Source organism: Danio aesculapii, chromosome 17 (assembly GCF_903798145.1).
Source record: "Danio aesculapii chromosome 17, fDanAes4.1, whole genome shotgun sequence".
Lineage (NCBI taxonomy): Eukaryota > Metazoa > Chordata > Actinopteri > Cypriniformes > Danionidae > Danio > Danio aesculapii.
The window spans coordinates 20,351,906-20,423,994 of record NC_079451.1 but is presented as its reverse complement, the minus strand read 5'-3'; the positions used below and the strand labels follow the sequence as shown (position 1 = coordinate 20,423,994).

Genomic DNA, 72,089 nt, shown 5'->3' with positions numbered 1-72,089 from the left:
CCTCACTCGTGAACAAAACCCCAAGATACTTGAACTCCTCCACTTGGGGTAAGGACTTTCCTCCAACCTGGAGATCTACAAATTACTCAATCGAAACCCCCTTTTGTGTCACGGTTTATGGGTCTGTGTGTTCCTTCTGTATGTTATGTTATGTGTCATGCCATGTGTGTTGTCGTGTGCGAGGCTGTGTTCTTGTTTACCTTTTTGTGTTGACAGCGTGCAATCGAATCAGCTGACTTAATCAGCATCCTACAGCTGATCCCTGTTTCACTAGCTATATATTTCAGCCTGTGGTTACTGCTGGTTATTAGTCCGTTGTTTGTTCTTGTCCCTGTTTGTTCGTCTCTCAGGATTCTCTGCTGTCTGTTTGTCGGATGACAACTTACTTTGGCCAGTTGGCACTCTTTGTTTTGAACTTTGCTTCTCTCGTTTTGTCCAGCTACAAGCCATTTTGTACCCTTTGATACATGTTTTCCGTTCATATTAAATATTACTCGCTACTGAATCCTCTCTGTCTGGTGTCGTGACACTTTTGGCTGTGTCTGACAGTCAATCAGGCTTAAAATAAAACAAGTATTTTAAAAGTCATAAAAACACATATTAAATATAAGAAATAATAACATAATTAAAGTGATTAATGTATTAAAACAGATAATAGTAATATTATCAATAATAATAATAATAGAGAAAGATACATAAATAGCATGATTGTTTAGACAGTACATTGCTCAATATTTAAAAGCACAGCTATACAGATGTGTACTAAAGCAATATCAAAAAGACAGTATCCCGGAGGATATGTTCCTATGTTTTATTCCAATTCAAGCAGCGCTCCAGTAAGTTATCTATCAGTACACTGAAGTAAATGGACATGTCGACATGCTGAGAACTGCCTGCTGTCACCAGTACACTGAACTAACACTGAAGAAAACAGTTCAGACTCTGACATGTCTGTGAGGTGTCAGTTTCTATCATGTGAAAAAGTGACCAAGAAAATGGATATGTTACAGCATGACCTCTCAGTTGGATTAAAAGAAGGACAAATGAAAGGGTTTGTTCAAACTTGGCAGGTTTGGCTTTTTTTAAAGCTAACTGTTCTATAAACAGCGGTGGATGAAGTATACAAACCATGTACCTGATTAGAAGTATATTCAATTAAATTCATGTTTATTGCTATAGCGTCAAAGACGGTTGTGGAAAATAAGTTCTGGTAAAGTCCAGATTTCAGAGTTGAAGTTCAGTTTAGGTCAGTTCAGTCCCAGCAGGCACACAACATCATAAGTCGTTAATATTAGGTTAGATTTAGGTCATGATGTCAGGTGACCAAAATTTAACATCTTGCCAGCGTCTAAGGACAACGTTATTTTGACATCCAATAATGGCGTCAAATTACGACGATATTTGGTTGATTTTAGGTTGTGTTGGAAAGTCACCAAAATCCAAGGTCTGATAGACGTCATAGCGGTAACTTCCACACAACATCAAGGTGTAACATGATTAGACGTTGATATTTGGTTAATTTTAGGTTGGACATGGGAACATTGACGCCGGCCTGATGTTGGGTTCTGATGTCAACCCCATTTTCATTTCTAAACAAAATCCAACGTCCCCATGATGTTGGGGTACAACATCAATATGCTGTCATGTTGATGTCCTGTACCTGCAGGGGTGTGGTTTAAATTTCACAGCTAAAAGTTCAAACACTGAACAGCAAATCCATTGATGCGCAGCTCCACAAATCCCAATCCAAGCAGGCCAGTGGCGAGAAAAAAACTTCACCAGCTGACGAAGTTAAGGAAAAAAAAACATAGAGAGAAACCAGGCTCTGTTGGGCAAAACCATTTTTCCTCTGGCCAAACTTATGTGTGGAGCTGCAGTTTAGGCGCCGGGGGCCGGGGGCTACATCCATCATTGAGAACTGCAGGTGTGAGAAGGTATAGATAACCAGTTCAAATTTCTTTCTTTTGTTGAGCAGAAAACAATTATATATATATATATATATATATATATATATATATATATATATATATATATATATATATATATATATATATATATATATATATATATATATACATATATACAGTTAAAGTCAGAATTATTAGCCCCCCCTTTGATTTTTTTTTTTTCCTTTTTTAAATTTTTCCCAAATTATGTTTAACAGAGCAAGGGAATTTTCACAGTAGTTCCTATAATATTTTTTTATTCTGGAGAAAGTCTTATTTGGTTTATTTCAGCTAGAATAAAAGCAGTTTTTAATTTTTTTAATAGCATTTTAAGGTCAAAATTATTAGCCCTTTTTAAGCTAAGCACACTTTAATTTTTTTCGATAGTCTACAGAACAAACCATCGTTATACAATAATTGGCTTAATTACTAGGCCCACACATAATCTGCACGCACAAAGTTCCACAGATTATCCATAGAATTCCGCAGATTTCCACAGATTTTTAGCCCATCATTAATTCTGTTTATTTACTTGAGTAAATGTGTGTAAATTCTATATTTATTAATTTTTTAAAATTTATTTCAGTAATATTATTATATATAATATGAAAATGTTCATCTCATTTATGTACAATGCAGTTTGTACAGTAATATTTCTGTCTTTCATTAGATATATTATATAAGAGACCTGCTTTGATTACCAAATAAAGTGAATCTAATTCGATTTGCATTTTAAACATTCAATAACAGTTAAAAAGTTATTACTTTTTATTTAATATAATAAGATTTTGTCTATGATACTCCCTAAATAATTCCACAGAAATGCGCAGATTATTACCAAAATTCTCAGCAGAAAAAACTAAAAGTGTCAGCAGATTCCGTCTGGCCCTATTACCTTAACCTGCCTAGTTAATCTAATTAACCTACAGTAGTTAAGCCTTTAAATATCACTTTAAGCTGTACAGAAGTGTCTTGAAAAATATCTAGTCAAATATTATTTATTGTCATCATGGCAAAGATAAAATAAATCAGTTATTAGAGATGAGTTATTAAAACTATTATGTTTAGAAATGTGTTGAAAAAAATCTTCTCTCCGTTAAACAGAAATTGTGGCCAAAAATTAAAAGGGAGGCTAATAATTCGTGGGGGGGGGGACTTCAACTGTATTTACTGAGGAATGTTGGGAGAAAAAAGCATCATTGAAGTCCACAGTATTTTTCAATGGTTGCTGGTTTCCAAAAATCTTCAGAAGATCTTGTACAAAAGAAGAAAGAAATTCATAAAAGCTTAGAACCAGAGTACAGTATGATTAAATGGTGAGGAAATGTTTATGTTTGGGCGAACTATTCTGTTAATTTAATTTTACTTAACAAAAGCAATGTGAAGTACACGATTCATAATTCCAGTCCTGCGTTATTAATAAAATCTGAGCAAAAACTCTTCTGGAGTGTGTTAAATGTTAAAGGTGTAAAAGAAGGAACAATGATAAAGGCCAGTGATACACAAGCTGAAAACCCAGAGCACCACCGACTGTCAGATCCGCCCAAAACAACTCAATCAGAGCGAACTAGAATAGAAAAAAAACTAGATCATCTATTTATCAGCCAATCGAATGACGAATGAGCGGCCATTCATTACTTGACATCTCACTTCCGCAGAACATACAGAGGTCAGGTATCGAGGTCAGGCTAATACAAAATAGATGTGGTTATTGATTCGTAATAGCTGTTTTCTTGCTGATAAGATCAAAATTGATCTCTATTAAATTGAGACAAATAAAGATTAAAAATTAAAATGGTACAAATAATTTGTTGTTGGTAAATTGTTTATAATAAACTTCAGATATTTAAATTTGAATTAAATATGTAATATATTAAACTAACATTAAACACTTGTATGTTAACTTACCACTGTAAGTTATTATATCTTCACACTTACTGTCTTCTGTCTCTGCAGTTGCAATCCCATCTGGTTGACTAAGTCTATAAATAACGAAATAAATATATCCATTTTAAAAGGGTCTTATATATTATTTGAAAAACACATTGCTTTATGATTGTGAGATATTTTACTATTATTACATTTCTGTTATTGTATTTACACATTACCATTTTAACATATATAACAGTAACGTGATTTGTAATATTGTTTTGTTATTAATTTAATCCAATTCATATAATTGAAACGTAATTTTATTTTATATTTAATAAAGAATTGTGCCTTTTAGTTTTTCCCTTATACATTAACAAAATCAAATGAAGATCTAATTAACAAACAAACAAACAAACAAAAAACAAAAATGTGATGCAAAGTAAATATAATAATAAAAATAAATGATAATAATAACAATAATAATAATAATAATAATAATAATGATAATAATAATAACAATAATGATAATGATAATAATAACAATAATAATAATAACAATAATAATAATAATAATAATAATAATAATAATAATAATAATGATAATGATAATAATAATAATAGTAATGATAATAATGATAATAATAATAATAATAATAATAATAATAATAATGATAATAATGATAATGATAATAATAATAATAGTAATGATAATAATAATAATAATAATAATAATAATAATAATAATAATAATAATGATAATGATAATAATAACGATAATGATAATAATAACAATAATAATAATAATAATAATGATAATAATAATAATAATAATAATAATAATAATAATAATAATAATAATAATAATAATAATAATAATGCTAATAATAAAAACAATAATAATAACAATAATAATACTAATGATAATGATAATGATAATAATAATAATAATAATAATAATAATAATAATAATAATAATAATAATAATAATAAAAATAATAATAATGATAATAATAATAATAATAGTAATAATGATAATGATAATGATAATAATAATAATAATAATAATAATAATAATAATAATGCCAATGTTAATAATACGTATTAATATTATAATTATTATTATATAATTTTAATTCTAACATTTTTTATAAAGTTTAAAAGATCATTTATTTGAAACAGAAAGTCTTATAACTTCAAAAACGTTTTGAATTAATTCATTTGTTTTTACTGGTGCTTTTGATTTAGCTTAATATTTGCTGAACATATTTATACATATTTGTTTGATAGCATATTTATGTGCAGAATACATACTCTCTTTATGTATTATTCATCAAACACATCAATACATTTTTGCTGAGTTTTTATTAAACACACACACATCACACAAACACATGCTCAGGGAAAAAAAGAGCCAATTATTTCCTACAAATTATTTAATTTACTGCATGGCTTCACTGACGTTATTTTTTTCTGTATTTGGGCATGTTTTGAAGGCCTTTTTTGACCCCTTGGTTTTAATATATTTTTTGCGGTGTTGATTAATTCACAAGCTCACTGAATTGTGAACAGTAAACCACCAAAATCATTACATTAAAAACAAAACATAAAACATTGCATATGCTGTGTACAAGCATATACTGTAACTGCGCGGGAGCCATCAAAACTTCAGGAACCCCATAGACCGTGTATTACTTTATCTGGATGAAGACACATGAACTTTTGATTGGATAGACGGCCCCCATCCCTCCAGATACTGAGGGAAATAAATGGGCAATCTAATTTATACTTGGCTCTGCGGAGAGCAATAGTAACTGCTTCTGCAGGCCATTTATAAGTTAACCTCTTTAAATTAAATGCTTAATTATTTAAAACACCATGGGCGCGTTGCCTGAAAGTTAGAGGATCCTTCAGTGCAGCTGTAATACTCCATCATGACTTTAAAATGGATCTGCCAAACCAATATACAAGTACAGAAATAACAACATCTTTTCTCCAATATAGACATTGCCCTTTAAGGCTAATCCTCTCCAGCTGAGAAATTCAATGGATTTTTTGGAAGATACCAAAAGCGCTCTCTCACACCAAATCAAGAGCAATTTAGCACATTTCACACTTTAGGTATAAAACACATCAATCATTCACAGACTAAGAACAAAACAAAATGTCTATCTTGCAGTAATGTTCTGTTTCATGGACTTTTAGTTTGTTCTATTTGTTTTTTCTGTGCTTTTATTCCTATTTTATTTGTCCCTGCTTATTATATGTTTCAATGGCAACTAATTACATTGTTCACTCATTCAGATTGGTTTGATCTCCTCTCATCTTAACAGACCGTCTATTTGTACACTGTAAAAGCCAAAAAGTTAAGGTAACTCAAACCCTTTGAGGAAACCGATTGGTAACAAACAATTTAAGTTCAAAAACTAATCCTGATGAGTACTGTGAACTTAATCCATTTGAGTAAACGAAGCAATTTGAGCACAGTAAATCTCAATAATCCTAGAAAATCCCAGAGTATTGTAAAACCCAATAAGTTAAGGCAACTCAAACCATTTGAGTAAACCGCTTGCAACAAACCATTTAAGTTAAAAAAACTAATCTATATGAGTACTGAACTTACTCTATTTAAGTTGAAGTAATAAGGTATTAAATTAACTCATTACCTTTAACACGGAGTTCAAAACTCTTTTCAAATGAGTAGAATTAACTTTTAATACATTTTGAGTTAACTATACTCATTTCATTTGATAAGGTTGACTGTTGGGTTTTACTGTGTAAGACGGTGTGCTGGATCTATAGGTCCAGATCACTAAAGACAACAATACACAATAATACACTGGTGAATATTTGTGTATTTAAGATTTAGAGTTCCTACTACTTTTTTATGTTGTCTGATGCATGCAAGTGCATTTCAAAATGTACAGGTAAGAGCAATGCATTGTTATTAAAAAAAAGTATTCTATGTGGACTGCTAATAATTTCTTATATCCACATAATAAGGATATGCTACAGTTCATTAGCATCTTGTCATTATTGGCTCGATGCACTCCAAAAAAAAAAAAAATGTGTGTAGGTTTATGACACGCATTATCTAAACTTATTTTAGGCAAATGTAACCCGAGAGTAAAATTCATTTTGAAGCAATGATGTCAAATCACTTTCATTTGAATTACTTTGTGAATTGAACTTGATTGAACACAATCTTAATCAAGTATCTCAATCACTTAATTTGGACAACCAGAATTGTCTGTTAATTATTATAGTTCAATCTAAACTACTTTTTTAATGCTTACTGTTGACTGAGACTGATCTCAGAACAGTATTAGCACAGTTATGGCTCACTGAGTAAAGCCACAAACAGTATTGTTATTTCTTCTCACTCCTCTGCAAGGCAGTAATCTCAAAACTCAGATTCTGACTTGAAACTCTTCTAAATCGTCAGATTAAGTTAAAACTAATCTCTAACAATATAAACTGCAACAAACTCTATGAATAAACTATTTTAACCTAAAACATTTAGAATTAATTTTACAGTATTGTACATTTTTATTTGAATTGTAATTTTTTCCCTCTTATAATAATAATAATAATAATAATAATAATAATAATAATAATAATAATAATAATAATTATTATTATTATTATTAAAATAATTCCTTACATTTATATAGCATTTATATATATTTCTGGACACTCAAAGCACTTCACACATTGGGGGAATCTACTCCACCACCAGAATGCAGCATCCACCTGGATAACGCGACGGCAGCCGTATTGTGCCGAACCGCACACCACACATTAGCTGATTGGTGGGGAGGAGACAGAATGATGAAGCCAATTATGATATGGGGAGGCCATGATGGACAGAGGTCAGTGGGCAAATTTGGCCAGGATGCCAGGGTTAAACCCCTACTCTTTTTCGAAGGATCACAAAGATTCGGGACATTGGTTTAAAGTCTCATCCAAAAGACAGCGCTCGCTTAGCTGTATAGAGTCCCCATCACTATACTGGGGCGTTAGGGCCCACATAGAGCACTGGTTGAGTGCCCCCTGCTGGCTTCACTAACACCACTTCCGGCAGCAACCTAGCTTTCCCATGTGGTCTCCCATCCAGGTTCATCCAGCCCTGCTTAACTTCTGTGGGCGAACATCTGAGAGTTGCAAAGAGCTAGCTGCCGGCTCTTAATGCACTGCAAATTTCACTGCAGGCTATACATCCACTACTAAAAAATGGCACCAACACATCTTGTAATTTTTTTTACAAGTTTAAATGGACTAAACAAATTCATTGACTAAAAGCTCAACGATTGTGTTGTCTCACAAGCAGTTTGACCAAGCACATTTTTTTATTATTATTATTATTTTTTTTTTTTTTGGGTGTATTGATAGGAAAACACAATGTTCTTGAAGCTGTTATGCTTTGGCAACATTTCAAATATGCATTGGACAGGTGGTAAAAGAAATAGCTCGAAAATTTGCAGGCACAAGAAGTAATTTTGTTCTAAGAGGACATGAATGTATTTTACAAGATGAAGTTTCATAATTACAGTAATAACGGCATGGCATGAACACACCTCATGCAGTCAGCTGGTCATTATCACAAAAGATGCAAAATGGCACCTGTTATGATTGTATGCAAAAGGAATGCGGGTGTCTGCGGTGCAATTTGAGAGACGGTAAAGTAGTGCAAGTTTTAATGACTTATTTTTAATTTTAATGCGCTGATATAATTTGACTGCTAAACAGTTCAACTGGCGAATAAGTATGGTGAATTCCAGGAATGAGTTTAATAAGCATAATCTGGTAATGCTTTATTTTAATGGTGCCAATTATACGTTCTCTTGGCATAATCCCTTCTGGCACCATATAGCCTTAAGTCACCACATTGACTATAAATACTGTCATTTGTTTACTACATGTAACTAGCAGGCATTAGAGTATTCATATATGCTAAAGATTTAATGCTAATGCTTTTTTGTGAGAAAAAAAAAACAGGGATGGGTAGTATTTATGATGCATGTATTTCCAATACAAAATAGTATTTTGTATATGTATTTTATGGGGTTTATGAAAATTGGTTAATATTTTGTATCAAAATTCAAATTTAAAAATACTGTAAAATACTTTGCAAGAAGTCTACATGATGACATCATAAAAATGCAACCTCTGATTAGTGCTTTCTCGGTTATTTCCCTAGGCTTGAGATCAGAACAGAAAATTGATTAAGCTGGTCGTCAATGCTTGGAGTATGGATGGAATTATGCACACATAAAGAAAATAACAGACAAATGGCAACAAAAGTCAACAATCATTGAAAAAAGTATGCACAATGCTAAGAACAGTAATATATAATTGCAGTATAGCAACAATTTGGCATCAGCATTTTTGCTTAAGAAATGAGATGGAATAAAATATCAGTCCTGAAGAACAGGATGGGGAGCTTTCAGCATATCATCATTCTCAGTCTTTGTGCTGCAGATGGTGTACTGGTGCCCACTAAGGGGGTAAACTGACACTCTTCCAGTAAAAGAAGAACTTTAAAAAAAAAAAAATTGGAAGAATAAGTATAATGTACAAATAATAGTAGTTTTGGATGGATTACTGATGTGATGCTAAGGAAATAAGACAAACAAACAAATAAGGCGATTCCTACAATTCTTCATTGGCTGTTTCAAATGCCAGTAGATGATCTGCAGGTGCAGTGTACAGTTAATGAAGAGATGTCAAAATGGCACAATAAAGTATATGAGACACATATTTACAATAATACTCCAGTTTATACAGACTGGTCAAAAAAATTCTGACTCCCATTAAATGGCAGCAACAGGATGAATGAAGAGTTTATTTGCAAAAACAGATAACTCCATGTTTTATGTTCAATGTGCATTCAAGAGTACAATAGCAAAACTGGAGATTTTAGTTGTTTTCAGAAATCATGTTTTTACATTAGGTATTGAAGATTTCAATTATACATTTATTAAACAACAAAAATAAAATAACCTCTTCATATATCAATCGTTTAATATATAAGACTGTTAAGAGATTGTTGAAGCTTCACTGGCCACGCAATGGATGGAAACACAATGAAGAGATATAGTATATTCCAATTCATTATCTGCTTTAGATGGTTTTTACAGTGATTAAAGAGACACAGGACTTCAACACAGGACTTTCTGTATGAAATTTGTACAAAATTTATTCTAAAATGAAAGAGTGTCAGTTTAATGGTGAAGGGATGAAACAAATATTCCTATTAATTGAAGGTTTGCGGAGAAATGACATGCTCCCTTGTAAAAGTATTTTGTAGTATTTTTTAAATACAATATTTTATTTCGATGCATTTGTGGCTGCTGATTGTGTATTTTATTTTGATACCCGTAAAACTACGGTATTTGGTATTTTATTTAAAAATACATTTCAGTGTATTTTTGCCTATCCCTGGAAAAGACTGTGTGTTAATTTGCATATACTCTACATGTCAAGCTGCTGTAATCTTCCAAATTTAAGTTTAACTTGTCTACTGATATTCCACTAATCCTCTAATGAGAGTTAGTTGACAGAATTACTTATAATGTGGTGAGCCATCAAAATAAAGTGAAGACTGCATTTCTTCTGCATCAAAGCAAATAACACCTATAATGAAGCCAGGTTATCCAGTCTTGTTTACAGTCTTGGACTGAAATATGAGCATAACAGATTTCAGATTTGAGACTGAATCTAATTACTGTATAATCAGGAATAGGCATATGCATAGTGCTTAGGTAATGTATGCATAAAAGTTAAAAATAAAATAAATAAATAAAAATGTTAGCAGTCTCACAATATGCAGCAATGATTAAAGGAGACAGAGAATATTACTGATGCTTGACGGAACAAGAACTGTTTCAAAAGAATATACTTACCAGCTTTGGCGGATTTAGTTAAATTATAGAGCTGTTCTTCTTTAGATGAAGGTCAGAGTAACCACTGTATATCTAAAAACAAGCAAAAATAGACATTTTCACAAAGTTTAAATTTAGAATAATGACAATTGTCTTTTAGCATGAGCTCAAGTTCATTCAGGTATGAGAAATTTGAAATGAGCAAACCGCAGGGCTAAATATCAGCTCACCTCAGAGCACAAGACCTAAATTTACATTTTGTTCTCATCAAAAATGCAACTGTTAGTCTTCCCAGTTAACAGGTGAACCCATTCATCTCTGAAAACTTTCGGTGTTTAACTTGCTACAGCAATATAATGAAACAGAAAGTGGATGAAACATTTAGCATGTTCTAGGCATTATGCAAATCTGTATTTGTTTTCTTCTCATCTTTTATACTAAACCAGGTCACTTAAACCCAAACGCAGGCAACTGTACACAGTCAGTAGTTCTCATTGTACAGCAAGAAATAAACGATACCCTAGTCTAATGAATAAGTTAAAGCTTAGTTGTGCAATGGCGGTGGTTGAAACAGGACACTTTTTTTAAACATCTGATCCCTCTGCCTGGCAATTAATTGTACCACAAAGCAGCAACAGGCAAAGCGCCACCGAGCTCACCCATAAGAAACACTCACATGAGGGAAGGAGTTCAGGAAGAGATCTCCTGGGATTTGCAGATTCAACCAGTATATAAAGATAGGAGAGAAAACAAGCCCGTGAAGGACAGGTGATCCCAAGAGGGTTTACCTAATTTTCCATTTCACAGCTTTCTTGCTGGAAAGGATCCTTCATGTACAAATGAGACCGGACATAAACGGAATATGCACTGCTGTACAGAGGCTCCATCAGCTCTTGTGAGAGTTACAGTGGGAGCCAGTGCTCTGATGAGCAGCGCTACAGCACATCTCTGAGTGAAGAAAGCTTTCAAGCTGGGCTACAGCAAATCAGCCTGCTCTCCTGGGACGTGGAGAATAAGCTGAGAGGTGCCCACACAGGGAGACCCACAGACTGAAAGATAGTGAAGGAACAGAACGACAATTCTGCTAAAAAGGAGTGTGTAGCAACTCTGACAGGGAGAGAGTGCAGATGAACATCCTTTTACTAGAGAAATGGTGACTGCCAGTAAGAAAGAGAGGAGTGGATTTGGTACAACTCTGAAGCAGGTAAAACAAAACAATGCCACAGAAATTTGGTGGATATCTTGTGAAAAAATCATTAAATTTTATACTCTAAAGATTTGCACTATATATTGTGATCTTATTACTATATTCTTGCATTTAAATTAATAGTTGGGTGCAATGCTCTTATTGCATATATACTGTACATGTTTTCCTATTGGGTTACACTTTATTTTGATGGTCAGTTTGTTGAATTTAAGTTACATTGACATGCCAAGTAATAGTAACTAGATTATAAGTAGACTGTCAGGTTGTGGGAAGGGTTAGGGTTAGTGTAAGTTGACATGTACTTGCACAGTTTCTTATAGTCAGTTAAATGTCTGTTGAATCTCTGCATCAACAGATATTAAGCAGACAGTCTACTCAAATGGACCATCAAAATAAAGTGTTACTAACCATTGTACTACTCTTTTTAATTATCTGCATGTAAATTAATCTGTAATAAATATATTAATATATTAATAAATAAATACACAAATAAATACACAAATAAAAAATATCCCTTACACCTAATCCCATACCACACATACCTTAACTCACCCATACACCTTAACCTACCCATATCATCAAACCTGTGCCTAACCCTTACCCATTTTCCACCACAAGTGCTGTGTAATACAATTTGAACACAATAATTACAATGTACTTTATTGTTTAAGTACCTAGTAGTTAAGACCAATAAATATAAGAGCACATGTCACTCCGCTACTCACCCGTTTGCACTGGCTGCCAGTTGCTGCTCGCATCAAATTCAAAGCTCTGATGTTTGCTTACAAAGCGACCTCTGGCTTTGCTCCTTCGTATCTGCTCTCACTTCTACAGATTTATGTGCCCTCCAGAAACTTGCGTTCTGTGAATGAACGGCGCCTCGATGTTCCATCCCTAAGAGGGAAGAAATCACTTTCCCGAACTCTCACATTCAATCTGCCCAGTTGGTGGAATGAACTCCCTAACTACATCAGAACAGCAGAGTCACTTGCTGTCTTCAAGAAGCGACTAAAAACTCAACTATTTAGTCTCCATTTTCCTTCCTAATCTGTAACTGCCTCTCTGGCTATACCACTAACTGTACTCTCTCTCTCTCTCACTCTCTCTCAAAAAAAAAACATTACTAATGCTTTGCTTCTTAGACTTTACACACCTGAAACTTGTCTATAGCACTTGTTCACTGCTGCTCTTATAGTGTGTAAATTGCTTCCTTGTCCTCATTTGTAAGTCGCTTTGGATAAAAGCGTCTGCTAAATGACTAAATGTAAATGTAAATATAAAGTGTGACCCTGTAAAAATATCCATTTATTAACAGTTTGTTGTTTATTCATTTATTCATGTTTTTAAACTGCATTGTGGGACCTTAATCTCTGCTTTGTTAACATTTGATGGTGAAGAGATTGGCAAAGTGACTTTTATCAACATTTTTAGTAGTTTAAAATGGCCTGTTGTTTGGTTTGGTTGTTATATTTCTATAAAACTGATGGATTTCAAGTCTCATGCCTTAACAAAAGTTAACTACAACAATATACAATGTGCTGCACTGATAACTCTTACTGTAGATTATGCGCTAAATAACTGTAAAGCCAGTGTTTTGCTGTATTAAAAGGAAACAGTATTTTACTGTAAAATGAGAAGGATTTGTATGAAATTGTTTAGTGTAAAGAATAAATTACAGTAATTTACTTTATGTACTCATTACAGGTAGTAACTGTGACAATAAATGGTAAATTACTGTTCAACCATTACCGTCCCATCAACTCTGATGCTTTATGTTGCTATTTGTAGAGAAGTACATTTATATTAAGGCAGAAAACATTGATTTAGGCTTTAACACACACATGGATGTTTGTCTTATTCTAAACACAAAGTTGTAGGCCCTTTAAGGGAGCTGTTGCCTACTCACTGTAACCAAACAATTACAGTGACTAACTGGCAGCAGTGTTGCCAGTATTCTACTGTAAAAAAGCCTGGTAAGGTCTAACGGTGTGTACAACGTTCTAAAACACTTACAAATAAATACAAATGCATGAAAATGAGGCAACAAATGATTTAACAACTGAAGTAATGAACATAGTGAAGATATATATCTTTGATTTTAAATTATGTAATGTTGGTGCACTGTAAAAACTAATACCCCATATCTACTCAATAAAATTGAACAGATTACAAGCAATATTAATAATTAAATTCAACAAGTATGGATTGAGTAAAATGTTATTAAATTTAGCTCAAATTAGTGGAGCCTGTTCAGCAGTGTGAAGCCACAAAACAGATTAACAACAATCTCATAATAGATAATACACCTTGTAATACACAAAACATGTACATTTAAACAAATTGATAATCTTAACAAGGACTTTGATAAACTTTTTAAACAGCATAGTTTCTAACAACTGGACATTAAATAATCTTGTTTAAAAACAATACACTTACAGTGAAATGTATGTGATTTAATGCATCAAATGTAATATTTGCCAGAATAATGCAGATTCATTGAACACAAGAGGACACAGCAGGTCATAAGAATACTAGCCTCTAATATCTTCCAGTGTTCCCTAGACAGTCACTTGTAAAAACACCTTTCTTTGTCACAGTTAAAATGCATAGGTCAAACCCAGGTGGACAAAAGCTCTGGGAATGTAGTCAAGAGCCGTGTTTCCACTCTTCTACTATTTAATTAATATTTTCTCTTTTTTAATTATTCAAAAATGACAGCAAAAATGTTATTATAATATTGATTAGATTTTATTACAGACATTTTTACTTTATTTTAAAGAAAAAAATGTCCTAAAATCAGGAAATTAATTTTATTAAATAAAGTGTACATATTAATATTAATGAAATCTACAAGGCCACAGAATGACTTTTTACAGTGTGTAGTTAATATGTTGGGGTTTGGGTTGGAGTTAGGGTTAGAGTTAGTGTAAACTGACATGCACTTGCTAAGTTTCTTATAGTCAGTTGACTATAGTCTGTTGAAGGAGCAGTATCAACAGATATTAAGCAGACAGTCTACTAATAATCAAATGGACCATCAAAATGAAGTGTTACCATATGCTGTTTCAAATACAAGGGCCAATAAACTACACTTGAACGATAAATTTTCAACATCAAATGTAAAAAATGGTAATAATAGGAGTTAATTCATGAAAGAAGTGCCTACACCCCAGCATTTATAAAATCATCAAGGTAATATGAATAAAATACATACAACTTAAATAGTGTCATTAAGCACCATTTTAACAATAGAATCAGCAAAACAGTATTATTATCTCATATTCTTTTCGTATATAGGCCTATAATGCTATTTGTTTCTACTGAAAACATGAAAAATGAACCACTTATTTTAGCCGACTCTAGACACACATCCAAAAGTGTCTCTAAATACATTATTCAAGTTTCCTAGAAGCATTGCATAAACATCACACCCCCTTCTGTCAGGGGATTAAGAGACTGTAGACATAAAGCTCTTTCCCCCGGCTGCTGGATTGTTCCTCCATTGAATGTGCTGTGCTTTGCGGTACACCTGTTGCTCTGCCTCCAGGGGAAATCCAGCCCATGACTATTACCGCTGTCACTGACTGTGTCACTCTACAGAACTGACATGTGGCCATTAGTCCTTGTAAATTTATTAATTAGCCTGGTAAGCATATGGAGGAATGGGATGGTGATGATGATCTATGGCGACATAAGGATCTATTAATTAATTGGTTGATGATTTCGAGATAATATTTTAACAGCATGATCACATAAGGAAAAAGTGGCTAATTCATACAAATGTATATGATTAAATTTGTTAGAAAATTAGCAATTTTTAAAAGTAGGCATGGTCCCAAACTCGACCCCTAACCCAACAGTTATGCGGGATAAGCAAATTGTAATAAAATGTTTGAATAAGATTGTACCAATTAACACAAATTAGCCAAAATTATACAAATTGCCCAGAGATTTCATTGGGTTTTGAACAACTGAGAATAATAACTGGATGCACTTTTTTTTTTTAAATCAAGGTTCCAAATAGAAACAAATCAAAACAATTAATTTTATACATTGAAATTTTTAAAGCAATTTACTAAAAAATCTTTACAGTATTTGTGTTTGTTGGAAAGCTATTCTAAAAACATACAAAAAAAGAGATTCAACACTGGATGATGATTCAAGTAAAATGTTAAAAAATCCTTTGTATTGAATAATAAAAAAATAAAAAAAACGACTTTAATTTAAAGATTTAAAATTGTCATGAAATGGAAGTTAAGACTGTCCTTTTTTCCTGCTATTGTTATGTATATCTACTTGAAACAGTCCTGAAATGACAAACAAATGTCAGGCGGTGGATGATTTTGTTTTTCTGGAACCAATTGGATTGTTGAAAGATGGGTGTTACTAACAAAATGAAGAAAGACGAGCAAAAACAAGACACCCACTGATATGCCGGCCCTAAAGGAATTCCATGTGACCAGGAAGTGATGTTTTATAAACAGATTTTGGGAGAAGCACGATCAGTTTTGACGAGGCTAAAGCTGCGGTCACACTGGGCTTTTCCTCCCATAGACTTCCATTCAAACGCACGTGCATGTGTCAGACCGGAAACGCAGGGTCATGCGTTATGTTTCGCACTTTGCTGCGGTGCAAAGTTCAAGCTTGGTGAACTCTGACCTGCGAAATCGCATCACTTGACTGCATGAGACCAATCGAGGATCAAAACAGGACCTTTCTGGACAGAAATTTAAAACATGGAGCAATCGCTTGCTTTTTTAAATGTCTGATCATCTTGTTTAATCCCGCCCCTTTTCGCAGCGCCGCACGACAGAATTTCGCACACACAAACTCTGGTGTGACTGCATCTTAATGCATTATTGACATTATTCTGTTATCCAATCTGCTTAAAACCAAATCACAGGAGATGGCAAAAAAAACTGCTGCTTTGAATTGGACTGACTACTATTCATCTATTGATCTACTTTTCATATCCTTTAAAAGTAAGCAAAGAAATGTAAAACACAGTAAAAAGACTCTAAATCTGTTGAAACACATCGATCTGAAGGCGATTGGGTTTGCAGCTGGATATTATTGGAGTTTGCTGTCAGGAACAGTAAACAGCTGTTCACTACTGAAACACCCAACCACCACAGAGTCTTGATTGATCCTCCTGTATGGGCGCATGTCCATATAAAACGCTCACAGGACATTAATTTGGACAACTATGTGGTTATTTTAATAGGTTCACACAAAGAGCATGCATAGTTTGTGAATCAACAGACTTGTGCGACTTATACAGTACAAGTCGCAGACGTGAGGCACGCGCAAACTCTAATCATCATTACCTTTACATTTGCGTGACGATTTGCTTCATACAGCTAAGAATGTAGCTGGTATGCCGCGGTTGGAAGTGTAAACAAAAGTTAAGTCTGTATTTAACAGTGAGGCACCGAGTCCGAAGTAATCAATCACAGAAAATACGAAATGACATTTATTTAAATTATTTAAATATAACATATTTAATAATAATATTAAATAATTATAGTATAATATTTAAAGTTAGTTTTAACCTAGCCTATTCCACCTACAGTATCGAAGAAGAAGTGATGTTTTATAAACAAATTTCAGGAGAAGTATGTTCAGTTTTGGCAAGGTTAATTTATCATTGACATTATTCTTATTATCCAATCAGCTTAAGACCAAACTACTATAAATAGTCAAGCACATTCTATCTCTGTTTCTCTCGACTTCAGCATCCCTCCACCACCCCAACTCCACACTTTTAAATATGATACCTACATAAATCTGGGAGCATTCTAGACCCAGGCTAGACACTGTGCTTAGTCTACCACTCTCTATATCCTGATAAGGGGAATAGCACAAGTTAGGGTGTCTTTCCAAGCTCAGAGCCCTCTCCCTGGACAGAATGTCAAAAATGTTCTATTCAGTCAAATATCTGTAACTCGTGAAAAGTCAACACAGACTCATTCTGAAAACGTAGTCCCATGGACGTTTTGGAGACCGCAAATTATGTAGCCGGAGGTACGTATGGCTCCATTTCATTTTTTAAACAAATGCTATGGGGCGGTATGACGCTGTTCCTTTTCGTGCTTGCCAGCTGACCGCTTACCTCCATGTGGAGGGCTTTCCTGCTGCAACCAGTTTGTCCAGTTAGCTCGTCGTGTACGTCGGCGGACTTGAGACGCAGAGAGAAGTTGACCATGACGTTGACGGAGTTCGAGTCCGGGGAAGAGCGGTTCCAGAAATCAGGTAAGACAAAAACAGAATCCAAAAAATAAGTGAATGACACGATGAGAATGTGGTAAAATCTGAAAACATGGTAAAAATCAGACGAGGGCTTTTGTTTTTCTGGACGGCTTTTGTAAATCGTTGGTTGGGTTTAGGGAAGTAAGTGGGTGGGTGGGTCAATCGATAAAAATGGTTGTGTTTAGGGAAGGAGGAGGGTGGGTCAGTTGATTGGTCAGTTGGCCAGTGAGTCATTCAGTCAGTCAGTCAGACAGACAGTCAGTCAACAGCGGCCACTCATGGATACGCTAAAACAAAAACAGCAAAATACGTACCTCCCGGGATGTATTTCGCGGTCTACAGAAACATCCATAGGACTATGTTTTCAGAATGAGCCTGGGTTGTGAAAAGTCATTTCAAGGGGCAGGGAAGATTATGGTATTTGATTAACGTTTATGAGGACAAAAAATGTTAACAAAATAATAACATGCACATTGTTTATAACAAGAACTATTATATACATATAAAAATAAGAAAAGTATTGATTTTATGATGAATTTAAGGTTTGAGTTTTTGGTTTGAAAGTCTTGCAGATAGACATGTTTCTGAATAAAAAATATTTTAAAAATCTGCTTGTGAAGGATCAGTGGAGGTCAAATGCCTTTTGAGCCTCAGAATGCAGATCTAAATGTGCTGATCTGCCCTTCCAGCAGATTAACTGATCAAGTGACTCAGTATTAGACTTTTAAAGCAGCATTTGACTGCACTCTTCTCGCTACTTATAGTTTATTGAAATAAACCTGGAAGCGAGAATATCTGGAAGACAGATTTCTAGCTTCAGCACATTTATCCTCATATCTTCTGAGTCACTGATTTGAATATGGCTGTTCTAAAGCAGTCTCAATCTGCTTCCCTGTCTTATTCAGAACAGGTGACGTTCACATCTATTAACGGTTCTTGTGTGTGCGTTCTTCCATTGAAGTGAATTGAATATTATATCACTATGCATGAGTTTCCCACAATATTCAACACTGCCGCTGAATCTGCAGTATAAAACAGACAACATGACCCATAATCATTCCTGGACTGTTACTTAAGAGTCTTTAAAATAGGTTCATTTTAGCAAATCAGTGACAACAAAATGTAACAAATCTGCAACAAAACTGTTGAATGAACGACTCGTGCTGTCATATTTACTGTCTGTTTATATACATTGCCATGTGCAAAATCAGCAATTTCATCAGAATTGTCAGACTGTATTATCAGACTGTAATCTGTAATGGTTACTGAGACAAAATGCCTAATGAAATTACAGTTATAAAAAGCGTAATGATAACTCTCTGCACAATGCAAGCAGTGTTTGAGTAAGATTTTTGTAGACCTGTTGTCTTGTCAAATTCTAGTAGTTTTACAATTTGAGACTGCAGGTAGCTTTCAACACACTGTCCTTACATATTATAGTAGGCATTAATCAAGTGCCTGAATTATCACCATAATCAAACACCTAGGAGTCGAAGCAGAGATATACTTTGATACAAAGTGACGGCCTATCAGGGAGTCTCAGCGTCAGATCCCCCTCTTCGTATCTCCCCTGCTGTTAAATGGCTGCTGATGTGTTCATTTGTGTGCGATGGTGCTTAGAGATGTTTCCCTACCCAGCTGCAATGCCCCCAATGGCATCATCCCATTCCCTCTGTATGTGAATCAGTGTACTCACCCATCACAATGAGCTGTGGAACAACAACAGGACTACACAGACCACATACTGTTGTGTTCTCCACTGGGGAGAAGCCAGTGCCATGCTTGATATCACGTTACCAACACCATGTGCTTTAATCCAGCGCAAAGCCCAAAACAGCTTTGCCGGTCCAAAATAATACATAAGAGAAACTAAAATTCATATAAGTGCTGTAAATCTGATTATTTGCCCATTGGTTGCTTTGAAGGGGCTTTAAATAATTTGTTATAAACTTTTTGACAGCGTTTTAGTGCAATGTGACATTCGTAAAAATTCTTGTTGGTTAAAATGATTAAGAATAACATGAAGTGAATAGAAAAGGCAAATATACAGTATGTTGTTTAAGAATTTTTGTAATGTTTTAAACTATATACACTATGATCAAAAAGATAAACCTATGTTGGCTGTAAACTATTTTTTTTTTGAACAAGAATGCCAACATGATTAGCATCTGGCTAGGTTGGCAAGTTTCTTCCAAGAGCCAAAAATGTCTAAATGGGACCATCAAAAAATTAAATGATTCAATGTATATACAGTTAATGATTTATTTGTGTGTGTGCTTATTATGTATATATAAATACACATGAATGCATATGATGGGTAGCATGATCGCCTCACAGCAAGAAGATCACTGATTCGAGCCTCGGCTGGGTCAGCTGGCATTTCTGTGTGGAGTTTGCATGTTCTCCCCATGTTCGCATGGGTTTGCTCCGGGTGCTCCGGTTTCCCCCACAAGTCCAAAGACATGTGGTATAGGTGAATTGGGTAAGCTAAAATTGTCCGTATTGTATGTGTGTGAATGAGTGTGTATGAATGTGTCTTAGTCATGGGTTTCAACTGGAAGGGCATCTGCTGCATAAAACATATGCTGGATAAGTTGGTGGTTCATTCCGCTGTGGCAACCCCTGATTAATATAGGGACTAAGCCAAAAAGAAAATGAATGAATGAATGCATATGTTTGAAAAAAAATATTTAAAAATAAAAAACCGTGTGGAAACCCACACAAACACGGGCAAAAGGGGAAAGAAGGTGATTAAAGTGACTTTGAATGTGGCATGGTTATTGGTGCCAGTAGGGCTGGTCTGAGTATTTCAGAAACTTCTGATCTATTGGAATTTTTATGCACAACTATCTCAAGGGTTTACAGAGAATGGTCAGAAAAAGAGGAAATATCCATTGAGCAGCATTTCTGTGGGTGCAAATGCCAGGCTGGTTCCAGCTGATAGAAAGACAACAGTAACTCAAATAACCACTCGTTACAACCGAGGTATGCAGAAGAGCATCTCTGAATGCAAAACACATTGAACCTTAAGGTGGATGGGCTACAGCAGCAGAAGATTGTTCTGGGTGCCACTCCTGTCAGCTAAGAACTCACCAAACAGGCTCACCAAAACTGGACAATATAAAATTGGTAAAACGTTGCCTGGTCTGATGAGTGTCGAATTCTGCTGCGACATTTTGATGGTATGGTCAGAACTTGGTGTCAACAGCATGGATCTATTCTGCCTTGCATCAACGGTTCAGGCTGCTGCTGGTGGTGGTGTATTGTGTGGTGGATACTTTCTTGGCAGACTTTGGGGATATTAATATAAATTGACCAATCAGCGTCACAGCCTACCTGAGTATTATTGCTGACCGTGCCCATCTCTTTATGACCACAGTGTACCCATCTTCTGATGGTTACTTCCAGCAGGATAACGCGCCATGTTATAAAGTGTAAATCATCTCAGAATGGTTACATGAACATGATAATGAGTTCACTGTACTCAAATGGCCTCCACAGTCACCAGAACTCAATCTAATAGAGCACCTTTGGGATGGGATGGAACGGGAGATTCACATCATGGATGTGCAACTGACAAATTCTCAGCAACTGCATGATGCTATCATATCATTATGGACCAAAATGTCTGAAGAATAGTTCCAGTACCTTGTTGACTTTATTCCATAAAGGACTAAGGCAGTTCTGAAGGCAAAAGGGGTCTAACCCGGTACTAGTAAGGTGTACCTAATAAAGTGGCCGGTGTGTGTGTGTGTGTGTGTATATATATATATATATATATATATATATATATATATATATATATATATATATATATATATATATATATATATATATATATATATATATATATATATATATATATATATAATACACACAAATAAATTATGTCAAAAATATGTATACTGATTTGCATTTAGCATTGTTTTTCTCATTTGTCCAGTAGCAGAGCAGACCATTCAAGTTTACAAGCCCTCAAATGATACATATACAGTAACGCATGTCAGTAACCAAGATCAAGGGTAATGAGTACAAGATACTAATGCTATGAAAACGAATGTTTGAAAATGATTGTATGAAAACGAATGCTTATAATTTTAATTTTCTAAATTAGCAACACACCAACTCATCGCAGATGGTCCGCAATGACTTGGCAGTCTCACGTCATAAGCAATTTCCCCCACAGATGCAACGGCTTGAGCCTGTCTCTATTTTCCATATGAATCCTCAGGTCAGGGCAAAATCCATGACTGTTCAGCCTCCTCTGATGATGGCAATCAGTCAATATGGAGAGACACATCCAATACTGCCCAGCTGCTCTTCAGAGACAGGTCAGCTGTTAGTACTATTCCCCTTGCTGGTTCAACGCAGATAAAGCAGGAGCCACAGAAAACAAAGGCAATGAATGTAGTTTTCTTTTTTCACAGGAAGTGTTTTATGGTTCTCTTGCTTTTTCTCCCATTGGGTGTTTCGGCTGTTGAGCTAAAGCACAAGAGAATAAGATAATGAGTTTTGCTGCTGGAGCTGGATAGGGAAATTAAGGTGGTTTGCATACGTTTTTGTTTAAAGTGCATGAGCTTAATGTCCACTGTTCCCACACGTTCTGGGTTTCCAGCCTTCCAGTAATGAAACTCTATTTAAAAAACATAATGAATTATTGTAATTTTTTGAGGCAACTGAAATAGACCGTGTCATTGACTAAACGCACCAACCAAAAGCTCCTTTAAAGTCAATAAAGTCAAAATGGCTGTCATCATGTCATCCAGGTGAATGCTGGTGATGGTTGAGCAGATTTTCACTCAAATGTGTTCAATTTGTTCAAAAAAGTGCTTCAATTGCCCAGAAAAGCGCTGTATAAATCCAATGATTTATCAAATAAATAAATAAATCTCCTTAAAGGAAACTGATATGTGTAATGTAGCAATTTAGTATGACATAAAAATCAGTAAAGATGCGATATTAGTTTTGTTTATAAGCAGATAATAATCATGAGTCGATGATTATATATGCTGTCCTTTATTTCCTCTGCTGAAACTTGTAGACCTACTGTCCATTTGAGTGAAGGATGGGTTTTTAAAATTACACAATTATCATCCAACTTTTGGGGTAACTTTCTGACAACTGTCATGGAAATGACAACCACATTTTAGATACATTTCAATGCACTGGTTTTGAACAGCGAATTATTGGGGACAAGTTCACTTTAACATTAATATGCTGCTGAACAATACCGGTTGAACAACAATGGCCGCTGTTTTGGTTTTAAATAATTAAAGGCCAGCTGATACAGCAAGTGAAGAGTTAACACTTGCCATGCCACAGACAGTGAATAGGAGAAGTTTTTCAGAGTTCAGTATTTTCGGAATGCCAAACTTCGAATGAATAACTACAATAATAAGCTTTGAGCAAATGAGTAACAGGTAAGCTGAAGTGCTTGAAAACTTTCCCAGAGTGGCGTGGTCACCGGATAATAGTGGCAGCTCATGAATAATTGAATTAAAGGTGAGCAGACAGGAGTTGGTCGGGCTGGTCGTCTTTATTTTGGATTCCGACGTCACTTGGTGCTGCAGCTGCGTTTAAGTTTGTCTCGCGCTGACACTTGGGAACAGCTCTTCAGGCGAATTTGCGATTATAATATGTAAAATCGCGTGATACGTTTATGTAACAGCGTGTTTATGTTTTCCACAGCTTAAAATGTAAGAGACATGCGTTCAAACTTGCGACTCAGAGGCTGGAGGTGCTCTTACCAGTCGACACCCAACATTAATGAGGTAAGAGAGAATTCAAAAGCTAAGTTTTGATTGAAGTCTGTATTGAAACCTACTTTGTTATGTTTATCATAACATAGGCTACATTTATGTCTACATAATTTCATGTAAATTGGACAGTTATGAAAGCACTGAGTGGGAAAACAACAGAATGACACAAAATATGTATTTTTTTAAGTAACTTCATATAATTGAATTAATTAATGAGTTATTTATTTCACAAAAAAACTAATGAATTCATTCAGAATCAATATAAAACAATCATGTTAATATTGATAATTGCTTGTAATTTTTTTATATAATATGTGTCAGCTCCTCAAAAAATCACACCCCTTATTTATTTATTTATTTAGGAGAACCATTCTGCTACAAGTTCATTTACATTATATAAGAAATTTATATATACATATATATATATATATATATATATATATATATATATATACATACATACATGCATACGTACATACACGCACACACACACACACACACACACACACACACACAGTTGAAGTCAGAATTATTAGTCCCCATGGATTATTAGCCCCCGTTAATTTTTTTCCCCCAGTTTCTGTTTAACGGAGAGTATATTTTTTTCAACACATTTTTAAACATAATAGTTTTAATAAATCATTTCTAATAACTGATTTATTTTAACTTTGCCATGATGACAGTAAATAATATTTTACTAGATATTTTTCAAGACACTTTTATACAGCTTAAAGTGACATTTAAAGGCTTAACTAGGTTAATTAGGTAGACAGGATAGGGTAACTAGGCAAGTTATTGTATAACGATGGTTTGTTCTGTAGAATAACGAAAAAAATTAGCTCAAAGGGTCTAATAATTTTGACCTTAAAATGGTTTTTAAAAATTTAAAACTGCTTTTATTCTTGCTGAAATAAAACAAATAAGACTTTCTCCAAAAGAAAAAAATATTATCAGACATACTGTGAAAATCTCCTTGCTCTGTTAAACATCATTTGGAAAATATTTAAAAAAGAAAAAAAAATTCAAAGGAGGGCTAATAATTCTGACGTCAACTGCGTATATATATATATATATATATATATATATATATATATATATATATATATATATATATATATATATATATATATATATATATATATATATATCCATTCATTTGTTTTCTTTTCGGCTTAGTCCCTTTATTAATCTGGGGTCGTCACAGCGGAATGAACTGCCAACTTATCCAGCATATGTTTTACGCAGCAGATGCCCATCCAGCTGCAACCAATCACTGGGAAACACCCATACACTCTTATTCACACACAAACACTACAGACAATTTAGCTTACCTAATTCACCTATACCACATGCCTTTGAACTTGTGGGGGAAACCGGAGCACCTGGAGGAAACCCACGCAAACATGGGGAGAACATGCAAACTCCACATAGAAATGCCAACTGACTTAGCCGAGGCTTGAACCACCGACCTTCTTGCAAGGCGACAGTGCTACCCACTGTGCCACTGCATATATAAAATAAGATGCATAATACTTGATACTACTAATATTCAGACCTCAAATGCACAAGTAATATGTGTTAAATTTAAAACCAAAGTTATTTAAATTATGGGTCAAACATTTATAGTGTCCTTGTTACAGTGTAGGGTAATTAAACTGTTCATTTACTGAGTAATATTAATTACTGTAGGTAGTCACTGTAGGGTTAGAGTTAGAATGAGGTTTATGATTAATTGTATGTAAGTATGCATCATCTATTTGTTATTACAATAGTGAGAATCTGGAATATGTAACAAAGAAAATTTTAAATAAAGTGTTGTCAAATTGGTGAAACAACATGGAATATACTTATAAAAACCGTCTGTTTCTATGATGTAATGTGCTCTGCTTTGTTGATAATTGTTCATCATTTCAATCTGGAGGAAAAAAATTAGTAGCAGTTTTCCACAGTTTTCTGATAGTAAGGTTGGCTATTATTATTGAAAACATTTTAGTATTATATTTACAAATAAGATTTTTTTTGTAGTCTAATGCAGCAGAATAATTTGTTGTTAATGATTTTCTTTACCATTTCTTTTTTTCCTGATGTCTTCATGTTTTTTTAAATATTCCATGTTTACCTGTTAATTGACAGTAAACGTGCAATGTTTTAATTATCATTAAACTGTACATGTGCTTATCAGTTTTTGTAAATTTGCAGAATTCTTTGCAATATTCCTGGTTGTCACTGATACTATTACTATCCCATGGTTTTATCAAAGAAACAACACTAATGTCTAACATGTTGTGTCTGTCTTTTAGCCTCAGGCTGAAATTCATATTTATGGATGGGGTAATAAAAGACCAAAAATCATCACAGTTGTATTCATAGCACCTTCAGAGGAGGATTGTAGCCTGAAGACACTTTTTGCATTGCATGTGGGGATGTTACTGTTTTGAATTAAGGCAATGTTCTAGGTTAAATAAAACAATCTTCTCAAAATAATACATGCTCTTGATTACTATTAGTAGTGACGGTGCTTCACTCACTCAAACTCCGTTTACACAATGATTTATCTCAAAAACTTTCTTGCATTTCTATGCTGAATATAAGTAATGGCATAATATGAATGGATATTGGCATGTTTAAACCAATAAAGTCAAAAATTCTTGACAACAAACCAGGGCTGCATTTCCCAAAAGCATCGTAATCTTAAATAGATTGTAAAAATGATCGTGCAACAGATCTTAATGTTAGGGCCTGTTTCCCAAAAGCATTGTAACTGAAGTAGCACTTGAAAATTGCATTTCGTAGCACTTCAAGATCTACAAGTACTCAAGTAATCATCAAAGCACTATGTGCATTTTAAGAAGACCTAGTTATGAGGACAATTGGCAGATTATACCTCTAACTTTATTCAAGTGAAGTCCCAATGCAGACATCATATGTTTAGACCATATAACATACCTATATATATATATATATATAAATATATATATATATATATATATATATATATATATATATATATATATATATATATATATATATATATATATATATATATATATATATATATATATATATATATCATAATAAATAAATAAATGAATAATAATAATAATAATAAATAATAAAGGTTTTGTACTTTATTTTTTTTCTTTTTTAAAATGCATTGATGAATTAAAGAATAAAAAGTGCAGAAAACGAACAAAAATAGAAATACAAATCTAAATAAAATGACTAAACAAAAATGTAATAAAAGAAGTTAAATAAGATTAAATAAGAAATATGCTTTAAAGACTGGAAGAAATGGGCATAAACAAAAAATAAAAAGTCAATGACTTGAATTTCTTATGCAAAACTTTGGGTTCTAGGCGCAAAGTCTAAAGCGCATGGCGCAAAAGCATCAAGGGCATGTCTGAGTCCACTTTTGCTATTTTAAGGACAGAAAAAATATGGTTGCGTTAGTCTGAAAATAGCAACAAATCGCGCCAAACACATCTTACATCTAATTATGCCAGGCATATAATAGGGGCCCTTATGTTCTTTAATCTTAAATTTATTTCTTAAGTTTAATCTTAAGTTTATTTCTAACCATTCCGTGTCTCAATCTGTAGTTAAGTCCTTTATATAGACTAGTCTTGATTGCTAATCTGTATAAGATGATGGTTATGGGCTTAAACATTGGGTATACTACTCCTTGTAAGTGTCGTTCTTCAGTTTACTTCTCCATATAAGGCTATATTTGATTCCAAAGTAGCACATATAAGGGGTTTTATATGATTGTTAAAAACATTTTTATTAACTGTAACATATTTAACCTATAATACATATGTAAAAATCATGCATATCTAACTAGAAATGCAGGAGACATTTTAGCTTGTTTTACAGAGATTTACGTAAACAAAACTTTGCATTAGATGTTCGACAGTGGGTAAAATTTGATTTTGACAATATGAGGGGGAAACCTGTGTTTTTTCAGCAGAGTGAATTAGTGGGATAAATAATTAATTGATTATTTAATGAAACATGCTGAATGTGGCCTATTTCTTCCTCACATATTACAGAGGTATTTCTGTAATCATGTGCATTGTTGCATTTATTAAAATTCTAATACTACACTACCAAATAATGTATTATAAATAGTAGAACATACCTTTACTTTGAGCTTGCTTTTCTTCCTCTGCTTTTCTTTATCTTCCTTCTTTCAGGCTCCGGAAAGATGCTGTTTAGATGCCATTTCATTTCAAATTAAAATTCGATTAAGATCGATTAAAAATAGCAACAATATACTGACGCTATATTACTTAAGACACTTTTTTCGGGTTTATATTGAACGTGAGCAATTTGGAGAGAAATGTGGAATCTGTTACGTCATTCTAGTCCACCCAATGGCTGATTATGGGTGGTGTTAAGTAAAATAGAGTGTGGTGCTGCTGTTTCTAATATCTTCTGCTTTTATTTATACTGTTATTGTGTGTTTATTATCATTTTTCTGCTATTTGTCATGTATGAATTATACAGAGCTATTCTTTTAATGAGATGTGGAGGTTATTTTTTTTTCTCACCGTCATTGTGAATTGTATCATGTTTAATGGTGTTTGTGCACTGTGCTATACGCATTGTTCATGGTTTATACGTACGCGCTCACATTCACAGTAATTATACAAGAGCAGCATTCGTGGGGCCCTAGGCGATCACCTATATTGCCTGTTGAATGGGCTGGCACTGGTCCCAGTTCATGTACTGGTGTAAATAAGATATCAGTGAACTAATCTAAATTAAATGATTTTCCCAACTCTAGATAAATCTATTACATTTAGCTAATAATTTCTTATTTATTTGATATTTAAAAAAAAAAGTTTAAGTCTTACAACAATGTTTTTATTCTTTGCAGGTAGTGGATAATGAATATTCCTGGCACCTTCACCAAAATGCTGTGACGCCATGGAGGAGTTTGAGGACCAGATGGGAGGACCCAGTGAGAGGAAGACGAACTCCCCCGTTTTTATCCTTTGATGAACCATGTAGATCAGAGCACACATCTAGTCCTTTTTTATTCTTGGGTCGGACCCGGAGTGTTCCTGAAGCTCTCCATTGCTTTAGTAGGCCACCTTTACAATCAAGTTTCTCCTCTGTAACCATCACTGCCCGGAGTTTGTCTCCTAAAAGGGACTGTACAGCTTACTCAAGCTCAACATTTCGCCCTCTAAACATGCCTGACAGACCGCCCTCTTTCAGGCCTCGCAGTGAATATAAAACCGTACACACCCTTGATGAGACTCTAGTGTCTCCTAGATGTGGAGCGGTCGCAGTGACTGTGACCGAGTCCAGCGAACAACATTGCGCTAGTAAAGACCAGAGCAGTTCCCAAACTTCACCATCCCACTACAACAGCTACACAGAGAATGAAGAGCAAACAGACTTTTCGTCCCCTTTAAAACACCATATCTTTCGCTCCTGTGCCCATCTGGAGCTCCTTCCACCCCAGCTGTCCAGATCCACTCTGTACATTGACAAATCCCTCTCAATCCCTCTTGGAAAGACTATGTTTAGATCCACTCTGTCCCTTTCCCTCAGAAAAGCATCTTTTACTCAGACCCTGGAGAAACCCAGGACAATGTTTCAGCCTAAAAGGTCCTACAGCAACTGGGACGTGGGAAACGCTGGCATTGATGGAACAGAAAGGCTGTCCCAGCACCTGAAGGATGGTGGTGGTGCCTTTAGGAGTAATGCTGGCTCTGGCTCCGACATGCTGCGTTCCACTTTAACATCATTGCCATTCAGAACAAGGTGCCACTCATCTTCTGCCGCCTTCACACTGAATGGAAAGGCTAATGATGTCTTAGGGCCTCCGCAGAGCAATCTAAGAGCCAGACAGGCATTCAGCAAGCCATCAGGTACCTATATCACCTCCCTGCTCCTCAGCAGTCATGCAAATATCCATCCTCTCTCTCTTTCAATCCCTCTCACTCTCTTGCTGTTTCTCTTATTTATTCTGTAGCAATGCTGCGACATTACTTTCGGACACACCATGTGATATCTTAGCCAGTGCGGTTTCATTTCAACATCTCCTACTCTGGTTGCACACCTTCTGATTGGTGGCTCATGAATTGTTAATGAGACGGCCTCCCCTCAAGCTCCTCAGTGATGGCAATGCATTGTCTGAAAAACTAAAAATGGCTTTGTGAAAACAAAAGAATGCACCTGGAAAGTTTCACTCTAGGGGAGCGTTTCATTGGTGTGCAAAGCCCAAGTGGGTCGGACGAATGTCACATCAAATAGGCCTGTTGATACAAATGCTCAATATAAGCATATTCTGACATTGTTTGATATAGATGCATGGTTGGACACACAGAGATGGACAGAAATTTCTTTGCAGAAGTTTGTTGTAAGTAGGATTTTGGATTTTAATAGGGAGATTCTGGCGGCACGATGGCTCAGTGGTTTGCACTGTTGCCTCACAGCAAGAAGGTTGGTGGTTCGAGTCCCGACTGGACCTGGAGACATTTCTGTGTGGAGTTTGCATGTTATCCCTGTAGTGCAAGGATTTCCTCTGGGTGCTCCAGTTTCCCTCACAGTCTAAAGACATGTGGTATAGGTGAATTGGATAAACTAACCTGGGCGTAGTGTATGTGTGAGTGTGAATGAGTGTGTATGGGTGTTTCCCAGTTCTGAGTTGCGGCTGAATGGACATCCGCTGCATAAAACATGCTGGAATAGTGGTGACCTCTGAAATAGAGACTAAGCCGAAGGAAAAAGAATGAATGATTAGGGAGACTCTTAATTTTGGAATAATGGGATGCTTTTCGAATAAACCCAAATAGTGGATTGTAGCATTTTCAATAGCTATTGTACTGTATGTTTCCACCAAAGGATGCAAACTAGACTCATGCAGAAAAGTGAAATATTGCATAAAACATTTGTGAATAAAGCACAGTTTCCGTCCAATGAGTCAAAGAAAACGAAATGATCACTTCCTGATAAACTACACCAAATATCAAAACCTTTTCTCTTATCTAATAAATTACTTGCACCCCAGAAGACAAAGACGAAATGCGATGAATGCACAGTGGCTTTTGGAGGCTCGAGACTACCCATTGAGAGCACAGATGCTCAAGACAGTTCTGAGCGGCAATAATACCAAACCATTTTGATGATAAACTTTGGCTAAGGAGTTTTAGAATGACCAAAGCATTATTTCAGATGTTGTGCAATAGGGTTGGGTCGATAGACAATGCCATCGCCGATGGCCGATAGACATGAAGATGCTGAGCCAGCATCGCAATCCTCCGCCCCGCTCTCATTGCAGCGGCAACCCGCTCGCACAAACACACACACACACGCTGGCATGCGCTGCAGTGCTGTGTATGCGCAGTGCACATCTGAGCTTCAGGCAGTCAGTGGGTGCTTTGAGCACAAAACTCCAGAGAGCAGTGCTCGTCGGGCAGTTTATCAAGGACGTACCGCTGGATCGCATCTCACTATAGTTGTTAAACATGATATTTCATTAATCTTGTCTCTATCTTACGACTCTTGGGTCTTTTGAATCTATCAGGTAACATGTCACAGCGTCAGTACACTGCCTCTATCTTTTGCTTTCACGCTTGTCCTTAGTAATTTTAGCGAAACCCTCAGATACTGTTGGTTGATTCCTGTTGGTTGTAAAACTTTTTTTATCAATCAAGTTTGTTGATGTCATAATAACGACAAAGATCACGCTGCCTATTCATGCCAGAGTCCCGGGGTAAAAAATTTAATAAATTAATATTAGACATTGTACGATGCAAAATTGGTCAACATTGCCCAACCCTATTGTGCAATGCGGTTAGTCTGTTGGTTGGTTTGTCCATTAATGTCATCTCATCGTGCTCATATTTGTTATCACATGATCCGGTTAAAACAAAATCACATGACTTTTTATGCACATGCTGGAATTTATTCAGGTTTTACATCATAGTTTATGCACTTTTTTTTCTTATAGGATCAAAAAGTTTATCCTACTCAATAGTGCGCAAAGTTTATATGAGCTTATTGAAAATGTATGCACTTCTTTGCATTTCTATTGAGCATCTTTTCATGCAATATTGCAATATGTGCAGAAAAATATGAGGAAGGAAACAGCTACTGTTTGAAACTGGTATTTTCCTTGCAGTGTAGCTACTGAAGTAGATCCATGGTCAGGATACTGATTTTTACAAAGGAATTTACTCTTTTACAAAGGAAGCGAGTGAGTGGGAGCGGCTGAAAAGAAAATGGGCTACGTTTAAAATTTCTTATGCGAGATGATGCACCATTGACTCCACATTACCTTGCATCTGTTGGCGCCTATTCTGGCTCTGTATGGCTAAATACATTTCCTCACGATGAGCTGAAGGAAAACTCCCTCTCTGCAGCACACTGATCTTTTGCATGCGGTTCGTGAGGCATGGAACGGTACAACTGCATGACTGAGCTCTGATGAACTAACACCAGGTACCACTGCAGTGAGGGCACACAAGGGCACTTATCCACAAGTCTTAGTTTATTTATGTGCCAATCCTTCACTGTCCTTTTGCAACCCTCTGCATCTGTCTTGTAAATCAGCCTGTCTCTTTCTCTCTCACTGATCCAGACATGCTTTAGTGAATAGGATTTTAACTTTTATTTCAAAGCCAATTGTGAATACAATGGCAGGGTCGTCTGTGATAATCAAGAGCTCGAATGGGCTCAATGAGAAATGCTTTAGAAATACATCATCACACTTGGACTTGGAGGATCAGGAGATAAAAAGAACTGGTATGACATTCATATAACTATGTTTTTCAGAATGTTACTGCAAAGAAAAAAAAGTGTCTAGAACTTTTCATGACAACACTGCCAAAATACAACCAGTATTATCAAGATTACATGAGTGTTTGTGATTTTGGTTCTCTAAAGAATAGTTCATCCAAAAATCCAATGTCTTACTTTTTTGAACACAAAAAGAGACATTGAAGAATATACTAGATATACATTGAAAATAAATATTGAAGAGCCATCCTTAAAGGTGCTATACATTTTTATGCAAAAGTTTTGGCACCCCTGATAATTATCATATTTGCAAGTCACAGTCTGCTGGCTTTTCAATACAGCAATTTCATTTGGATATATTTTATACCTTAGGGAAAAGGCAACATTTCAGTTCTGATACAACATTTATTTAAGCAACAGCTGCAAAATTTTTGGCATCCTAACAAAATAATGACATCAGTCTTTTGTACAGCCACCTTTTGCTGAAAAAAAGCTTGTAGATGTTCTTATAGCCAGGCATAAGTCCCTGAAGTCTTGCTGAAGGCATTTTAAACCATTCTTCCTTTCAAAAGTTTTCCAGTTCAGTCAGGTTTGAGGGGTGTCGAGCGTGATCAGCCCTTTTCAAATCAATCCATGGATTTTCAATGATTTTCAAGTTTGGTGACTGGGATGGCCATTCTAGAACATTGTATCCTGTCTGAGCATAAATTCCTTGGTAGATCTGGAACTGCCCTTTGGGTCATTGTCCTGCTGAAACATCCAACTCTGGAGTAACTTCAGCCTCTTGACTGATTCCTGAACATTGTTCTTAAGAATCTGCTGATACTGGGTTAAAATCCATGCCACCTTTACCTCTGACAAGGTTTTCAGTACCTGTGGTTGCCATAAATCCGGTCTGTCTTTGGTATATTTTTTCCAAAATGATTCAGGCTTGTCCAGATGAGCCTTTGCATACCTCAAACGACTCTGCTTGTTGGTACAATAGAATGCAGAAAAGGCTTCTTCTGCATCACCTTCCATTCAGCTGTTCTTTGTGAAGAGTGCGCTGGACTGTGGAACGATCTACAATGACATTATGAGCAGCAAGAGGTTCCTGGAGCTGTTTGGAGGTGGTTTGTCAGATATTTTTCTTGGCCTACCACATCTTTCCTTCACCAGAACTGTTCCTGTGGCCTTCCATTTTCTTACTATATTTCTGATTGGAGATAGACACTTGAAACCTCTTTGACAGCTTTTCCTTTTCCTAATTTATGTTGGTGACTTATCCTAGTTTTTAGGTCATTAGGAAGTTCTTTTATGGTTCCCATGTTGCTACTTTCAGGTTCACAATAAGGAGAAGCACAATTATCAATCAACTATCTTAAATATCCCTTTTCATGATCGGTTGCGCCTGTGTTAAGGGGGTCACTCACCAGAAGCGCCGCTCGCCACGCAGCGCCATACATTTCAGAATTCTAAACATAGGTTTCTATCAGGGTACACACACCGGCGCCACAAGTCGGTGGCTGTCCGCGGCACCCAGCCACAACTCAGGACAACGTTAATTTTTCTGCCGCGCCACAGAGCGCCATCTGATAAGTTTCATGTTAAATATCGTGTATAAGTGCGCATCTGGTGTGTGATACTTTTAACTGTCATGTGCGCACCATGTCACGGCGCCGAGCGGCACTTCCGGTGTGCGACCTGCTTAAGGATTGTTAAGGTTCACTGAGTCACTCAAATCCATTTTGTGTTGAAATCAATCAGCATTATGTGACTAAGAGTTTTAAACACATTACTGAAGCGGAATGTGATGCAGTCAGTGCTGCCACAATGTTTTTAAATAGTGAAAAGTGTACAGAACATATACAGCAGTGTAATACTGACCTGCATGTCTTACACTATTTATCAGTGTTAGAATGTGTGTTCTCATCGATGTGTAAGTGTGTTTATAGTAAGTGTTTGTAAAGTTGTGCTGTAAGGTATTAAGCTAACATCATTGTTTATCTGTACAGGAGTCCCTCAGGTGTGTCGAAGGACCCCCCATGAGGTCAGAACAGTTTCCCTCACTGCTGAGAAAGTCAGAAGACTTATTGAGTGGCCAGCTTCTCCTCATCCAACTAATTGTACCTGTGGGTCCAGGACTGGTCAGCAGGACACTAAACCCCAGTCGCTAAGCTTGAAGGTATGGATTTACTGAGGGAAGTAAGACTTACATCAGATTTTTCCTAAGGGTTTGTTTAGAAGGAAAGCATACATCAAATTCTCATGTCCGACTCAATTCTTTTTTCAAAGTCAGTCTAAACCACACTTATATGTGGTTTGAAATCCAATTCAGTTTCTTTTTTTTAGCTAATGTTGTTTTGTTCAGATAAGATTTCACATCTCATTTGATTACTGTGGAAAATACATGGTACAAAGTGTAACAAAGGATTCATTATTTTATACTTTAAAATAAGTCCTGTTTTTGTTTTTGTGTTTTAGTTTTTTTTTTGCAGAAAATAATGATTCAGTCATCAGTTTCTGCCATAATTTACAGAAGACACCCATTAAAATGTATTTCAGTTGAACAAAAGTTTATAAAAACAAACAGTCAGAATTTGAATAAGAATTTATAATTTATTCATTCATTTCCTTTTTGGCTAATCCCTTAATCTGGGGTCGCCACAGCGGAATGAACTGCCAATTTATTCAGCATATGTTTTACGCAGTAAGTGGAACATCCCTTCCATCTGCAACCCATCAATAGGAAACATCCATACACACTCATTCACACACATACACTACAGCCAATTTAGCCTACCCAATTCACCTGTCATACCACATGTCTTTGGACTGGTGGAGGAAACCGGAGCACTCGGAGGAAACCCACGCGAACACGAGGAGAACATGTAAACTCCACACAGAAATCCCAACTGACCCAGCCGAGGCTCAAACCAGCAACCTTCTTGCTGTGAGGCGATCGTGCTACCCACTGTGCCACTGTGATGACATTTATAATTCAACAAAAATATAGATTTTAGATCTGTTATATTTCACACATTTCATGTTCAAGCATTAGACACTTTACTTGCTTTTATGCCGAGTTCAGACTGCATTATTTTAGCTCTGATTTTGACTCGCTGAGAGGTTTTGAGAAATGGTGGACAAATGCCTGAAATCACAGGCAAATCGGTGCTTGTTCGTAAGAGTAATAATCGCACAGTGTGAACTATCGAAGACGCTGATAAGTTGCCGACACTTGTGAGACCTCAACCTGGACCTGTCGGCGATTCAGATCATGTCGTGTGAAACGTGTTCTAATTGAAAATAACATCAGCGACTACTTACAGCGAATGAAAGAGCAGCGTCCACTAACTGCAGGCCAGCGGGAGGATGAAGGGAAGTTGAAAGTGCTTCTTTTTGGTCTATTTGGACCCAAGAAATGGAGGAAAACTAGTGGAAATTTGGCATTTGTGTCTGTTTGATGTGTCATCTGAGCAATATCACAACTGTGTCGTAAAACAAAAAAGTTTGATTGAAATTGCTAATTCCCTTCAAAAGCCAGGTGAGCAAAATAATTAATAATACTTAAGTATATTTCTACCCCACCAAAGTATTCTTTCTCATTATGTATTTAATAACAAAAGATATACTACGTAACCTTGTTGTTTCCATGTCACTTCTTGCGTGTTTGGTTGTGAGAGGTAGTTTGTGGACTGCACCAATATTGGTGATTCTTTCTATTGTAAAGTCATGCAGTGTGAAACCCCCTATCACAGCACCGACAGAATGCTTCTCCAGATAGTCATGCAGTGTGAAAACATCTGTGACATGACTACTTTGAAAATCGTGCAGTCTGAACTCATCATTAATATGCTTTCTAAAATAATTGTTTGAAGCAGAAGCTAAAGTGCAATGTCACTTTTTTATGTTTATAAGCCGATACCTATATTTAAATTATGGATGCTATTAAATTGTATACTATTTTGTATATTAAAAACTAAAAATAAAATCTGTTGTTTTATATGCAACAACTGAATGTAAGCATATTAATTTAGAGCATAAAACAGATATTGTCATCTGCAGATTTCAGTAAAATTTTAGTAAATTTTCAGTGTTTGTATAGAATAATGTTGAGTGTTAGGGTATTATCACACCTGCCTTATTTAGTTTGGTTGAATCGCACTAGAGTTAATTTTCCCTCTTGGTGCAGTTCGTTTGGGCAGGTGTGAATGTAGCAATCACACCAATTGTGGACCAAAAAAAGCGTACCTATTCGTACTTTCAAACAAACCCTAGATTGGTTCGTTTGTGGTGAGAACATGATTCGAACAAGAACAGACCCAACCGCAAAAAGTACTGCGTCTTTTTTGACTAATCCAGCTGCCGTAGTGCGATGTGCTGTGTATTATGGGATGTGGAGGGAAAACACTTTTTGACAGTGCTTTACCAACAATTTTAAACAGAGAGAGAGAGGGAAAAACATCACCTGATGGATCGTTGGTAATATTTCCGGAAGGTGACCATGTCGCAGTTTAGCTAAATTAATTCACGCCTCCTCCTAAAGTGACTTGCGATGCACCTTTGCCGTTTGCAATGCATTAAAACATTGTTTTCTAGCTGCAGCCACACTTCATTCTTGAAATGTATAGAAGTGATGTATGCAAACTATATAGTATACAATGACCAGGGATACAATCAGCCAGCGCAGTCGTCCCTCTATAGTATAAAAACGACATTTTGTGTCTGCCGGTTTGTTCACTTGAGAGAGTTCCATTGGCATTTTCACACATGTTAATTCTGACCAACTGAAAAGCAGTTTAGGAAATACGTTCAAAAACATCTGGCCAATGAGTGATGTGGGTTTTGTCAAATGACTGCATTTTGGTTCTTTTCATCTGGTTTGGGCCAAAGCAATCAGTGTGGTGTGAAAATGACCCAAAAAGGGCAGAAAAATGCTACAATGTATTGTTTGTGACCATTGGTCCGGGCCAAATAAACCCAACCACAGATGTGAAAGCACCCTTAGATGATAAAAAGGTAATATAAATGTAAAAACTGGCAAAATTATCATACACAAATATATATCCCTCATTAAAATACCTCTGATATAGAAAAATGTCTAGTGTATATCGCAGATGCCTACTTAAAATCAAATAGAATTTTTGTCTCAAGTCCTCAGTGAATCAAGTTTTGCTCGAGTTTACTTTCTAACACCCAGTTGTGATAAATCTTAAATATACACTCCAACATTTCTACCATGGAACAAACCTTGTGTTCATATCCAAATGTGTGTAGGAGGCCCTTGAGCTGCTTCGGCCAGATTTCATCTCTCGCTCTCAGAATCGGGTGCGACGCTTGGAACTGAGGGCCAGGGAGAGGCGAAGCTTACAAACAGCTGAATTTATCATGGGCGTGGAGACTGTTAATCGAAGGCGGAACTGCACAAAGCCACACCCACTAAGTGGTAAGATAGTCTGTTTTCATTAGCATCCGATGCACAGTTGAAGGAGCTGCAGTACTACAGATCCATTCCTGCAGCAATGCAGGCCATTCAATCAGGTATCCAGCAGGAGCAGTACATTACTAGCAATGCGTCAATGCAGCAAATGCTTGCAAAATGTGCCAACAGTGGATATAAATGTCATCATCTTCAAAGTTTTAGGGCAAGCACACTGCAGTAAGGCATGTTATTGATGTCATCACAGAAAGACCCAATGCAGTGAAATATTTGGTGCATTAGGAAAAATCAGAACAAACTTGAATGGATAAGCTTATAAAGCAAACAGATTCAATCAAGATCTCAAAAGACCTCTGCATGTTTCATTGTGGCCCTGTTGAGAATGAACAATGAATCTTAAAAAGTACATCAAATACATCCTGTTGCTCCTGCAGTTTACTAATGCCCCCTATTGGCTCCAGTGTGTTTCTACAAGTCACTGTAAAAATGTTTTGATTCTAAATCTATTGTATGTGCAATTGCAACACTTCTTTGGTAAGCTTATAAGAGCATTAATTGGAAAATTTGATTTGCTATCAGTAAAGTCTCAGACTGACCCTGACTTTCTTTGAAAATAAAAACAAAAACTGAGACTGAAGAATTAAAATGAACAGTTAAATATTATGCTCTCTAACGACCTTTCCATTTCACTTTCATCCTTTATTCTCCTGCTGAATGTGTTTTCTAGATAACCTTTTCAAACCCAGGGACAGAGCCATTTCAGGCAAGGAGATGCAATGGAGATCCAGACGGTGAGATTTTTTATATACACACACTTGCAATCTTACACACACACACTTATCAGCGTAAGAACACAATATGACCCCTTTTTGATAAGAGCAGTGTTTGCTTATCATTCTGCTGCAATGAAAGCCACCAGATTAGATGAAATATAGTGGATAAAAGTATCTATTGACATATATCAAGATATTTATTTGTGTTGCTGTATGTTTGGGTAAAGTGATGGATCTCTTTCTTCTCCCATCAGCAGAAGCTGTTTTCATGTCATTATGCGTCCATCATCCTCAGTTTGTGCTTGCAGGATTTACAACAAACTCCCAGAGGTGACCAAGAAGAAGGAGGAGGAAAAGAAGCGGCTGGTGACCGAAACCAACAGGCTGAGGGCAGAGGTCTTCAAAAAGGTAAACTTGAGAGGGATAGTTCACCCAAAACAGAAAAAATAAAGACTTTTTGGAAGTTTCTAAAATGCCAAGGCTCTGGGTTAATGGTAATAAAGTTGTAAATAATGTTAAAGTTCTACCACGGACTGGTCGTTTCAGACCAGAATTTCATTTCAGATTAAAATGTTATGCTTAAGAAAAAACATCAAATGCATATTGGATGCCCTGAGGATGAGTAAGGCCATATCAACATGCACATGGGTATTTTTATAGGGAAATTTTCACTCAATCATTAAAAAAAAAAAAACTTCACCCACATGAAAATGTAAAACCATGCTATTATGTGTTGTCAACAGCATTCCAAACCAGTATGTGATGATATAACCTTAAGAATAAAGCTGTAATGGCCAATCAGAAACCTGGAAAAAGAGATAACGACAAATAATCTGATGTCAAAAACTGAGAAAATGACATACATGCTGACATCATGAGGCAAAAGCTCCTGCTTCAGATTTGAGTTTCAGAAAATCTTCACCCTTGCAGGAGCGTCCAAAAAGTTTTCGTTTCAGTCACCTGCATTTGAATGTGGACAAACAGCTAAACAACAGAAAAAGCTGCAGGTTTGAAAATATTCATTTTCTTGTTGACAGGACCTAAATTTGCCAAAAGAAATGTTTCATATCTTGGTGAACTAAAAAGCAAAGAAAAAAGTATTGTAATATTAAGAAAAGGCCTATTTTGTGTTCCAGATTTTCAGAGTTAGTTGGTTAGTTTGTTTCTTAGTTGATTAGTTAAATGAAAAAACTTAAATAATGAAATATCCAGAGGTCTAGTTTTGCACATAAGACACATCTAGTTACTCCAAATTGTCTTTTCAATTTTATTAAAACAAATACATTACTGCCATGTAACAAGCGATTTATTTTTATTTTTTTATTTTTTATTATTATTTTTTTTACTCCTAAAGCATATTTTGTTTCATAAAGTCAATTAGTGGTATCCTGTTGTGCAGAGAGCATGTCAGGTCACTTATTATGGTTTCATTAAATAAGTGTGAGATTTGACATTGCAAGGTGGTTTTGATATTATTCAAATTTGTCCAGTTGATGCCACAGGGAGCCCGAGAGCAGAGGTTGCAGCTGTGAACTCTTATAAACTCCTGTAAGCTTGGTTAAGCTCTGTATATAGCACAGCTGTTGATTGGAGAATGATTGGAGAAGCCATTGAAGGCATAGATGTGAGAATGTACCTTGAAAAGCTGCAAGTGAAAAGCATAATCAAACATTTTACAGACATGCTTCTAAGAACAGTTTAATAAAATAAGTACATTTTCAGGACATATGAATGCAGTCATGTACGTAAGTAGAATGTAATTAAAATCAAGCTCAAAAGCTTCAAAAGGATAGGAATATATGTATTGTATAGCAATTGACTCTTTTCACAAGACTGTTTAACAGTCATCATAATCTTAAATCCTTGACAGTTTTTAATATTTAGATTTTTTTTAAATGTATGAACATTTATATGCATTTATGAATGTATTATATCATCTTTGCGTCAAATAAAATAAAAAAAACAAATTTAAAAAACCTGCTTATGCGAAGTGTTTCTGATGCAGCGTCTATGAGGCTGAGAATAAAATTGACGTTATTCTCTCCTCTGGCTGTTGCCATCAGTCTCACACTATTTTTTTTTCCTTTTTCTGAAAGTCTTGATAACACCATCGTGGCATTTTTCTTTTATTATTTCAGCAAATAGGATTGTAGAAAAACTATTTGTTGTACTCTCCCATTGACTGCGCTCTAAATTTACCCAACTATGACACCTTCCGCTACTGAGAAACCCGGAACGTAAATAGGGATCTATATGTTTCCACTGCAATGTCTAATGATTTTTTAAAATGTTTTGTTGGTGTTGTTTTTAGTTCAGTATATGTTTATACTATTAATCTACTTTCTTAAGTACATGTATATAGAGCAAATGGTTTAAGTTTGAGGGCTGAGGACTCCCTACATTGACTTTGTTTGTAATTTATAACATTGACTACCAAATAACACACAGCACTAAGTAACTCTGACCACGTTAGCAAGCATTCTACTTTTCTGTTTTGAATTATTTAGACAATAAACAAGCATTTACCTGGAGTGTTCAGAAGCTACTATATATTTTGGGTTCATCCTTTATCCATTTAAAATTATTACAAAATTATTCCCAGCATAATTATTAGCATGTGGATCAGCCAGAGCAGCTGTGTTAATGAACATTCTGTCACTGACTCTGTGACATTGCCACACACTGGATCAGAAAGAACCATGTTGGGATTCAAACTCGGGTCGACACAAAGCACACAATCACGCAGCATGTCAGAGCGCTGCCCTTGAAATTCAGAATGAATTACGATCTTTTTAAACTACTTAATTGAAACCTTTGCTCAGCTTTCTGTCTGCCATTTAGTTACTTAAATAATGCAATGGCTTCATACAGACTGCAGCTAAATTTTATTGTTAACTGATATTTTAATGCTTAACTATGTTCTGTGGACACATAATTATGTAATTTATAAACAACCCCATTTTACAACCAAAGTCCCGAAAAATTCAGGAAATGACAACCACATTTACAAATATTTCATTCAGTATTCACAGGCTGTGCTGACAATATATATATTGATTTTTTTCTTATGCATGTAAGAAATCTGTTATAAGATGTCACAAGGAGTGAGGTGCATCTTGATAGTAGTTGTTATGTGAAGGATGCTGAGAATGGCGTTGAGGATCCACGTGCAGTTTATTACAAGAATGGTCAGGCAGGCAAAGGTCAATCACAGGAGCAAACTGGTACATACAGAGCAATCTAAAGTACAGGCAGCAATGAATCAAAACGATAACAAAAGCCAAGGGTCAAAACACAGCTAGGCTAAACAAGGAAAACTGTATCATAAAACCACGGTCACACTGGACTTTTCTCCCCATAGACTTTCATTCATACACACGCGAATGCGGAAACGAAAGCTTGTGCGACAAGTTTTGCAGTTCGCTGCATTGCAAAGTTCAAGCTTGGTGAACTCTGACCTGCGAAAATCACATCACTTAAGACCAATCGAAGATCAAAACATGACCTCTTGGACAGAAATTTTAAATATGGACCAATCACTCACTTTTTTTTATGTCTAATCATCTTGTTTAATCCCACCTCTTTTCGCACTGCCGTATGACAGAATTTTGCAGTCACAAACTCTAGTGTGACCGCAGCATAATGCTCACTGATAAACAAAACTCAGCAAAGTCTGTGTGTGCTGTATATATAGTTTGTGAAATCAGTCCTTGAGCAGCTCCCAGTTGTGTGTGTGTGATCCAAAGAGAACTGGTGTGTGTGAGTGTGTGTGTGTGCGTGCGTGCGTGCGTGTGTGTGTGAGAGAGAGAGAGACAGAATTTGTAGTCCATATAGTGACAGAGGTGTAGTCCGGGTGAAAATAAATGTTCTCTAGTGATCTATGAGGGTTAGATTGCTGGTGATCATGACAGTGCACAAACAAATACAAATTAAACAAACAAAAACATAAAAATAACTAACCAGTAATAAGCATTAACTCAAATACTTTACCTTGAAAATAAGTCACTTGCCACAAAAAAAAAACAAACTAACAATGATTTACACCTGCTTATTTGATTAATTCTGTATCATTTAAGCTCAAAGATAATAAGTGTTAATAAGTGTTACTTACAGCAAGTGGAGTTGGCAACACAACATAAGCTCTCTGTGAATCAGCCTTCCAGTTCAGAAATAAAATACAATGCCTCTGTTCATGATGTTCAGTAGACCTTAAAAGTGTTGACCAAAATTACTCTCTAATAACTGTAGATTCACTTTAGCCAAAATAGCAGATACCAAAGTGCACAAGATACATGAACGGTGAATAACATGTCAGTCAATTGAATCAAATGAATCATGTTCCAAGCTCAGGAAATTCACTTTTAAATGTAAATTTTCTTGTTTCATCTGGAACTTCCCAGTGTGCTTGTGAACTACGTTGTTGTTGTTCTATTTTAAGATATTATTAATAATTTAAAATATCTTTTTTGGAAGTTTGCTCATGCCTCATAGTTGGTCTTGTTGAAATCCATTAATCTCAGTTGTGGACAGGGACAGACTTAACCATTAAGCAAGGTAAGCAGCTGCTTAGGGCACCAGGGAATTAGGGGGCCCAGACCAATGCCAAGAAACCTATATTAATCATAAAGCTCTCTTATAAATTTTCTATCATATATTGTAAAATCTGTCTATAACCATTAAGATTTTAACATTATTACTTCTTTTCTAAACTGGGGGCCCCATTAATAGGGAAACATTTACATGCAAATATTAAAATCTAATCACAAATATGGCTAATTAACTGTACGTATAGTCTGTGAACTTATTGTATTTGATTTTACATTAAGAAGATAATGGTGCGATTATATTTATATATTTATGTATAATTTATTCTATATGTTTTAACATACAGTTTATTTACCAAAAAAATAAAAATAAATAAATAAAATCTACAGAGGAAAAATATCTATAGAGAAAGAGAGTTTCTGTTTCATTGCTAGGGCCCCATACCTGGAATTGCTTGGGGCCCTCAAATCATTAAGTCCGCCCCTGGTTGTCGACTTAGCATTAAAATTAGCACTTTAAAGAACATTTCAGATTCAAAATTCAGCATGAGAATATGTGATTTATGTTGAAAAACAAAATGTGAAAGCACATTCAAACAATGTTATCCTTAAACTTGAAAACAGCTATTCTAAAAGCCCGTTGGAAATTGGTTGAGGAAATGCAGAGTGAATTAGCCTTCCGGACTGGCCTACAAATTGACGTCATGACCGAACAGCTCTTTTACTTTGTGCTGATGCTGTAAGAGCGAACTCTCTGAAGTGATCCTCCAGACTGACCTCTAATGACCCCCGCAAGGACAAACACACCTGAGGCTTTGGTCTCCTAATGCGATCTGTCACAACTGTCAGCCCAAGTGTACTAGTGGAGAGGAAACTTGCACTGCTCTGTGAAAACCTTCCCTCTGGATAGAAACAGCAGGTGCTGCTTGTTGCCAGACTGTCTGATCTCACCTTGCTGAACTTTTACCTCCAAACTGAAGTATCAAGTCATATAGAAAGGCTCATGAGGCGGATTCGTGCTGAGTGTCTCAACAGTGCTTCTCTAAAATGATCATACATATTGCGACCTGACTGTTAAATTTAACCTGCTTTCAGGGGTACTTTACCTGAAAATGAAAACTCTGTCATCACTTTTCATCCTTGCTCTTCAATATAAAGGCAAACAGTGGTCAACAAGTAGTTCCATAAAGAATCAGTTGTAGAACATTATTATAAAAATGTTCTTATATATTTCATAAAATTGTCTTCCCTTTAAGAAAAGAAAGAACTGTTCACTGAAAGACTTTGTGGAACCCTAAATGATTCTTCTGTACACTGAAAAAAATGATTTGGTCACTTAACTTAATTAAGTCATCTTGTTGCATTGACTCAATTAAGTTGCATTGACTTAATTCTCTAAGTTTTCTCAACTTAAAATGTTTAGTTGACAGAGTTAGATAATTGACCCAACTACTTATTTCAAGTTAACTGGACTTGCAAAGTTTAGTTTTAATAGGTAAACTTACATTATCAAATTAGCAGAACTTGCCAAGTTTAGTTTAAATACACTTACATTTTCAATTTCACTGAACTTTATCTAGCAGATTTTCTCAATTAGAACAGAACAGTAAAACAATGCAATACATTACACATTTTATTAAAGGTCTTTACTCCCAATTAAGCAATTACGCATAATGTACTTACAATATTATAGTCTTTACATAGTATTTTGCTTAAATATTTGTTTACTGTATGCATATAACAGGATATATTTGGTAAACTCTTACCTGCAGTAAGTCAGTGTTTCTCTAGGAATGTGCTTCAATCTTTAGAATAAGAAAATGCCATTTATGTGAGTTTTTGTAAATATTTCTTTTCTTAAATATTAGTCTACTGTAAACATGAAAAAAGATATGTTTAATGAAATCTCACCTGTTGTATGTCAATCTGGCCTCTGGGAATGCGCTGCAACCTTTAGAATGAGAAAATCAAATTTGGGTAAATTATTATAAATATTTGTTGTTAAACAATATGGTATATGCCGAGCTAGTGTTTTTCCCATATTGATAAACTTCCGGTGACCTGTTATTGTGAGTTTTTTTTTTCCATTTTATACAGTTCCTTTTACAGCACCGATGTTGTAATGTAATTCAAATACAATCAGTTAAACAGACTTTGGCATTCATTTAGTTGCTCAAGCGTAAAACGAGACAAAAAGCCGTTTGCTCGCACGTGCCCGTCGGCATCGGCAGGCTAGCGCAGAAGCTCCATTGAATATACTGGGGTAAAATAAATGTTCATATTATAAAGACATGGTGGGGAAAATGTTATTTAATGCAGTGCTTCTTGTACAATCTGAGACCCACTTTATATCGGATATCACTTAGCCAGTGGAGATCGCTGATTTTTAAAGAAAACAGACCTTAAACGCACTGATTTTGCATTGGCATACAATTCACCGAAAATGATTAACCCAGGTTACTGGCAAATTAAAAGTCCTATTAGCATGCTTCATCATATACCCCATTGACTACTGGTTGATAAATATCCCACGTGTCTGACTTCTTCTGATGTTTAACTGGCAGTTGGCAAGCTGATTTAATGGTGCATAGTCTGCCACCTGCTGAATTGGAAGTATGGGTCGCAACTTAAAGGATGCTGGTTCAGCATGTTTTTCATGAGTCGACACATGTTCTATTACAGACTAGTTGATACAGTGAAAACGTCCTGTTGAAAAAACTAAAATGCAGAATAATTTTTTACAGTGTGTACACTGTTATTCACCAACATTAAATTTGCCTGGCAGTGCATAGATCCTGCATTTTGAAGTTATATAAGTTTAAATAGAACAAATCAGAGTACTTACTCATTATTTGCAGTCAACAAAGTCCATCTCTAGACTTTTTCTGGCTCCTGGAGTGATCAGCACCTCGTGCAACAAAATGGTGACTGTACTAATTTTGTTAAAGGTGTACGTAATCATGATGCATTCTAATAGAACCTATGTTTTTTGGTTATATAACCATGTTATTTTAAGTTTTCCATTTCCCTTCAAGTTGAGGTTGTTACAGCAGAATTGCGGCACTGCAAGTTGATAGGAAGTTTTGACTTTTTTACCTGACTAAAACTATCATTATTTATCATTATTTACAGTGTAGTATTTCTGTTATTTTCTATTTTATTTATTTATTTATTTATTTTAATGAATCATAATGTAGATCATAAGTAATAATTAGATCATAATAAGATCAGAATTTTTTAAAGATCATAAGTAGTGGACAATACTTGTGCAGCACAGTATACTTCAGTAATCATACTTTAGCCAAAAGTACATTTAAATCATTATTCACTGATAAATTTGACATGCATTCCAGTCCTTTGTGACAGAAATAGCAGTTATTAAAATTCTTTACAATGTTTATTTCACAAATTGCACTAAATTAGTTTTTGTGCTTGCTATATAGACATGTAACAGTTTAAATAGCAAGCACAGAAACTAATTCAGTGCAATTTGCGAATTAAACATTATCAACTAGCTCAGAAGAAATTGTGAATAATACCAAATCTACTGTATGACCCAAAAGATCTAAATAATGCCCACAAGTTATATGTGCTACTTTTATGATTATTACTGTATCTTTATAGAAGCTTGAAAGCTCCAATTGATCCTTGACCTTCTTTTTATTTACAAGTTTAAGAAATACCCACTCATTTACTACTTTGTGTTTTATATAGGAAAACAATTTGACAGTGAGGTAACAAAAGCATAATTTTTCTCCAGCAAGTAATTTCTGAATTTAAGAAATCAATTGCACTCTCCCCGTCTTCCAGCAGATGTCAGTGCAGTTCTTCAAATCAATCTGTCTATTGAACTACTGTTTGATATCCAGGGCCCATATTTATCATGGATCTGAGAAATACTCATAAGAACAGTGGTGAGAATTGAAGAGTATTTATTTATTTGTTTATTTGGCAGGGACAGTGTCAATTTAATTAGCATTTTCTGCAAATGCACCAGAATTAGCCAGAATGCTATTTTTCATCTGCTGTCCCTGGACAGATGTTAAAATTGTCAACATAAAAAAATACAAAAATTATACAATCAATCAATCAATCATAGATGAGATAGAAATAATTATGTAGATCTTAATAAAAAATGTATACTGTATGTACAAATTAAACTAAAAACACCAACTTTTTGATAAGAATAGTTAAAACACATTTAAAGAACAAATCATTAAAATGGCAGGCACAAGATGAAACAAATTAAAAGAGGTACACAAATTCTTGGCACAAAGCTACACTTAGAAGTTACTTGTTATGCATCTCAGTTGTAATTTAATTGAAGAGTAGTAGTAAATCTTAAATGTCAATCTTAGAGGTGATTCTGGATAGATCACAACCTACTGTAGGCATGGATCAATAAGTGAGTAGATTATTTAAGACTGTTTTCAGAATAATTCATATTAAATGGTGAATCCTTAATAGGAACTTACACTCAACACACATCTGACAATACAAAATTTAAGATATCATGATATAAACATGACATTGAAAAGGTGGCAACTGAAATAAAATTGATTTACTGGCACAAGGTTGTACTTGTGCCCTGCCTCCTGCGCACAATCTGAGAGAAAATTTAGATTTATTAGTGGTAGCAAACTGAAGAAAAGACACATTAAAAAAAAAAAAAAACTTTACACAAGGGAAGCAACAAACGGCTGTCGCTTTTTTGCAAAGTAGAAATTGATGCTGATCACAACTCTTTCAGGGCATCCCCATACAGTTAATAAGATCACTAAAAATCTTTCCCATGCAGTTTTGAACTCCACAGCACCATCGAGAGACCTCTCGAGTAGTCTTAAACAACTGGGAGATTACGAGTGATCCTTAGCTTTAAGAAATGTGATAACTTTTATACACAATTTTATAAGTAGAAGTACATTTCATGCATTTTCAGCACTTAAGTCTTGAGAAGCTTGATAAATACAGGCCCTGATTAATTTCATTCAGCAGTGATTCCTTTTGCTCTTTTCAATGACAGACACAACCCTGATACTTACGGGATGCTTTTGAAACAAGGAAGGATTGTGTCAACAGTAGTTTCCCTCATTTTGAGGTTTAGTTTGTTAAATCACGACAGCTTTGATTGCTATTTTGGGTTATTTATTTGCTAATAGGATAATGCCTGGTATGTAATAATAGTTAAGGACATTAATAGTGTAGATATATTAAAGGGATTTAATATATATATATATATATATATATATATATATATATATATATATATATATATATATATATATATATATATATATATATATGATCTACACCAGGGGACTAATCTGACCAGAGAGCAGCATTAAAGAGAGCCAAGGACAAGAGAGCAAACCAGAAAACCCTATTAATAAACGGGAAACAGCATGATGGAGCACAGATAGCAGGTTATCATTGCTCCTGGGGGACATCGCCACCCAAGGGGACAGGCGGGAACAATTCTGGGTAATCAGTAGATTACACAGTTACTTCCCCCTCATTTCTCCAACACTTGACCTGAGTGTGAGTGTGCTCTGAAGAAGAGGCTGCTCAGATGGTTGCAGTTCTGCTAAAAGTTGCCTCTCCTGTTTCTCCACAGAAACTTCTGGATCAGATTCTTCAAAGACATGGTGACTGAGGGAAGAGCCTGTTCACAAGATTCGTATCCCTGCGCTCTTCTTGCCTGAGGCAAAGAACTGAAGACGAGCAAAACCTTTGCAGCTCCCTCCTGAGAGCAGAGCTTGGCTTTCTGATGCATTGTTCTAAATATGAAACACCTTTTACTGGACCTGCATGAGGTGAATCCACATGATGTATGGATGCACGTGTGTGTCCATGCTGTGTGATTGAATGAGCATGTTTGATAGTGCAGTATAAAGCCACTTACTGTAGTGTAAGACTCTAGACTAGGGGTGCATTTAGGAAAACAATAATGTAGCTTCCGGTTTAACTATCAGAATATGACGTATTGTTGGATAAATTAACTAATGGCTTCACTAATTAACTAATCTTTTGTTAGTGATGCCATGCAAAACAGGGAGTGATAACTTTTGCTCAATATAATGTCCGTGATTAAAATAATGTCATCTTTTATCTGTAAGTAATGAACATGATCTAAGCCTATAGAATGTAATGCTGTCTCTATGGTGATACACTGGCAATGAGAACTTATATATCAATAATATCATATATCATTGCTATTTGCTTTTTATTTTGTTATATTAAAGTGTTAGTTCACCACGAATGAAAAATTCTGTCATCGTTACTCATGCTCTGGTTCTTTCTTTGTTTTGCTGAACACAAAGGAACATATTTGGAAGAATGTCAGTAACAGATACTTGAGTGAATGGGTTTCTGTGTTCTTCAGCAGAACCAAGACATTTTCTGAAACAGCCAGAGCATTAGTAAACCATGACAGAATTGTATTTTTTAGATAACATATCGCTTTATTGCTCTGTTGTTTAGTTGTGGTAGCATGTACTGGTCGAACAAAGATTGCTCTGTAATTCTCCTAACAAACAAAATATGTTAAATGATAATTTGTATGAATGACAGATATAGGGCTCTATTTTAATGATCTAGGCGCAAAGTCTAAGGCGCATGGTGCAAAAGCATTAAGGGTTTGTCCGATTCCACTTTAGCTATTTTAAGGGCGAAAAAAAAAAAAAGCGCTTTGCACCCTGGCGCATGGTCTAACAGGGTTGTGCTTATTCTCTTAATGAGTTCTGGGTGTGTTTTTAAACAGTTAAACAAACCATCTGCAGCACGAGGATGAAGAACGAGCCTCCTCCATTAAGCCTCCTTACTTTCTTTTTACTTTACTTTTAACATTTTACTTTATTCCTTTACTTTCGTGGATAAGGTAACAAACGTAAATATACGCACTCCACTGAGGACATTCATTAGCCTACACATTTTATTTTGTTTGTTTGGCACAAAGATTTGTTTCAAAACAATTTCTTAATTCAGTTCTAATTTCCAGCAAAAACGAATAAATGAACAATAATAGCGAAGTGTGGTAAAAACTATAACTATTATATCCAAACACACATCCTATTCTTACGCCCCATGTGGTGATACATCCCCAAAACCCGACAGGTGGACCAATGTAAACTTGTTTTTATTAAAATAATTATAAATATGCATATAAAAAATAATACTGCTAATAATAACATTATACAAATGCAAATTGTCATGAATAAACTAAAAAAGCCCCCCGTGATGAAAAAGGCATGGAGGCAGTGGTTTTTATATTTATGTAGAAAATATTTTTTGTTACATTTTAATCCTTTAATTATTTTTTCATATGTAATGATATTTGTGTATTGCTGTACATCCTGTGTGTATTTAGCAATGGTGAGTGTATGGACCCGCATATGTGTATAACTAGCGACTAACTGGACTTTAGACCAGCTTTCAATTGGTTGGTGATACGGTCTATTTCAGTTCCTTAAAATAGCAACGCACCAACAATGTGCCTTAACACACCTCCTTTTTAGACTGGAACACGTTAAAAACATGAAAATTAAGGTTGCGCTGGTCTGAAAATAGCAACAAATCGGGCCAAACACGTCTTGTGAATTATTGCGCCGGGTGGATGATAGGGCCCATAGACTGTACTGAAGGTTGACATGCTTATTGTGCTCATGTTCATGATCTATTTAACTCAATGTATCATACAAGAGAGCAGTAATGTAGCTCCAGACACACTAGTTACAATGTCTACAAATGTTCCTTTCAGGGAAACACAGAATCCTTCCACTAATTGGAGTTTACTTTTTTGTGATAATAACTACAGTTTATAGCGCGTAGATTATTTTAAATGTAATGTTTTAAATGTGTGGCCTTGACTGATCAACTCATGACAAGTCCAAATTCAAAATGATATATTAAAGACATGCTTCAGCAGCAATAAAATATTGTTTTTTGTCAGAAATACACTCTTTATAGGCTCATTATAAAATAGCAATCATGAGATTAAAGGTAAAGGCTGTGTATTAAATGTATGAAATACTATTCACTTTCTTGATCAGACTGGGCATTTTTTTTGTAAGACCTCAATATCATCACAGGTGTTCATTTTTAATGTATATGCTGTATATGTTTTATGACTCGCAAAGTGCTGGTAAGGACAGCAGTTTTAGCTAAAAATCTTCTTTAATATTTCTATTAAAGAAGTAAATCACAGATTTCTTGGATGGCCTGATGGTTTATAAATGAACAGAATTCTTTTTTGGCTGAACTCTCCTTTTAAAAGTTGAGTGTTCGTTGAGTTACATCCACTACCATGTCATGTCTTCAAAAGCAATAAATCTGTGAAATATAAATACATTTTTCATCATGTCAGGTTTTGCCTGAGTGATCTGCCTTCCATCATCATTTTGAAGAAGTTGTACATTCTGAGCACTCTTTATGTTATAAAACTGTCACTTGCACAAACAAGTCCTTCTCCAAAGTTCATGTGATTTTTCAAAGTGTGTTCAGAATTGTGACTATTTGAGGACTCTATACATCTGTGTATGTATGTTCAAAATTGCCATACTTTATTTAAAATGATCTAAATATTTTTCTCCAGTGGAAAAGGATTGACCTTATCATGAGGATGTTTCAGCGCGGTTAAAGGGATTTAGCACCAGTAGATAATCACAAAGCACATTGTGAATATTTATGAAGTAAAGCTTGTACTAACAGCAATTTTGTTCTTAAAGGTCATGAACGATAGTCTTATTTGGAGTGGAAGAGCAGCATTGTCATCTGAAACTGCTTTTATTCAAATTCAGTATGCAGTTCTCAATATAAAATGTGAACACCATGTTCTTATTCTGGAATTGGTAATATTAGAAAGTGACGCTGATCAAGACTGTTAAAATGTATGATAATAAGAAAGGGGCACTGTCTCCTTTGCCCTGGAAGTGTCAGGGTTTCTGGTGCAGAACATGAAATTTGGGGTAATAGTATTCAGCAGAGCAGTTTAATAGAACATAACTCTGGAAACTCACTGATTAGGTGACAGATTAGATGCCATAATGATAAAACAGGCAAGTAAATTAAGTGTATGAAACAGTATATGATTTGAAAATGTCCTTGAGTCTTTAAGGCTGCATTTTGGTCCTTGTTCCCCACTGTGCTGCCTATTTTATACAATATGTTTCTTTTTCCGCTTCAGATGTTTGTTCTAATTCATCCAAGTGCCTTGCAATGTGGGCTTCACAGGATAGAGATCAGTAAAGGGAGTATATATGTTATATTCAAATGTCACATCTAGTGTGTAATATATAAATATACACTCGCCGGCTACTTTATTAGGTACACCTGTCCATTTGCTCATTAATGCAATTTTCTAATTGGCCAATCACATGGCGGCATTTGGCATGTAGACGTGGTCAAGACGATCTGCTGCAGTTCAAACTGAGCATCAGAATGTGGGAGAAAGGTGATTTAAGTGACTTTGAACGTGGCATGGTTGTTGGTGCCAGATGAGCTGGAGGGTACTTCCAGAAGGATAACGCGCCATGTCATAAACTGCAAAGCATCTCAGACTGGTTTCTTGAGCATGACAATGAGTTCACTGTAATCAAATGGCCTCCACAGTCACCAGATTTCAGTCCAATAGAGCACCTTTGGGATGTGGTGGAACTGGAGATTCGCATCATGGATGTGCAGCTGACTAATCTGCAGCAACTGCATGATGCTATCATGTCAATATAGACCAAAATCTCTGAGGATTATTTCTAGTACCTCGTTGAATCTATGCCATGAAGGATTAAGGCAGTTCTGAAGGCAAAAGGGGGTCCAACCCGGTACTAGTTAGGTGTACCTAATAAAGTGGCCGGTGAGTGTATATCGTATTTATATTGTGTATATATAGTCCCACTCCATGCTTCTCTTAAAAAAATATATATATATATAATATATAAATATAAATAAAATTTAAAAAGATGCTGCATGCAGTGCCATTGTGCAAATTGTGGATGAAATAAAGGTTTCTGTGTTTTAGTACAGAGCAATGCACACTGTGTAGGGACCATTCAGTGGAAACACAGTTCATGCATGCATGAAGCTCTTCTGATGAGCTGCTTATCAGAATCAGGTATGTTAAATAAGAGAGACCTGAGAAATATGCAGAGCAGTGGAGTATGAGGACCAGCATTGAGAAACACTGTTCTAAGGTCAGTAAGCTACCTGCTGGAAACCTAGAGATAATTATGAGAGAGTGCCTTGCATAGAGAAAAGGAAAGGTAAAATAGCCCACTTGAGAAAATGAATATTTTCTAGCAAATGAACATAAAAAATGTGGAACCACATAAGGTATACAGATTATGAATTTCTGCAGGAATTTTATGTATTTAAGTAATTGAGGCAGTTTTGATTAAAAAAAAAATCTAATGAATTGATTCACTCCAACAGTGTGAACACAGTTAAGTGCAAGACTTGTTGCATTTGTAATGTTGGCTTTGTAAAGTTTCTCTAAAGGATCTATAAACACTGCCTCTCTTGATCCCCTGTACTGTATACCATGTAGCTTCGATTAGCAGGCCATCAAAAAAGGACTAATTTTGCTAAGCAAAGACTGAGTCAACGCTTGAACTAAATCAAGAACTTTTCAAATAATGACGACCACAAAATATCCGAAAACAGTCTTGCTTCTCCAAAGATTTCACTTAGTGTAACATGACAAGTTCTTCCTGCTTTAGCTGACCATTGGGTGGGACTAAGAGACTCATCTGCAGAATTCTGAACACCTGTTCTCTCCCCTATCAAGTACAGACAATGTTGGCATCTGTCGTCGCTCGCTCCTGGTCATTTTGTTCATGTTACATTTGTTTCTAGCTTTATAGTTTTGGTTAACAGTTGATTTTGGTTAGTCTAAGTTTTAGCATTTGATTATTTCTTATTTGTTTATTCTTTTATGTTTAAGTAATTATATTTTTCATCGGCACCAAACCATCTGTTTATGTCGCGACAGTAACAAGAGGAAGATACATGATGAATTTCCAGTCTAACTGTGCAAGCGGAACATTGTGTTCCACGGCTACCTTTTGCAAAACTCTCTTAATGGTGTGCAATATATCCAAGGTATTATGCAGAGAAAAATAACAACATGTCTGCCAAATATCGTTTAACCTCTGAAGTTTTTAAGGAGCACCTTCAAACATTTCTCTCTGCACAGCAAGTCAATTTTATGCACATAAAACCCAGACATGAACACATAAAGCCTTTCCTGCAGTGAGAAAAAATCTGTCAGCCTCAGGGATTCCCCTGACTGTGGCAACAAGCAGCAAATTTAGACAGCGTGCGCTACGCTGAATGCGAAAGGCATTCTTTACCACATCTTAAGTTTGTGCCTGTACACCTGTATAACTGCCACTCATAACACATCCGCCATCGCAAGCTTCCTTTGTATTCTACACCATGGTTTTCTAGCATTTGAAGCTAAACTTTTCAGTGCTTCTACAGGACCCGCTGATTCAAAAAGGAAAAAACTTTGGTGGATACCCCAAAATTATAATACCACCAAGGATATTTGCTTCTTTTTAAATGTATTGTTTCATCTGTCGCCACTGGCTTGCTTGGTTGGAACTTGTGGAGCTGTGCATGGAGGGATTTGCTCTTCAGTGTTTGGACTTTCAGCAGTGAAAATTTAACTGAACTGAACTAAACTTCAACTCTGAAAACTGGACTGGCACAGTTTCAATATACTAACTTGTATGTTAATCTGCTTTGACTCAATCTACATTGTAAAAGCCCCATATAAATAAATATGAACTGAATTGAATCTGCCGTAATGCTGAACACCTCACACTTATTCTATTCTATTTTTTAATGTTTAATTGTATCTTCATTATTGTTGTGTATACTTTTATATTATTTCTCTTGTTGTTTTATTGTACGGTGTGCTTGAGTTGCCAGAAAGGTGCCTTTAAAATGTATTATTATTAATATTATCCTTGATCTACAATTTCTGAATGGCTTTGCTGGTGTGTTTTGCATTCTGAATTGTCATGTGTACTCTTTTTGCAGTTTCTCTCCAGTGTTTATTGTATTGATTTAATCATGTGTGTCTTGTTAGTGCTATGTTCCTTTCCTTTTAAATACATTAACATTGACTAATAACTTATTGTAAAGTGTTACTAGCTTTCGCTATTAAAAATATAGCACAGGGCCAAGTAAAAAGGAGACTGATTGAGGAGCAAGCATGGCAGGGAGCTGCAACAATGAGTAATTGACACTTTAAGATTTAAGACACGCAGTGTTCCAGAATTTCCCCATTGCTTTAGAAGAACTTTACGATTAGGCTTCTTCTCTGTAACCATCACTGCCCGGAGTTTGTCTCCTAAAAAGGATTGTACAGCTTACTCAAGCTCAACATTTCCCCCTCTAAACATGTCTGACAGACCGCCCTCTTTCAGGCCTTTCGGAGAATATAAAACCGTACACACCTTTGATGAGACTCTAGTGTCTCCTAGATGTGGTGCGGTCACAGTGACTATGACCAAATGCAGCGAACAACATTGCGCTAGTAAAAACCAGAGCAGTTCCCAAACTACACAATCCCACTACAACAGCTACACAGAGAATGAAGAGCAAACAGACTTTTCGTCGCCTTTAAAACACCATATCTTTCGCTCCTGTGCCCATCTGGAGCTCCTTCCACCCCAGCTGTCCAGATCCACTCTGTACATTGACAAATCCCTCTCAATCCCTCTTGGACAGACTATGTATAGATCCACTCTGTCCCTTTCCCTCAGAAAAGCATCTTTTACTCAGACCCTGGAGAAACCCAGGACAATGTTTCAGCTAAAGGGCCTACAGACGTGGCAAACGCTGGCATTGATGGAACAGAAAGGCTGTCCCAGCACCTGAAGGTTAGTGGTGGTGCCTTTAGGAGTAATGCTGGCTCTGGCTCCGACATGCTGCGTTCCACTTTAACATCATTGCCATTCAGAACAAGGTGCCACTCATCTTCTGCCGCCTTCACACTGAATGGAAAGGCTAATGATGTCTTAGGGCCTCCGCAGAGCAATCTAAGAGCCAGACAGGCATTCAGCAAGCCATCAGGTACCTATATCACCTCCCTGCTCCTCAGCAGTCATGCAAATATCCATCCTCTCTCTCTTTCAATCTCTCTCTCTCTCTTGCTGTTTCTCTTATTTATTCTGTAGCAATGCTGCGACATTACTTTCGGACACACCATGTGATATCTTAGCCAGTGCGGTTTCATTTCAACATCTCCTACTCTGGTTGCACACCTTCTGATTGGTGGCTCGTAAATTAATGAAACAGCCGCCCCTCAAGCTTTTTAAATTATCGTAGTGTATTTTATATATATTTTAGTGAAATAAAAAATAAACTATTCATAACAAAAAGCAGTTTTTGTAAACATTTGTTCCTAATTTGGAATGTATTTATTTAGGTAGTTATTTAATTGAATACTAAAATGTCATAAAGTCTGATCTTTCACTTCATGAAACATTTAATTATTCCTCTAAATTGTCTTTTCCATTTTACTAAAACAAATACACCATGTAACAAGTAGGTATTAGTAAGTATTTTGTTTCATAAAAGTCAATTAGTGGTATCCTGTTGTGCGGAGAGCATGTCAGGTCACTTATTATGGTTTCATTAAATAAGTGTGAGATTTGACATTGCAAGGTGGTTTTGATATTATTCAAATTTGTCCAGTTGATGCCACAGGGAGCCCGAGAGCAGAGGTTGCAGCTGTGAACTCTTATAAACTCCTGTAAGCTTGGTTAAGCTCTGTATATAGCACAGCTGTTGATTGGAGAATGATTGGAGAAGCCATTGAAGGCATAGATGTGAGAATGTACCTTGAAAAGCTGCTAGTGAAAAGCATAATCAAACATTTTACAGACATGCTTCTAAGAACAGTTAAATAAAATAAGGACCTTTTTAAGGCTCAGAAATGCAGTTACCTACGTAGTATGTAATTAAAATCAAGTTCCAAGTTCAGCTTGAAAAGGGTTTAGTTTTTCATAGCAATAGGTCCCCCCTGGAATATGATATATTAAATTAAGTTTTATTTTTATTATTAAATAAAAAATGACTGGTGAATTATTTATATAATATGAGAAAATAGTTTGAGTTTGAAGGCTGAAGAATAGTTTTTAACATTGCTTAATGGTACAGTGAAACACTAAACCTTAATAATAAGCATTATTATAAATGTTTTGAAGTAAAAAATGAGCAAGGAGACTTATTTTTTTAATATAAATACTATATGTAGCTATTACAGTACATACTGTATAGCATACGCAAGTAAAAATTAATAAAATAAAAATAATAAACCACAAGAAGCCTTTTCTTGTTTAAAGTTATGTTGACAACAGACAAGCATTTGAAAGGACTGTTTGCAAGAAAACATTTTGGGGTCATTCTTTACCCAGTCAAAGTTATTGCACACTTTTTTGATTTTCTTTCCAGCATAATTATTAGCATGTGGATCAGCCAGAGCAGCTGTGTTAATGAACTTTCTGTCACTGAGTCTGTGACTTTGCCACACATTGGATCAGAAAAAATCATGTTGAGGTACAACATTCAGTGCTGCCCTTGAAACTCTGAATATATTAAAGTCTTTTAAAACATAATTGAGACCTTTGTGTGCTCTAAAAGCTCAGCTTTCTGTCTGGACAATTTTTTAAATTTTTACCTTTTTACTTAAAAATCCAGACTGTTCAACACAATGGCTTCATACATACTGCAGCCATTCTATCATTATTTGATCGTTTAATGCCTAACTAGTTTTGTGGACAGAAAATTCAGTAATTTATGGAGTGAAAACCACATTCTAAAACCAGAGCAACTCCCGAAAAATTCAGGGAATTATGTATTTTTTTTCTCTGGAGAGTTTTATTTTTTATTTTTTATTACTATTATTTTATTTTATTATTATTATTTTTCCAAAACAGAACAAACCATTATTATACAATAACTTGCCTAATTACACTAACTAGCCTGGTTAACCAAATTAACCTACAGTAGTTAAGCCTTCAAATGTCACTTTAAGCTGAATACTAGTACCTTGAAAAAATCGTCACCTTAGAATTATAAGGTTCTAACATGTAAATGTGATGATTTAAAGCATTTTTTGACATTGAGATGAAATGTTACATTTTACATTGTTGAAAAAGAAACAGTTATTATAAAAAGTAATATATTAAATGTGAAATATTTTTATTTGTGTGTGTATATATAGTCAGTGAAACATTTTTCAGTGTTTATTAAACTTATTTGCTCAGTGTCTGTTTTCTTTTAAAGTCTTTAAATTTGATATTAAACCTTGAATATTATAATTCAATAAACATAACTCAATAAGTCATATAAAACATATAATTCAATTAATATGACCATATTAATTACATAAAATTAACATCTGCACTGGACAAAATATTTACCACAGGCCTGTATGCCTTATTTGAACAAGAAATATTTTTATTCAACCTAAAACATTAAATAAATCTCATAGAAAGCAAAGAAATTAACTTTTTTTAAACATCAACATATTGTTACAACACCAATTTTTATATTTAAATTAAATGAATAAGCAGATTGGTTGTATTTCTTGAAAAGTAATGCTTCAATAAAGATCTGCCAGATAGAACATTATAATTCCAAGTGGAAAATGACCTTTTAGAATTATAAGGGTCTATCTGCATTTGCCCTGTTTTTTTTTTCCCACAATTTGCATGTCAAATCTATTTTGATCATTTACATTTAGAGTACACATAGGGTCTATTTCATGTTAATGTATAAAAGAGAACTGTTACATATTGTTTGCTATATGGAATGCAAAAACTTTGAAGCTCTCAAAATCTCTCAAAATCATTTAGAACGCAGATAGAACCTTATAATTCCAAGGTGACGAAATATCTACAAGTTTATGTACTGTCATCAAAGATAAAAGAAATCAGTTATTAGAAATTATTTATTAAAACTATTATATTCAGACATGTTTTGAGAAATGTTCTCTGTTAAACAGAACTTTAATATAATCCTTGTTCATTTTACAGCAATAGCTTAAGAAAGAGTGAGTACATTCTGCTAAATCACTCGTTTTTTATAGTACAGGAAAACAATTGACAGTGAGATAACAAACAGATCATTTTCCTTTTTAGCAAGTTACTCCTTAACTTACTTGGATATTGTTAAATTACACTGCCCCTGTCTTCCAGCAGAGGTCGGCACAGTTCTTCAAATCAATCTGCCAATCGAACTACTGTTTGATATCAATATTAATTCCATTCAGCAGTAATTTATTCATGCATTCCTTTTGTTCTTTCTGGTGACAGACACAACCCTGATCCTTACGGGACGCTTGTGACACAAAGGAGGGTCGTGTCAATAGTAATTTCCCTGTTTTTGATGTTTAGAGTGTTGAAGTCTACAGGACAGCTTTCATTGGTATTCTGTTGTCTTTGCTGACAGGCTGATGCTGAACGAGAGCTTTTGTAGAGGACAGAGCTCTTGTCGAGATGTGTTATTTAATGGATGTCGGGTCCTGTGAGGCTGATACTTTGTCATGAAGTGTCTGATTCACTGTCTCCCATGAAGCCCCTCAGTTGTTTAGGATTATACCTTGTATAGTGTGACAGCAGGCCCGTTGCCAGCCTTGTGTAAGGGGTGGTCCTTTTTACTCCAAAAGTGGACCTTTTTGCAGTTATTGGCCTCCTTTTCTTTTAATTCAGAGATTTAAAAACTGCATGTTAAGCACCATTTTTAGCTGAATTAGCTTGTCGGATGGGCATCATACTTTTTGATGAACCAAAAATGTATTACATCATATATCATTAGGAAAAAACAGGGCACTGTTAAAGTTTTAAATTAAATAACTGTAGCCTATTTTCATTTATTAGGCAATTAACAAACTGGCCAGCACAGTAAATTTTCCTCAGAATTTGGCAATTTCAATAAAAAACATTTGACATTTTTTTATTGCTCATTTTTTTTGTTTGTTTCAAGAATAAGGTCCAAGATTTAGATTTCATTCCCAAACGAAATCCAACATCCCCACGACGTTGGGGTACAATGTCAATATGATGTCGTGTTGACATCCTGTGCCTGCAGGGAAGGCGGGGTGGTTTGTTTGTTTTTTACTTTTTTTTTGCCTTCGCACTGGGCGACACAGTGGCTAAGTGGTTAGCAATGTCTCCTCACAGCAAGAAGGTCGCTGGTTCGAGTCCTGGCTGGAACAGTTGGCATTTCTGTGTGGAGTTTGCATGCTCTCCCTGTGTTGGTGTGGGTTTCCTCAGGGTGCTCCGGTTTCTCCCAAAGTCCAAAGACATGCATTATAGGTGAATTTAATAAACTAAATTGGCCGTAGTGAATGAGTGTGTATGGGTGTTTCCCAGTACTAGGTTGCAGTTGTAAGGGCATCCACTGCATATAACATATGCTGGATAAGTTGTTGGTTCATTCCTCTGTGGCGACCCTTAATAAAGGGACTAAGCTGAAGGGAAATGAATGAATGCACTCGCACTTGGGTCAGTTTATGTTTAGTCATGACAAATAATGCTAATAATAATCAAATAAATGTAACCTTGACAATTAGAAATGGGTTGTTATTTTGTAGTAGTTTTACCTTTATTTTTTAAAATATATATTTCAAAAACATTTAATATTTGGCTAATTTTAAATATTTTGTAATGTTCAAATGAATTCAAATTAAAAGGGAGGTAAACTAGAACACTCGTGACAATGAATGATTTAAACGCTATTGAATATTAAAGGTATAATATAGAGTAGAGTACAGTATATTTCAACTGACAACAACTTTTGTTTAGTAAAATACAGAAGTATATGCTAATTAGTTGCTTGATCAGTTTTTACTGTATAGAATAGAAATTGCATAACACTTCTGCTAAACATCTCATTTTGTGCATTTAAAAACGATTCTGTACTTATTTCTACTTGATTTTTATACTGAAATGTTCTTGGTATATTGTAAATTAATACCTAGAGGTTGGTTTATTGATCTATATAATACTTTGACTTACATAAAACCCCTTCTTTGACATTTCAGTGCCTTCCACAAGTTTTAAATCATATACTTCTTTTAAACACAATGATTGTGCATAAATATACCAGACAAACTATTTCTTAAGGATATAAAAGGTCACCATTTTATGACAAAAGTTTGTTTCTCGTACAAAACATATTCAACTATTTCTAATCTACACTGAAATGTGCAGGTTATTCTGTAGCAGCTGACTGAACTCGGCATAAAAAAGATAGCCAAGGACAAGACAGCCAGGCAGAAAATAAAATGAATACCTCCAAGCAGGAAGCCGGCATGATAGCATGATGTGTGGTTGGAGCACAGATAGCAGGTTATCATTGCTCCCGGGGGACATTCGCCACCCAGGGGGACAGGCGGGGAGAATTCTGGGTAATCAGTAGATTACACAGTCACTTCCCCCTCATTTCTCCAGCACTTGACCTGAGTGTGCTCTGCAGACAAGGCTGATCGGATGGTTGCAGTTCTGCTAAAAGTTTCCTCTCCTGTTTCACCACAGAAACTTTTGCATCAGATTCTTCAAAGACATGGTGACTGAGAGAAGTGCCCGTTCACAAGATTCGTATCCCCGCGCTCTCCTTGCCTGAGGCGAAGAGCTGAAGACGAGCAAGACCTTTGCAGCTCCCTCCTGAGAGCAGAGCTTGGCTTTCTGATGCATTGTTCTAAATATAAAACACCTTGTACTGGACCTGCATGAGGTGAATCCACATGATGTATGGATGCATGTGTGTGTCCATGCTGTGTGATTGAATGTGCATGTTTGATAAGTGCAGTATAAAGCCACTTATAAGACTCTAGACTGTTTAACTATCAAAGTGTGTTGAATTGCTGGAGAAACTAGCTATTGATGGCAGTTTCCTGGACTGTCACACATACATTGTTCAAAGCACATTGGTTAGAACTGTTGTTATCCAGTTACTAAATTCTACTTATTACACGGTAAAAAATGCTGGGTTCTCGATTTTTCATATTGTATTTATGTGCAATATGAAGGCATTAAGCCAGCGTATTAGTTTTTACAAATTTAAGTTGATTGAACAAAAAACAATTAAGTTGTCCCAAAAAACTCAAGAATTGTGTTATTTTAGCTAATTTTAAGTTGTTTGAACAAACAGCAAACATCATTTTTTGAGTATAGAATATTTGAGATTAAAGATCTATAGATTATGAACATGACATCCAAGAAGTGCTTTGCTGTTTTTGTTTTATTCAGCGTTTTTTCCCTGTACAAATATTAGGTAAAGTTGTGTTATTAATAATTGGAAGAAAGGACAATACATGTTTTGCATTTATGTACTTTTACTTTTGTTTGTGTGTGTGTGTGTGTGTGTGTGTGTGTGTGTGTGTGTGTGTGTGTGTGTGTGCGTGCGTGCGTGCGTGCGTGCGTGCGTGCGTGCGTGCGTGTGTGTGTGTGTTTTGTATTAGTAATATCCAGTATTCATTTTAAAAATTAACTCTTCATTGATTGGTTATCGACAAGCATAGACCAACAAAGCTATCAGCATTGGCAAAATTTAGTGTAAATAACAAAAGATGTTGAATAATAACTTGTATATGAATGAAAGATACTCAATTTTTTTTGCTCGTTCAAACTACTTATTTAAATTAAGCTGAAACGACACAATTCTTGAGATTTCATTGGGACAACTTATTTTTTTATGTTCAATTCATGTAAATATGTTAAAAGTGTTAAATTAACTTAATCAATTTGTGTTGGGACAACATGAATGAATTGTGTGGAACCCTGCATTTTTTACAAAGTATAGACCTCACTGTAAAAAAATGCTGGGTTCCACACAATCGGTTTGAGTTAAGACAACATGAAGGAATTAGGTTCACTTATTCTTATTTGCAAAAGTAAGTGGATTGAACGTAAAACAATTAAGTTGTGCCCAAAAAAACCTCAAGAATTGGGTTCTTTTAGCACAATTCACATAAGTAACTTGACTGCATGTTAACTTTCATATTTTGCTCATCTTTAGCATCTTTTTAACTCCTTATTTCATATAAGGGTGGATCTATACTTTTAACCAGGTTAAGAGCTGTTGCTCCAAACTGTAGTTCCAATATTTGCAAATATATTATAATGGAATAACAGACTTGGGAAACACCTAATCATGTTTTAGGGTCTCCTTGACACATTTCGGTTGTGCTCTGTTCTATTCTATTTGCAAGTGTTGTGAGAAAATGCAGTGTGTTTTCTTAATTTGTTTGCGTTGTGAGGATTTGCAACACATGAGCTGTCAAATGGATGAAGATCTTTTCTTAATTTGCTGGTGTTTTTTAAAATTGCATGTGTTTTCAAGCTCTCGCTTCATTTGGGCCAAAAATAATTTACAATTAGACAAAACTATTAATGGCTTCATTATAAAGCAGTGATCATGAGATTAAAGGGAATTTCTGTGGAATAAATGTAAAATTGTAGTAAATAATATTCAATTTCTTTTTATTCTATACGTTTTTGACTCTCAGAGTGCCGAAGGACCACAGTTTAGCTGAAAATCTTTAAATCGCTATTAAAGAAATAAATCAGAGACATCATAATGGCTTGATGGTTTATAAATGAACATCAGTTTTTCTTTTTTGGGGTGAACTGTCCCTTTAAAAGTTGAGTGTTTCATGAGTACCATGTTATTTCATAATGTTACATTTTTTTATGACATTGTCACAGCATTCATACGTGTCATGTCCTCAAAAGCATTAAATCTGTGAAATATGAATATATTTTTCATTGTTTATGTCAGATTCTGCCTGAATGATCTGACTTCCATCACTGTTTTTAAAGAAGTTGTGCAATCTGAGCACTTTTTATGTTATAAAACTGTCACTCGTACAAACAAATGAGTCCTCCTCCAAAGTTTATTTTTCAGTGTGTTCAGAATTGTGACTCTTTGAGAGGCAGTGTGATCATTTAGTCTAAACATCACCAGTCGTTGTCTTTTATCTGTATGCATCTACACTACCTGACAAAAGTCTTGTCTTCGATCCCAGTTGTAAGAACAACAAATAATAACTTGACGTCTAGTTGATCATTTGGAAAAGTGTCAGAAGGTAGATTTTTCTGATCAATCATCTGTTGATCTGCATCCCAATCATCACAAATACTGCAGCAGACCTATTGAACCTGCATGGACTCAAGATTCTCACAGAAATCAGTCAAGTTTGGTGAAGGAAAAATCATGATTTGAGGTTACATTCAGCCATGCGAGAGATCTGCAGAGTGGATGACAACATCAACAGTCCGAGGTATCAAGACATTTATGCTGCCCATTACATTACAAAACACAGGAGAGGGCAAATTCTTCAGCAGGATAGCGCTCCTCATATTTTAGCTTTCACATCAAAGTTCCTGTAAGCAAAGAAGGTCAAGGTGCTCCAGGATTGGCCAGCCCAGCCACCAGAAATGAACATTATTGAGCATGTCCAGGGTAAGACGGAGGAGGAGGCATTGAAGATGAATCAAACGAATCTTGATGAACTCTTGGAGTCCTGCAAGAACACCTTCTCTTTCTTTGCCATTCCAGATGACTTTATTATTTGTCTAACTATAGTTATTTGAGTCATTGCAGAGATGTATGGATGCAGTCCTCCAAGATCATGAGAGATACACAATATTAATTTTTTTTCCACTGCCCCATGACTTTATATTCTATACTGTACAGGTTGATTATTTCTGCTAGGTGACAAGACTTTTGTCTAAGCAAAGTCAGACCTTACTGTCCTAATTAAATCATTAAACATCAAGGCATAATCATATTTTATTTTAGTAAAATAAGCGTAATCTAGAGGCCTTTGCCTTTCAAATAAGCCACTTCTGGGACCAAATGATCAACTAGAAGTCAAGTTAGTATTTGTTGTTTCTAAAACTTGGATAGGCGACAAGACTTTTGTCAGGTAGTGTATATTCTATACTGTAGGTTTGTTCATTATTGCTATGCCTTATATTCAAAATGAACTGTTTTATCCAGTGAAAAATGATCGACCTTATCACAAGGATGTTTAAGCATGGTTAATGAGATTTAGCTCCACAGATAACTGCAAAACAAATTGCAAAGATTCATGAAGTACAGCTTGTTCTACTATTGAAATAACAGTGAATTTGTTCTTAAAGGTCATCAACAATAGTCATGCAACATTGTCATCTGTAACGGCTTTTATTCAAATTCAGTATGTAATTATTATTAATATTAAATCTGGACAGTATGTTCTTATTCTTGAATAGGTAATTTTAGAAAGTGACGCAGTTCAGTACTGTTAAAATGCCATTGGGTGCATGACAAGAAGGAAGGGGCACATATTGCACTGTCTCCTTTGCCCTGGAAGTGTCAGGGTTTCTGGTGCGGAACATGAAATTTGGGGTAATAGAATTCAGGAGAGAGCAGTGTAATGGAAGATTAATCTGGAAACTCACTGATCAGGTGACAGATTGGATGACATAATGATAAAGTAGAGACAAGTAAATTAAGGGCATGGAACTCGTCTTAATTCAGGTATCAGAATTCAGAGACTGCCGTGGTGCTTTGAAAGTCTCATGAAAGAAACAGCAAGCAAATATGCTGATTTGAAAATGCAAAAATGTTAACAAGTCCTTGAGTCTCTGAGGTCAATATGCTACCTGCTGGAAACCTTGAGAGAGTTATTATAGAGTGTCTTGCATACCGAAAAGGGAAGGGAAATGACCCCATTAAGAAAATGAACCATTTTCTTGCATATAAACAGAAAATATATAGAACCACGTAAGATAGTGTTTATGAATTTTTTCAGCAATATTACATAGTGTTGATTTAAATATGGTATTTAAAGCATTTGCACAACTTTCAGACTAGATTTTAATTACAGCAATGAGTTGATTCATTTATCATAGTATCCATATCAAACAAGTAATTTATAGGATAGTGTGTGTGTTTGTGTATAATATTTAAAATATATATTGTAAAATATATATAATATATATATATATAAATAATATATAATATATAAAAATATGTGAACATATTCCTATTAATGCACAAATAATTATATTATACTGTACACAGGTATGTGTGTATATACAGTTATGGACAAAAAAAGGAAGTGGCTTCTTGAAGATTTTCAGTTTCTGTGGATTGACTGGATTTATAAGGTGTGTGATTGAGTAAATGTTTAGAATTGTTGTTCATTTTTTCCAAATTGTGCATAAAATATTAAATAATTTGGATGTTTTTTCATGTAATGACAGTTGGTCATCATAAACATTTTCATTTGATGATTGAAAATCAGGGTTTTTACTGTACATAAAATTCAAATATCTTAATTTTTCTTAACATTGATATTGTATTGCCTAAAAATGAATAAAACCATGTCTTTTAATTTACCATAAAAAAATTACATTTACATCTAACCAACCTTCTTTCTTTACAATCCAACCTGCTCTTTAAGATCTCAAAATTCAAGTCTTCTGGTAGCTCCCAGAATAGCAAATTGTACTAAAGACTTTGTCGACCTGAGCCTTGTCATTTATGGCTCCTAAACTCTGGAAGAGCCTTCATGATAGTGTCCGAGGCTCAGACACACTCTCTCAGTTCAGAACTAGATTAAAGACCTACCTTTTTAAAGCATACACACAATGCATTACATAACGGTATGTCAATAATCTTGGACCAGGTCGTATCCTGAGCAGATGCCGTGGTGATCATAGAGTAGTGGAGAGCATGAGACAGATTCCTGAAAAACCCCAGTGACAGACGAGTCATTAAATTGATCTCGTGGGCCAGCCTGATCACCCGTAGGTAAGCTACTACATCTGCAGCTTCTCGACAATGGACGTCCAGCATTCTCCAGCCTCCGGCGCTTAGACTGCAGCTCTGCTCAAGAAGTTTGGCGAGAAGAGAACTGGTCATGTCCAATAGAGCCTGAGTTCTCTTGAGGTTTTTTATTCCTTCACTTTCGTCAATTGGTAAAGTTTTGTTCCTCGCCACTGGCTTGCTTGGTTTGGGACTTGTGGAGCTGTGCATAGATGGATTTGCTATTCAATGTTTGGACTTTCAGCTGTGAAAACTGGACTGACACAGTTTCAGTTTAATAGAACTTCTATGTTAAGTGGCTTTGACACAATCTACATTGTAAAAGCACTTTATAAATAAACATTTATACAATATAATAATATTTTACATTATTTATTATGGTGACGCAGTGGCGCAGTAGGTAGTGCTGTCGCCTCAGAGCAAGAAGGTTGCTGGTTCAAGCCTTGGCTGGGTCAGTTGGCATTTCTGTGTGGAGTTTGCATGTTCTCCCTCCGTTCGTGTGGGTTTCCTCCGGGTGCTCCGGTTTCCCCCACAGTCCAAAGACATGCGGTACAGGTGAATTAGGTACGCTAAAATTGTCCGAAGTGAGTGTGAATGAGTGTGTATGGATGTTTCCCACAGATGGGTTGAAGCTGGAAGGGCATCCGCTACGTAAAACATGTGCTGGATAAGTTGCCGGTTCATTCCGCTGTGGCATGACTAAAAGTAAAATTAAAAGTTATTAATAATAATAATACATCCAAAAGTTGCAAAACAATTAGTCTATTATTCTCATTTCATGTTGCTAATGGCTTTAGGACCCTGCAGAGCACCACAATAAAACACGTGGAGATTCAAGCAGCGCTCTTCCAAAAAAAAAAAAATCAACACTTTACTAAAGCACGAGACCAAACCACGTCTGTCCACATCTGTCCGTGCGCTTTTTCCCTTTCGTTCACAGCTCTCCTCCCGCTACTCAGGACAGTGTGAACACAGACAAGCGCGAGACTTCACCACTGCTGGCTTTGTAAAGTTTCTCTGACTCTGACATCTCTTTGTCGGGTTTGTAGACACTCCGGTTCCCTCCCTCCCCTCGATCCCCTGTGGATTTAATCGTATTGCAGGAAGTCCCTCACATCCTCTCCTCCTGCGCTGTGTGTGCGCGTGTGTATTTGAGTGAGTGAGTGAGTGTGTGTGTTTTCTGTCGGTATATTATGAAGATTTGATCATAAGGAGCCGGGCATCATGAGGATCCACCGGCTCATGGAGAGCTGGTGCCTCATGAACCGACTGCGCGCTTTTGTGCTGCTGATAGCGGGACTGACAGCTGACATCTCCACTCATCACTCACCCGACGGTAAGAGACCTCATTTTACTGCTTCGTTATATATTTACTTTGAGGATTACTAATATATTTACATTTCGTGCGACCTTTATTGCCCATATCCTTAAAATGCGCTTTATTGAGCTTTAAACTATATAGTGGATCACTAAATGGTACGATTTTGCAATAAATAAATATATAAATAGTTTGTACTTTAGCTGCCACATTGACAAACTGGTGTACCACAGTACAGTACAAACAGTACTGCTAAAGAGAAAGGTAAAATATGTGAAGTAATGACACTAAAGTGTGTAAAATGTTCAGCGCTATCCACACTAAATGATGATGATAATAATAATAATAATAATAATAATAATAATAATAATAATAATAATAATAATGTATATTTTTATTAGTGTTTGACATGTGAATTTGTAAAAAAATAAGTTTTGGAAATTACTAATGAATTGATAAAACAAGGAGAGTTGCTGAAGGAGATAAATAGGAAGCCCTGTGTGTATGAGGATGAACAACAATAGCAGGAAAAGAGCAGAGATGCACAATTGTATGTGCCTGATGCCTTTGTATATAAATATGATTAAGGGTATTTAGGGCACTGAAATGTACACACAGATTTACCTTTAAAGTAACTGGCTAGTGCCTACTGTTTAACTCTTTATAATGAAATAGTAATAGCATAAAAGTTATACTGTTTAATGGAATATTTAGTTATGCAAATGATAAATAAAAGCCTTGTGTATAATTAACAATGTGAGTGATTCTGAATGCATTATCATGTCTAATTACTTACTTTGTATTGATGACTATATTTGAATACACTGACAATTACACACTTTATTTTTAGTGTATATTTAGCTATATGGACAGTGCATTTGATCTAGTAATATACTTTTTAGCAAGTGTGCATGTTATATTAGGTCACTGGAATTGGTTTGAAAATGGGCTTTGCTATTTAGTTCAGCGCAACAGATGATTGACGTAAAGTGTGTTGGTTAATCATCAGGTCATTTAGGGTTAATTATTGTCTTTCACCTGCCGGTTTCACCGTTTAATTCATCAGATCATATTGTTCCTGCAGCACATCTCAGATCCTCTGCTCTCTCTTTCACAAGAGTGCACATGCTACTCTAAGCTGGTGTTCAGAAAGATAGTAATTACACCAAAGGCAGGATGATAATAGCATGTCTCAGAGCTTTGATTGCAGGGGACTCTCGAAACTCTCAGTTTGATCACAGCAAATGAAAATGAATGCAAACAAAAAGAACCCCTCTTATAATGCCTTTCATATGCCTTTTTCTTGATGAACACACATGTATGAAAGTGGTTTACCCACTAGGGGGCGCTGTCCTGAAACCACACTTTTAAGGGGCAGTACTTTGGCTTTTGCTTAATGCTGGACACCTGTGTGCATGTGAATATGAGCCTCATATTTCCACTTGTTAGCACCTCATTCCCAGCGCTGACAAGCTCCTGAAGTTAGCAGAGCTGACATGGTTTCACAATATCACACTTGACAGCAAAAAGTACCTAGAGCCATTAAAATGCAATTTGAGAGAATCCATCCATGGCTAATTTGTTTCGTGTGCTTTGAGATTGTTTGCGTGTGCGGGTAGGTGTGTTTATAATGTGTTCATCCATGGCTGAAATCCTTATAATCTGGCGAAGTGTGTGGAATTGCAGAATTATGGAATTCTAATCGTGATCCCAAATATTTGCAATATAAATCCGATTTAAAGGGCAACTAATCACTCGAATGCCTTCGCATATCTAAAATATGTCTGGATGTGTTTGTGTATGATCTATTCACAGTGGCAGAATTTTAATGTAAAATAGAGAACAAATGTCATAATCAGGACTGTATTCACATTCAGACACTTATAGTTGAGTGGGATGTTGACGAAAATGATACTTCAGTGTTTTGGTGGAGTTTGTGTAGTTATAAATACAAAAATATTGCAGCAAACGGAAACTATCAGGGTCCAACCACAGCCCATAAGCAACTGGTGTTGAAAAGACATCAAATTGACATCAACATTTAGTTTAGGAACTGGTTTAAATATGGCAATCATACTGACATCAAAATGTGATGTGGCGTTGGTTCAATGTAAATGGGATTCAATCATTTGGCTGCCATAATCTATTTAAATTGTCACTTTTTAATTTTCACCTGATTACCAAAACTTTGCTGACCAAACTGAATTAAAATGATGTTGCACAGCAAGTCCAGCGTTATGGATGTGACATTTGCAGTAAAAACACAACATATAAATTCACATCAAAACTATATGTTAACAATATATTGAAACATTCATTCATTCATTCATTTTCTTTTCGGCTAAATCCCTTTATTAATCTGGGTTCGCCACAGCGGAATGAAACGCCAACTTATCCAGCATATGTTTTACGCAGCGGATGCCCTTCTAGCTGCAACCCATCACTGGGAAACATCCATACACACTCATTCACACACATACACTATGGACAATTTAGCTTATCCAATTCACCTGTACCACATGTTTTTGGACATGTGGGGGAAAGCGGAGCACCCGAAGGAAACATGCAAACTCCACACAGCGACCTTCCTGCTGTGAGGCGATAGTGCTACCCTCTGCGCCCCTGTGCAGCCCCTATATTGAAACATCTGTTTATATATTTTCCAAAGCAACTAACCACAGGGTTAAGGAATCAGAAAAATATCAATCTGTAAACATTTTTTTATGTTTTAAATGAGGGAAATAAACATGTTATGGATGTGACCAAAAAGGTCTGTGAGTTTACAGTATAAGATATTTATTTTTATTATTATAATTTATTATTTATTTACATAAATCAGCGAACTGTGGACACGCCCCCAACATGACACTTTTTAACACATTATAATAAAAAAATCTGAATTGTGTTTTAAACTGAACCTAAACTGGCACACTCAGAAGAACCATAATATTAATATTAAATCATCAAAAAGAGGTAAACTATGTGCCCTTTAAAAACAAACAAAAGGATTTTAAAATGAATTCTATATTGCACAGGTAGCAATAAAGAATCTGATCAAACTTGAAATTGAATGTAGAAGTCTCTTTTTAAACGTAATGTTAGTTAAGAGTTTTTTCAGGGAAATATTATTGCATTCACTACATTACAATAGACAAGTAATATTGTCTCTTCTTTTCTTTGCACCTTGTTCATCCATTTTGTTTATAGGATAGTGGAGAGATGACAGAAAAGATGATTATTCTGACAACATTGTCGCATACTGTATATCAAACTTTTCCATTTCTAGTGCATCATTGCCCTTAAATTCTTACAAATCCATAGGGCACATTTACTTTTAAAGAACAAAATTGAACAAAATTTGCATGGACAAAGTGTATATTCCAACAGAGAAAAAAAGAACTTGACTGATAAAACAGAGATAATGATAAACTAGTGGTGAATTTGTGGGAACTGTGTTGAAATCTGCCATTCCCTTCCCATGTATGTTTGTTTTTCATGTGAGAAAGAGATAGCTGGAGACACTGCGAAGTGTTTT

At 35.5% G+C, this 72,089-nt stretch overlaps 2 protein-coding genes across 2 annotated transcripts in view; both read left to right on the top strand.

Annotated features, from left to right (window-relative positions):
- The first annotated feature begins 23,850 nt into the window (after nucleotides 1-23,850).
- Nucleotides 23,851-50,030, top strand: LOC130244856 (uncharacterized). Its single transcript, XM_056477408.1, has 7 exons — nucleotides 23,851-23,926; nucleotides 28,794-29,796; nucleotides 34,663-34,832; nucleotides 37,928-38,096; nucleotides 38,818-38,881; nucleotides 39,172-39,271; nucleotides 49,022-50,030. Exons 1-7 carry the CDS (start codon nucleotides 23,861-23,863, stop codon nucleotides 49,058-49,060), a joined length of 1,611 nt encoding a protein of 536 aa, XP_056333383.1. The 5' UTR covers nucleotides 23,851-23,860; the 3' UTR covers nucleotides 49,061-50,030.
- An 18,170-nt stretch (nucleotides 50,031-68,200) lies between these two features.
- adam12b (ADAM metallopeptidase domain 12b) overlaps nucleotides 68,201-72,089 on the top strand; it is a 164,240-nt gene continuing 160,351 nt past the window's right edge. The window contains exon 1 of the mRNA XM_056477759.1: nucleotides 68,201-68,572. Within this exon, the coding sequence (XP_056333734.1) occupies nucleotides 68,461-68,572 (112 nt within the window). The 5' untranslated portion in view covers nucleotides 68,201-68,460. The remainder of the gene's footprint in view (nucleotides 68,573-72,089) is intronic.

What these genes read in the sequence shown, in the direction of transcription:
- LOC130244856 (XM_056477408.1), top strand. Translation starts at nt 23,861, where the DNA reads ATGCGTTCAAACTTGCGACTCAGAGGCTGGAGGTGCTCTTACCAGTCG. An exon ending in CGACACCCAACATTAATGAG is followed by an intron (nt 23,927 to 28,793) that starts GTAAGAGAGAAT and finishes TATTCTTTGCAG; the next exon opens with GTAGTGGATAATGAATATTC. An exon ending in GGCATTCAGCAAGCCATCAG is followed by an intron (nt 29,797 to 34,662) that starts GTACCTATATCA and finishes TTATCTGTACAG; the next exon opens with GAGTCCCTCAGGTGTGTCGA.